Source organism: Tasmannia lanceolata, unplaced genomic scaffold (assembly GCF_043159265.1).
Source record: "Tasmannia lanceolata isolate RefF3 unplaced genomic scaffold, GAP_Taslan_0.1 ptg000029l, whole genome shotgun sequence".
Taxonomy (NCBI): Eukaryota; Viridiplantae; Streptophyta; class Magnoliopsida; order Canellales; family Winteraceae; genus Tasmannia; species Tasmannia lanceolata.
The window spans coordinates 871977-933913 of NW_027518706.1; the positions used below are offsets into that span (position 1 = coordinate 871977).

Here is a 61937-nt window from a genome sequence, read left to right on the forward strand (position 1 = left end):
TAAAGAATTGGAGGCTCTAATCCACAGTCGAATTGGGAGTATTGGAGGACGGGTGTCACTATCCATCAAATGTCGATATGTTGTTGATCCATATATAAGCACTCTAATCGACGTCGATAGCGATGAAATCTTCCAATCGTTGGTTAAGGTGCTTGAGAAAGATAATTTCAACTCTGTGATGCTATACATAACAAAAATTGACAATGGCCTAAATTCATCTTATTCTTCAATTCTGCCCACAAACAATGTCATACCTTCTACTTCCTTTTCACCTCGAAATCCCTCTCATAACCTGCCCATACGTTTGACTTCTGTACCACCGATTCCCTCTCAAAATCCCTCTCATAATGCATGCATACCTCCTACTTCCGTTCCACCGATTCCACACCTAAGATATCCATCGGAACGAGTAACTGTCACTCCCGACTCTCGTTTTGAAGTAGACTTAGAAAGAGAATATGAAACAGAATTGGGTAATACAAGCATAGGAGGTGACTCGGCACAATTTAGTTCAAGGTATGTCTTGTACAATTTTATTTATATTGAAGTACTCAATCTACTATCCTAATTTTATATTGTTGAACTGTGTAGGGTACGAGTTGACCTAAATGAAAACTTCTCGGACGATATGTATGAGAACCCTACCTCCGAAGATATCATTGTCCCCGGGAATGATGCAGATGTGCCGTTGGAGCATATTAACATTTTGGAGGATGATTTTCATGTCTCGGTTGTGATTTCGAAGAATTTAGAACTGAAGATGACAATGATGATGATCCTGCAGAGGATGATGATGAGGATGATGACGAGGCTGAGGTTCAGGATGAGGAGGGTGATGAGGCCGCCCATGATCCTGAAAATTATAATGGAAATGAAAATCAGAACGAAGATTCTGGTGAAAATCTTAGGCCAACAGAAGTGGCTCCCCCTACCGCCAATGGTTGGCCATTTCTACCTGCTGGCACAAGTCGGCCACTGGAAGTAGACGACATGTATGTTGGGGCTGATGAGGTACATGCAGATAATCTTCAGTTCGATGAGTTAACTGTTGGGGCTATGTATCCAAATATGAAGCAGTTCAAGAAGGCCGTTAAGGAGTATGCAATTCGGCAACGATTCATGTTCAAGAAGTCACGGTCAACTCCCAAGAAGTATGCCGTTGTATGCAAGGAACCAGGTTGCAAGTGGCGTATATCAGGCATTAGCCGTATGACTTATGTGTTAGTGAAGAAGTTTGTGAGCGACCATACGTGTACATCTCACTTAAAGGGCAATGATAATCATCTAGCTACATCCCCATGGGTTGCCGAGACATGCTTACCCCTATTTGACCGTCCAGAAGATGTGGGGACAAGGATCATAAGACAGTACATCAAGTCGCACTGGGGTATAACCATGACCTACCGTAGAGCACACCTTGCGATGAACATCATCCTTGAAATAAAGTGTGGAAATGTGGAGGACTCGTACCGCTTGCTCCCTGCACTGATAGTTGAGATGATGAGAACAAACCCGGGCACCTACGTGCGTGTTTTTCGAGCGAGAGATCTACGTCCAGGGGGAGATGATAAATTTGCTCGCTTATTCTGGGCATTTGGTCCCAGCATACGTTCTTTCCAACGAACACTCAGATCGATAGTTTTGGTCGATGGGACGCATCTACGTGGAAAGTATCTTGGAATCTTACTGATCGCAGTTGGGGTAGACGGGAACAACGGATTAGTTCCATTAGCTTTTGGTGTTGTCGACAATGAGAACGAAGATAGCTGGTGCTGGTTCCTCTATTTGGTGAAGCGGCACGTATTGCCTGAGGGGATAGGCGCATTGACCCTGTGCTCCGATCGACAAAAGGGGTTGATGCAAGCAGTGCCTAAAGTAATGCCTATTGCAAACCATAGCTACTGCATGCGTCACCTCGCCGCCAATCTGTACACCGACTTCAAAGACCCTTTACTTAAGAAATTGTTCTGGAGAGCTGCTAGGGCTTTAAGAGAGAGTGTTTTCATAGACACAATGGAAAAAATTAAGGCGAGGAATGAAAATGCACACAACTGGATAGCCGCTATTCCGAAGGAAAACTGGGCTAGTTCTACTTCAAGGGGGAAAGATATGATGTGTTGACCACCAATAGATCGGAGTGTTACAATGCAGTGCTAAAGGATGCCAGAAAATTGCCGATTGCAGCTGTGGTGGAGCTGACTCGTTTTAAGAGCTCCGAATACATACAGAAACGTCAAGCGATGGGCCTTCAATGGGAAACAAAGTGCACGCATTATGCAGAAAAACATTTGAGACTGGCCAGGGAACAGGGTCTCGGATATACTGCTTATCGAGTAGGTGTGCACGAATTTGAAGTAAGGTCCCGTGATCATCATGATGTCGTAAACTTGCTGCAACAAACCTGTACATGTCGTGAGTTCCAAACGCTTGGGCTTCCGTGCGGACATGCCATGGCAGCCATTGCCATCACAGATTTTGATGAGTACGATTATTGCCATAAATGGTTTCGTATAGAGATGTATCGGGAAACGTACTGTGAGGTGCTTCACCCTACAGTAGATCGCACTCAATGGGAACTGCCTCCAGAACCTCTGCAGACTTATTACCTCCAATAGCGAAAAGACCACCTGGACGGCCGCGAACGAGAAGATCTGACCGCGAATTGCAGAGTGGAGTGCATCGCAAATGTACGATCTGTGGAAAACTAGGCCACAACAAAAGGACTTGCAGAGAACCTCCCATGGAGAGACAACTCCCTGATGAATCTGCCATTGGACCCTCTGCCCCCGTTTTCAATAGGTACATGATACGTAATATATTGAGGTCAATAAGTAGTATAGAACATCCCCGATTCCATACTTATTCGGGGTGGTGGTGGTGTTGTAGGTCGGGTGTACCTTGTGCAGCTCCTTTTTTCACATAATTATTCCGCGGAGAATGCATTGGAGGCTCCAGTTGGATGAAGGAGGAGAAGTGGATTAATTGAAAGTGTGCACAGTAATAAGTTGCTGTATATAATAATTTTTTGAGGGAAACCCTTTTTTGGTATACTGTAATTAGTGGTGTGCATAGTTGAAGGCTGGCAAGTTTTCTGAGGAAAACCCAATTTTCTGAAGGTGGAATACTCTATTTTTTGTTATACTGTAATTAATGGTATACTGTAATTAGTGGTGTGCATAGTTGAAGGCTGCCCAGTTTTATGAGGGAAACCCAATTTTTTGAAGGTGGAATACTGTATTCTTTGTTATACTGTAATTAATGGTATACTGTAATTACTGATATACTGTAATTTTTTGAGGGAAACCCTGTTTTCTTAAGGTGGAAGGGTTGTCATAGTTGAAGGCTGCCCAGTTTTCTGAAGCTCGAATGAGTTCTACCTTGCAAGCATTGTTAAAATAAGCTTTTCCCTGCTGGTAAGAAAATTCAAGAACTGAAAAATTAAATTGGTTGTATATATATATATATATATATATATATATATATATATGCATATTATTGACCTTTTTGTTCATTTTGCAAAAAGTTTGTCATTTTGCAAAAAAGTTTGCAAAAAGCTTTTCCCTGCTGGTAAGAAAGGGCCAAAAAAAGTTTGTCATTTTGCAACCTATATTTATTGACCTTTTTGTTCGTTTGAAGGGCATTGATGTCTCAAAAAAATGGAGCATAGAGCTTTACTCCCCCTTAATATATGCATATTATTATGACTTGGGAGCTCAAATATTCTCCCCCTTTTGTCATCACCAAAAAAGGTGGAACAAAAGGAAAGAGAGTAGGTGTGAGCCAATGAAAGTGCATACAACCACTCAAAGGACATAGCATCCACGACACATCATAACAGTGACAGAATTATATAAAACGGAATACATCCCAAAAAAATCCAACTGACTATCCAAGCAACTACCTAAATATGATCCATACAACCAACTGATAATCCAAACACTATAGAAACATATAGATAAGGCTAATATAAAAAGAAATCTGAACAAGACAGGATCCATCATCAGAGAACTAGAGCCATCTACTGCTCCGAAGGAGGCGGTGGGTGATGAGAAGAACTGCCCGGCACCTGGCCCCACTAACCACTGGAGATGTAGCGATAATAGGGGGCCCACTGGTCATCAAAGTGGGAAGTCATGGTGTGGAAGCGAGTCGAAATTGCAGAGTCGACATGACTAGACAACTGCTGAAACTGAGAGGCCATGGATCGCTCAATGGCCTCCTGCATGTGAGCCAAATCCTGGCGAGTGCAGAACTGAGATGTATCTTCTGAAGGCTGAGGTGCCGGTGCAGGCTGGTCCTCGGCTTCGTAGCTTCCTCCATCGTGAACATCGATGTCAATCGCTGCTTCATTAAGAGCCATGCGGTTAAAGGTCGGAACATCAAACGGGGCAGTAGGAGTCATGGTCATCTCTCCATCCAAGGTGATGCCGAAGTGCCGGAAGACACGGGTGAGAATCATGCCATATGGCAAGGAAGATCGGTAGCGTTCAGGGGTCTGAAACATGAAGCGAAACATGATATATGGCAGACAAAGCTGGCGGCTCTCTAGGATCCTGTAGATAATATATGCCTCTAAGGGTCTTAGGGCTTCATGCATCCCACCACGAGGTATGAAGATGTGGTACATGAAGTTATGGAGCACGCGCGCAACCGGAATGAGGTCGGTAGATTGTACGGGCATATTAGGGTGGTAGCACCGTGTTATCCGACCATAGACAGTGTCATGATCAATATCATCAAGTTCATGCGTCCCATCGTCCGGCCAAAAATAGTGTAAGAGGCCCTCATGGCTAATCCCAAATACTGTGGAAAAAGTCTGATAGGTGAGTTTGATGACAATTTTCTTGACCTTAGATTCGATTTTGAAGAAGGAAGGGGAAATGGTGAGATTGGCATAGAAGAGACGCACCAATCGAGGGTAAACGGGTTCGTTCATGTGAAGGATGGGTGTCTAATGAAGAGCATCAAATTTGGCCTTTAAATCAAAATTTTCAAGGACAGGGGGATCAATGTACCTACCGGTCAGGACGTGCCTAGTGCCGACGTCGTCCCAGAGTTTCTTGGCCTTATCCCCAGTGAAATAGGACTTGGGCACAACCTCGGCAGCCTTCGCCTTCTTCCGTGAAGGCCCTTCTTCCATGGGAAGTACTTCAGGAACGTATTCGGGGTCTTGAACTTGGGAGGAGCCTCCGATGTTGAGATTTTTGGTCCTAGGAGGCATGGTGAGGGGAAATGTGGGTGGAGAGAAAAGGAATATGTAAAACAAATGAGGAATACCCCAAAAATGGAGGAAAACAGGAGACTTAGAGAAGGAAAGAAAGAAAAAATGAAAAATGGGTGAAATGGTAGGGTTTTAGGAAGAAGAGAGGGATTTGGAAGGGAGATGAGGCTTTTGGAGGATGATGTAGGGAGAAAATGACAGAGAAAACGAAAAATGGAGTTAGGGTTTGAAGGGAAGTGGAATGAAGAGGGAAAGAGGGAAAGAGGAGAAGAATAGTTAAAAAAACGAACCTGGACGGTTATAACGTTGCTGGCCGGATCTCGGAGCTCCGACACATATTGTCGGAGTTCCGAGAATAGACGAATGTCGTTCAATTCTACTGGACTCATTGTCGGAGTTCCGAGAAATGGGCTCGGAATTTCGACATCCTGACGGTTCGAATCTCGGGTTTCCGGGATATTGATTCGGAGTTCCGAGAAGAGACGGAATACATTTATTCCTACTGGACCGAATCTCGGAGTTCCGAGATTTTTTCTCGGAGCTCCGAGGTAAGGTGGGTGAAATCTCGGAGTTCCGAAAATTTGTCTCGGAACTCCGACAATATGTCCAGGTTCCATCTGCCAATATTCTCGAAGATCCGAGACAAATTGTCGGAGCTCCGAGAATGTCAATTTTTTTTTCACAGGAGCACATAGGAAGTACAAAACATGATCTAAATGCATGAATTGTCTTTTGCCATAGATCCGAGATTTGTGGCCCATGAAATGGACGTTATGGATCTTCCTATGCTGTGGGGTGGACAATCCATTTGGAGAGAAGGGGGTGGCTGTTGTCATAAATGGTGTTGTGGGACATGATCCCGCGAGAGGGGCGTGGGGCGCGAGCCGCCGCGCGCTCTCTCTTGGTCTCTCGTTCTCACGCGATTGGCGTGTGCATTTTATTTGTTGATTTGAATTCGTCTTTCCTGTGAACTTGGGATCACTAAGGCAATCCGAATTCCACACGAAAGAGATTAACAGAGTCGCCACCTAGATGTGGGATCTAGGACCCATAATTAACCAGAAATCTAGACTCGCTACCTGGTTACGAGAATGGAAGGTATGGGGAGTTATCCACCACATGCACCATTCTTGCCCGATAATCGGTCTTCGATTCCAAAAGCTAACTCTTTTAAATTTATTTTAAATGGCTCATTCAACTCTATGTTATTGTGCGAACTAAGTGACATGCATCCTATGATCTAATTTCAATGTGAATCCTAAATGTGTATCTTGATTTCTTAATTTGTCTGGATTCAATCTAGGTGAAAGTTCTCCTAAAATTCTAATTTCATGAAAAATCCTAAGTGATTTGATTAAGCATTTACAAGAAAATTAATATACAAAACACCACAATTTGTTGTGGTGCCGACTCGCGGGTGGTATGCCATCAGACATCCAAGCTGCCTACGTACCCAAGCCTCACTGGGATCAGAGTCGACGTAGTTCGGTGCACCTAAGCTAAGCTACTTATGCCTAACTCAACTAGGACACCGACTTAAACGGATTTGACTGTTTCAACAGTTTTAAAAGTAGTTATTTAATTCAAGTTGAGGATTTTATTATCTTAGGATTTCATCTAAGATGCTGTATGATTCTTATCTAAATGCAAGTTGTTCCTTAGACTAATGCAGGTTTGCCTACATCCTAGTTTACTAGGCTTGTCTTAAGGAAAGATTGGGTGACTAGTGTAACTAGACCTATGGTACGGTTGCTATTCATAGCAAGCGTCCGTGATGAGGCTGGACTCCTAACTCTAGGACTCCCTAAAACCTAGGACACGGCACGACACCAGTGTTCCTAAATTGGGCTCTAATGGTTCTTAGATTGGAAACCATAATCCAATGGTTCCGAAAGACACAAGATAAATCGATTTAAGTTCTCGAGGTTAATGAGTTTCAGATTTCGAAGATTTTTAGTTTCTAGACATTTAAGGATTACCAATGGTTCTAGGGTTCACCAATTTCGGCCTTGAATGGCATCCAAAGGAGGGAATCGTGCGCTCTTTCCTTGTGCAATTTAATACTTAGGTTATAGCATCTTATTGCCTGGCAGAATCTCAGGATTTCCGTGGACAATAACCTCGGAGCCAACAACATGCTATAACTTAAATATTCAAATTGTCAAAGATCAAGTTGCAATTGGGATACGATTATGGATGCACTGGCCATTTTTCCAGGAAAATCTAAAGATCCTAAAATTTCTGTTTCAATGGATTAAGGAGTGAACATGTGACAGAATTTTAAAGTTCTTTAGGAATTTTTATATGATTTTCAATTAATTTCGAATTTTCCATGGATTTTATCAATTTTAAGCATATGAGCGGTTTTACAAGTGAAATTGTTGCAAATAAATTCGAAATGATTTGAAATTTCTACAGCAGCAAGATGAAAATGTATGTAGCTTACAGGATGAGTTTTGCATATTTTTACATTAAATTCACATTTAATCTTGATTAAACCATTAAATGTCCAGATTGCACAATTAACACATAAACTAGTAGACATATAACTCTAAATTCTATGAAATTTCTACAGAAATACTATATGAATCAAAATAGCATGCAGTGAGATTTTCATGAATTTTAGAAATTATTTACTACCCATTTCGGATTTTACAATTTCCAGACCAGATTATAAATTAACACTACATCCCATATTAAAACAGATTCAAATAATACGAAAATTTTACAGTAACAAGTAATATGGAAGATAAGACTACTGTAAAAATTTTATGAATTTTAATGATGATCTGATGTTAGTAAAAATTCTCCTAAAATCTGATAAGTTTCAAAGAAAATATTAAATAATATACCAAATAAACTCCAAAAATCTTTATAAATTCATGGTAAAATGAATCAGTAATATATTATTTTCCCACGAAATTTTATTAATTTTAGAATCTGTTTGGTATATAATTTAATTTTTCTTCGTCAAAAGATGTTTTTTGAAGAGTTTTCCATTTTTAAAATACAATTTGCGGAAAAAATCAGAAAAATTCGGAAAAATACAGAAATATTTTGAGAACAATGCACCTACCTGTGGTGAAGATCTCCGCCCAATCCAAAAAAATATAAAAAATCCTGCCGCCGCCGATCCGCTCCGCCGTCTTTCGCTTTCTCTGGAGTGTTTAGAGGGAGTGATTGAGGGAGTGAAGAGATAATGGAAGAAGAATATTAGGGAGAGGGATGGAAGAATATATTGAGGAAAGGGATTGGAGGGAGTGATTAGAAGAGATAATGGAAGAGAAAGAGATAATGGAAGATAAATTTCTCTTTTTTTTCTTTTATGGATGGGAAGGAAGATATATATAGGGAGAGAAAGAGAGAGAGAGAGATATGTTGGTGGAGAGCTCATCATGTTGTCCCTCTTAGTGGAGAATCCATCATTATTGTTCTTAGTGGAGGGCCCATCATGTTTCTTAGTGGAGAATCCATCATTATTGTTCTTAGTGGAGGGCCCATCATGTTTCTTAGTGGAGAATCCATCATTATTGTTCTTAGTGGAGGGCCCATCATGTTTCTTAGTGGAGAATCCATCATTATTGTTCTTAGTGGAGGGCCCATCATGTTGTCTTAGTGGAGAGCTACCATCATTGCTCTTCATAAGAGGCCTCACAAGAGGCCCCATTGAGGCCCCACAACGCGGGCCCCACAACGTGGGCCCCACAATGTGGGCCCCCGGTTGATTCAATTTTAAACAAATGTTCAATGCGGGCCCACCAAACGGGTACAAATTCTCCCTTGCTCGGATTCTCACGAATAACCCTTCTCCGCACTTTAGCGGAAAAAAATCAGAACATTGCAGAAATGACCAGAAAGATTTGAGAAAGCGTAAGGGACGAACACCGGAATAGAAAACACTGAAAAATTGACAGCGAAACCCTAATTTCTTTTTTAATCAAAGCAGAGCAAAATGGGGTGTCTACAGATGCCCCTCTTTGGTAGAGATGACGTAGTCATCGAATACCAAAGTCAAAATGACAGAACCATTTTGCGTAGCTTTAATCGACAAAAGACTCTACGGAACCTAGACGCAAGCATTTACTACCTAATGTAAAACCCAAAATGAAGTCCTAGAATTGGAATGTAGTAAAAAAATCCCGCTGCGGTGCCGCTCGACATCACATTTATATGATGTTCAAAGAGAAAAGACCATTTTTGAATGGACTCAGAATGAAATACCATATTTTTACGGCTTCCAAGGAAATGAGACATCACATTTGTATGATGCTCAAAGAGAGTAAGAGACCATAGTTGTATGGACCTGAAGAGAATGGAATACCGTATTTTTACGGAGTTCCAAAGAAATGAGGTATCATATTTGTATGATGCTCAAAGAGAATAAGAGAACATTTTTGAATGGACTCAGAAGAGAATGGAATACCGTATTTTTACGGAGTTCCAAAGAAATGAGGTATCATATTTGTATGATGCTCAAAGAGAATAAGAGAACATTTTTGAATGGACTCAGAAGAGAATGGAATACCGTATTTTTTACGGAGTTCCAAGGAAATGAGGTATCATATTTGTATGATGCTCAAAGAGAATAAGAGAACATTTTTGAATGGACTCAGAAGAGAATGGAATACCGTATTTTTTACGGAGTTCCAAGGAAATGAGGTATCATATTTGTATGATGCTCAAAGAGAATAAGAGAACATTTTTGAATGGACTCAGAAGAGAATGGAATACCGTATTTTTACGGAGTTCCAAGGAAATGAGGTATCATATTTGTATGATGCTCAAAGGGAATAAGAGAACATTTTTTAATGGACTCAGAATGAAATACCGTATTTTTACGGCTTCAATCTTCGGTTGAGATTAATGAATTTGGAGGTTTTTTTATGAATTTGAATTTGACGTAGAATTGGATTTGATGAATTTGGGGAATTTGAATTTGACGTAGGATTGGAGTTGATGAATTTTGGGATTTTGAATTTTGACGTAGAATTGGACTTGATGAATTTTGGGAATTTGAATTTAACGTAGAATTGGATTTGATGAATTACGGAATTCCAAGGAAATGAGGTATCATATTTGTATGATGCTCAAAGAGAATAAGAGAACATTTTTGAATGGACTCAGAAGAAAATGGAATACCGTATTTTTACGGAGTTCCAAGGAAATGAGATATCATATTTGTATGATGTTCAAAGAAAGAAGACCACTTTCAAATGGACTCAGAGAGTATATGATAACAGAGATTATCAGGAAAGGGGGAACTGGAATCTCCAATTAACAATTTTGGAAGCAAATGATTCAATACCACCATGCAGCAAAGGTCTTTCAAGGCTTGAATATGAGATGCCACTTTATTAGCAACCTGCCCCAGTTTAAGGCCTTCTAACCTTCTTCTATTCATTGACCAGAGATCATTCTTGCAACGATTTTTCACCATTCGTGACAGTCGCACCTTTTCCAAGTTTCTCGGAATCCGTTAATGAACCTGCCTTCAGAGTGATTGCACCCTACAACAATTCTTTAAAATAGCATTTGTAAATTTTTCTAAAAATAGAACCACAGACATTGGTAATAAAAAGACAAAATAAGAAAGATTACTCAAGTGATCTCGTGATGCTTCTGACTTATCAGTATTTTCTTTTGGGTTAGGTTAGCCTCTTTTAAAGAATGTTTCTCCACTGATAAACATCTTCACTTATTTTTTAAGACAGTGATACTTCATATATCCTTCTATCAACTTTCGGATTGTTTTGAAATTAATGCCCTTAGTTTCGGGAATCATTGTTATTTTTGCCTGACCTACTGAGAGTTCAGAGGTCGATGTAATTCTTCTGGCGTGAACCCCATCTTACCACGACCAAGTATTCCTTTTTAGATTTTCAACTTGGCGGACCGTTCAACCTTAACTTTTGCCTGAATCGCCTTTTAGGTTTTCAACTCAGCAGGCTACCCCCTTAACTTTTGCCTAAGCTGCCTTTTCAGGTTTTCAACTTAGCAGAGGAATGATCCTGAATTTTGCCTAGATCGCCTTTTCAGGTTTTCAATCTAGCGGATTTTCAAGCTCCATTTTTTTTTTTTTTTTTGAACACCAAAAGGACTTTACAGGTGAGGTAGAGCTTTTCAAAGAATGGCTTAAGGTTTTGCAAGAGTTTCGACCGAACCTGTGAACAGGTTGCCTACGTATCCCAGTGTAGGAATCAGGTCATGCGTAGTTCAGGGGAATGCCCCTAGTACATTGGGTTTTGAAGGAAAATTTTATGTAGGCTCGAAAGGGTTTGCAAAAGGTTATATATTTTTTGATTTTGGGTTATGAATTTGGGTTTTATTCGGCCAAAAGACGGCCTTCTGGTGTTCAAGCATAGAACCTCTTGAGTTGATCAAGATTTGTTGGTTCCGGCAATATTTCTCCATTTAAATTACGGAGCTTGACGGCTTTTCCGGGTAAGATTTGGTCCACGATGTATGGCCCTGACCAATTAGGCTTGAATTTGCCTCTTGGGTCAAGCACTGGTGCTCGATTTTCTTTTAGAACAAGATTGCCTTCTTCGAGATCTCTGATTTTAACCTTTTTATTAAAAGCCCGGGCTATTCTGCGCTGATAACCCTGCACATGGTAAAGTGCTTTTAACCTCTTTTCATCTAGCATGTTCAGCTCTTTATATCTGGCGTCTGCCCATTCATTTTCTGGCAACTTGACTTCAGTCAATACTCGGAGCGAAGGTACACGGATCTCCACAGGTAGCACTGCTTCCATACCATAAACAAGAGAGTAAGGGGTTGCCCCAGTTGAAGCTCTAATTGATGTTCTGTAAGCCCACAATGCGTACGGCAACTTATTCGACCAATCCTTATAAGTTTCTGACATCTTGCTAATGATAGTCTTGACATTTTTGTTTGCAGCTTCCACCGCTCCATTTGTCTGCGGCCGATAAGGTGAAGATTTATGATGCTTAATCTTGAACTCTTCGCAAAGAGTGATAACTTCTTTCTTGAAATGAGATCCGTTATCTGAGATAAGTTCATGGGGAATTCCATATCTGCATATGATGTTGGTTCGTATGAATTTAGCAACTGATGCGGATGTAAGCTTTGCATAAGAAGCGGCCTCAACCCACTTAGTGAAGTAGTCAATTGCAACGAGTATGTACTCGTGACCACTAGATGACTTAGGGGAAATCTTGCCAATTATGTCAATTCCCCATACCGAAAACGGCCAAGGAGAAGTAAGAGAATGCAATTCGGTAGGTGGTACATGAATGAGATTCGCATGTATCTGACATTTATAGCATTTCTTCACAAATGTGTGACAATCTGCTTCCAATGTTGGCCAATAGTACCCCAGACGTAGGATCTTCTTTGACAACATCCTCCCATTCATATGAGGTCCACACACCCCTTCATGAACATCTGCGAGAATTTCTTCTGCCTGATCTTCAGTGACACATAAGAGTTGGATTCCGTCGAAGGACCGTCGATACAGCTCTCCTCCACAAATGACAAAGTTAACTGCCAATCTCTGCAAAGTCCTTATCTCCTTATTCGACGCCTCATTGGGATGCCCCTGGCCCGAGATGTAGTTCTTTATGTCCGTATACCATGGTTTACCATCGGGACATCTTGCAGCTATCTCTATAGCATCAACATATGCAGGAGCCCATTGCTCTTGAACCGTGATGGGCCTCATCTTCATATTGTGAGGTATGTCAATCATAGAAGCTAACGTCGCTAAGGCATCGGCGAATCTATTCTTCAACCTTGGCAAATAACTGAAAGTGATGTGCTGGAATTGCTTAGCGAGAACATCCAAGTATTCATGATATGGCAGCAACTTTTCTTCTTTGGTTCTCCATTCTCCTTGGGTTTGGCAAATGATTAACATTGAATCTCCATATACGTCAAGATTCTCTATGCCTAAGGCCAATGCAGCCTCAAGCCCAACAATGCATGCTTCATACTCTGCCATATTGTTGGTGCAATTGAATTGTAACTTAACGGCAAGGGGAACATGCTCATTTCGAGGTGACACAAGCAATGCCCCTACTCCCTGTCCTGTTTGGTTTGCTGCTCCATCAAAATAGAGGGTCCAACCAGTTTCTGGATATTCATCTTCTACCATCATGATCTCTTCATCTGGGAACATCGTCTTGAAAGGCTGATTTTCTTCTTGGGGTGCTTCTGCCAATTGTTCAGCAATGGCTCGGCCCTTTACTGATTTTTGGGTTACATGGGTGATGTCAAATTCAGACAACAATAACAACCATCTGGCAGTCCTACCTGTCAGGGCTGGTTTTTCAAAGAGATATTTCAGAGGATCCATCCTTGATAGGAGCAAGACCTTATGTGATAAAAGGTAATGCCTGAGTCGCTGAGTAGCCCAAACCAAAGCTAAGCAGGTTTTTTCTAGGACAGTATACTTCTGTTCGTACTCCAACATCTTCTTACTAAGATAGTATACAGCCTTTTCATGCTTGGTTTCTGGATCTTGCTGTGCTAACATACAGCCCATTGTGGTTTCTGTTACTGACAAGTAAAGCAGCAATGGATGCCCCGGTATTACTGGTGCTACTATCGGTGGTTCAGACAAACTTTGCTTTATTTTCTCGAAGGCCTGTTGACATTCCGCCGTCCACTCTTTGGAAGAGTTTTTCTTTAATAGCTTGAAGATAGGTTCACAAGTTGAAGTCAGATGAGCGATGAATCGTCTTAGGAACTGTATCCTTCCTAGGAACCCCCGTATTTCCTTCTCGGTTCTAGGCGGCGGCATCTCCTGGATAGCCTTAATTTTCTGAGGATCCACCTCTATGCCCCTTTGACTCACCATGAATCCAAGCAACTTACCAGAGGTAACCCCGAATACACACTTGCTAGGATTCAAGCGAAGCTGGTATTTGAGTATTCTTTCAAAGAACTTCTTGAGGTTCGGGATGTGATCTCTCCTTTCCTTGGCTTTTACAATCATATCATCGACATAAACTTCGACTTCTCGATGTATCATGTCATGGAGTAAAGCTGTAGCTGCTCTTTGATATGTTGCACCAGCATTCTTAAGACCAAATGGCATTACCCGATAGCAATATGTCCCCCATTGTGTAATGAACGAGGTTTTAGCCATGTCTTCGGGTGCCATCTTAATTTGATTGTAGCCCGAGAAACCATCCATGAAGGATAGTAATTCATGCCCGGCCGTATTGTCTACCAGGATATCGATATGTGGTAGAGGGAAATCGTCTTTCGGACTTGCCTTGTTCAGTTCTCTGAAATCTACACACATTCTCACCTTTCCATCTTTCTTCGGTACAGGTACTATATTTGCAAGCCATTCTGGATATTCCACCACTTGTAGGAACCCAGCATTCAACTGCTTAGTAACCTCTTCTTCTACTTTCAAGACCCACTCGGGCTTCATTCTCCTTAGCTTCTGCTTTTTAGGTTTAATTCCTGGCAACAAAGGTAGCTTGTACTGAACAATGTCTTCGCTCAACCCGGGCATATCTTTGTAGGACCAGGCAAAAACTTCCTTATATTCCTTAAGTAGGTTTATTAATTCATCGCGCTCTTCAGAGGATAGAGTATTTCCAATTCGTATTTCCTGTATTAAATCTTCTGTTCCGATGTTTATAATTTTGATTTCATCTTTAAGAGGCTGGGCTCGGCGTTCCTCCTCTTGTTTGAGCATATGCTGCAATTCAAGGGGAGTTTCGTCGATCCCTTCTTCCTCGTCTGAGGAGGGAGTGTTATCATTATTAAAGTCAGAAGCAAACACAGAGACATACTGAGAATCAGATTTCATTGAATTGAAAGAAATTACATCATTATTCTTGGACTCATCCTGAACAGGCTCAGGATTCATATAGTAAATAAACTCAGAAAACGACTCGCCTGGACTAGGCACTGACACTGATTCAGTTGGCTTGACTAGACTTGCCTTAGCCATAAAATAAGATGGAAAAATATCAGAACTCCAGTTGGAAAGATTTTCTGTTGCAGGTGCAATCTGACTCTGAGGTTCAGTAAAGGCAGCATCGCCCTGAATAACCGCCACTAGCACATCTTCACAGTCAGTCTCTTCTTGCTTTTTAGAATGATCTAAAACGGGCAACTCCTGACAAACAACATCAGGCACATCTTCTTCGAACAAAGACCCCAACATATCTGGCTCAAGGCAGACTATCCAATCCTCAACAGTTTTTTCAACACAATATACCGGCGGTTCTGTTTCTGGGAGAGCAAGGCCACTGAATATTTCAAAACCCGGTATCATGATCCCTGTTACTGAGTCATACCATGGTTCAGAAAACCCATAGTATGGAGAAGTCTCACCTTCTTTGATAAAGTGACCATTCATTGATAAGGAATATGGAGTCATTGGGAGTACCCTTCTAGTGCGGCGGATTTCTTCCTTCAATTTCAACAATTCTTTCATGGATTCCTCCTCCTCCTCAGTAGGTATATACCCTAGACCGAAAACTCCAGAGTTTGCTTTGATTGGGCGCCAATGAGACGCTTTGCTTGGATCACGGCCTAAATTCATACCCAGAAAGTAGTTCATTTTTCTCATCATCTTGGCAACCACAGGACTGATGGCAAAAGGCAAATACAACTCCTCCCGAGAGGCATCTTCATAGGAAATAGCAGTAACATCGAATGCGAAACCATTCAAGTTGTAATCATCTGCTTTTGTAACTGGAAGGATCCGAGTTTCTCCTGTTATCTGCCCTATTTCTGGCTCTTCGTCGCCTCTGACAGTGATCAATTTTCCTTCTTTAATGAACTTCAGTTTTTGATGAAGGGTTGAGGCAACAACACCTTCCTTATGCAACCAGGGTCGTCCCAGAAGTATATTGAACGAGGCCTTGATATCAATAACTTGAAATTCCACCTCAAATTCTTGACCGCCTATAACGATCCTGGTGGTAAGGACTCCGACCACATTTCTGCGGGTATTGTCATATGCGAGGATACCAAGGGTTGATTCGGCAAAATCAGTGGGACCGAAACCCAAGGTAATGGCAGTTCTTAATGGACATACATTCAACGCGGATCCATTATCTACCAGCACAGACGGTACTTTCTTGCCTTCGCAAACAACAGTGACATGAAGAGCTCTAGCATGATTCCGACCTTGAGGAGGCAGCTCCTGGTCTGAGAAACTAATGGCCCTGGTGGCGTGTGTCAGAGCGACAACTTCAGCTAGTTGCTCTGGAGATATTTCTGAGGACACCTGTGTGGTATTCAGTTCTTTCAACACAGCCTCTCTGTGTTTCTTCGATGCTATCAACAACCCCCAAACAGATATGACAGCCTGAGTTTTCTTCAACTGCTGAACAACTTCATCATCTGGGTCCTTCACGTATTGCGGCTCCTCTCCTCGAGCCAATGCCCCTGGATTTTCGACTCTTAATTCAGCAGGTTTGAAAATTCTTCCACCCCTTGTCACATGTCTGACTTCATCCAATTCTGGCTCACCATAGGTGATAATTTGAGGGTCTTGTGGCTCATAGGTGATTACCAAGGGAGGTACAGACTCTCTCAGGTACGATTCATCACAGAAGATGATTTGGGGTTCAGAAACGGGTTCTAAAGCACATATGAGGGTGAGAGGGTCAAACTCAGGATCTCCTATGGTTATGGCATTAACGGCATCGGGAGGATTAGCATGACCAGGTAGCGGGTTTTGGGTAACATTGGGTCTTGGCTGGAATGCAATGACTTTTTCATCAATAAGTTTTTGGATTCTGAATTTCAAAGCGATGCAATTGTCTGTAAGATGACCAGGACCCCTGTGATACTCACAGTGTAGGTCGGCTCGCCAATTGGCAGGTAAAGGATTGGGGGGAGGCCGGGTGGCAGGTAGGGTTATGCGACCTGAAGCCAGACATTGCTTAAGCACCTCTGAAGATGGAATGGGAAGAGGAGTAAATTCTACCCGGGCTTGTTGCCGAGGTGCGGTCGCGGGTTGAACATAGTCCATTACTAGAGGTTCCTGGGATTTAGAGGATTGAGCATTAGAACGGGAGATACTACTGACTTGGGCTGGTGGGGATTTTTTGAAATCTCTGGGGTTTGGGTTGCTACGGTTGAATACACCTTGAGCCATAGCCTCCTCTATTTGGGTGCCAGCTACGATGAAGTGCTTGAAGTCCGGGTAATATTGTAATGACATGTGATATTGGAGCTGGGGGGAAATATTTTTCATGATTATCTGGACCTGCTCCTCCTCAGACGGGCGCTCCATCATCTGAGCTGCTATTCTCCTCCATCTTTTCACAAAAATCAGAAAAGATTCTCTTGAATCTTGCTTGGTTCTTTCCAAATCCTTTCTAGTGATTTCTGTCCCGTCATCATATTTGAACTGCCTGATGAATTGCTCACCGATATCCTTCCATGTCCTGTAACGAGTCTTGTCCAATACCATGAACCACCTCCTGGCAACCTTGGTCAGGGAAACCGGGAACAATTGAGCCATTTGCTCAGAAGATAAGCCTTGAGGCTGACACATGATGGTGAACATTTGCAAATGTGTAATTGGACAACCCACACCATCATATTTATCAAAGTCCGGCATTTGAAAATTGGCTGGGAAACGGATTTCTGGGAACAGTGTGAGATCACTCGGATTGAAACCACCTTGGTCTTGAAATTGGATGTCTTGTACCTTCCTGGTAAGACTTTCTAATTTTTCCATAACAGACTTATCAACCATGGACTGAGAAGGGTTACTGTGGTCCTGACTGTACTGCTCTTTTTCCAGATCTTCTTCAATTTTATCAGTAATGGGGATAAACGCCGGCTGGGCAGGTGCGACTGAAGTAGCTGTATGGTGCATGGGCCTTTTATCTTTGGACAACGATTGTCCGAACTTCTCAGAAAGTTGAGCCTTGATAACTTGGTTCTCTTCCTTGAGTTCTTGAAGCTGCCGGAGAATCAAGGTAAGAGTATCGGTGATAGCAGCGAGTGGAGGACTGTCCTGGTTTTCTGCCATTGGTGAGGATGAGGACGGGAAAGAATGAGATGCTGGGGTTCTCAGAGAAGGTGGCGGGGATACAGATTTCCTCTGTAATCGAGAAGAGACCCGAACCCAAGGAGTATTAGGGTTAGCTATGGTGTCTACGGCCCTGTAATATTTGAAAGACATATTTAAAATCAGAAAGAAGTAGACACTGATGTATGCATAGACGAAGATACTGAAAGAAAAAGGTGAACTTTTATTGATAGATCATTAAAGCTTGAGTACATGGTTCGATCTTTCAAAGATAGACTGATAAGAGAAAACATGACATTAAGCACTCTTTCTAGACTTCTTCTTTGGACGACTATCTTCCTCAACTGACTCCTTGAAAGATTTGATGACTCGAACATCCCAAGCAGATGAAACGGCTTTGACAATCTTGGGCTTGAGATCCTCAGGCGGATAGAAATGACGAAGGGGAGGCACAATGGATTGCTCCCTTCCATACTGACGCTGAATCCTGGCAGGAATATAAAAGGAAGTCTTTTTGAGGCCAAGAAGGCGAACGTAGTTAGCTTCTCCAGTATTGAAGACAGCTTCTTGGATTCCAGGGATTTGCCAATAAATCTGATCTTCATGGCGAGAACTCAACCACTCAGCCCAATCGCCTTTATGATTGAAAGAAACATCATGACGCCATTCACTGAAGGTATATAACGTATGATCAAAATGCACAGGAGCTGCAATTTTTAGCTTATGGCATAACCACACTGAAGTAATGCAGGACATCCTGAGAAGGACCCAACAAAAGATCGAACATAAGAGCCTGGACCTGAGCTGGCACGAAGACGAGCCATCTCATCCAATCCATTGAAGGTTTCTGCAAGCATAGTAGGAATTGGATTGGCGCCACGATCCATCTGATCAACGAGGTCCAAGAGAACAGCTGACGCACAGCGAGAAGGCTGGACAGTGAGGAACCTAGCAAAGGAGCAGAATCTCAGAGCGCGACCTCGGGCTTTTTGAATATCAACAGCACCAATATGCCCAACAGGAGGGTAAATGTCAATCAGTTGTTGCATGGACACTTCCTGGTCTTTGATGAAAGAGTTCATGGATTCATCTGGATTATTCATCAAGCGAAGGAACAAAGGACGATAATCCGACACGTAAGATGGCTTCACCAGAGGGCCATCTACAGGATATTCCAATAAGGCACACCATTCTTCAAAGGTGGGACACATTTCTTGGTTGCCAAAACGGAAGACATGATGATCGGGATCCCAACACTCTGATGCAGCATAGAGTAATCCCCAATCGAGCTTGATGGTGGCCACGTAACCGAAGAGATTTTTCTCTTGCTCACTTATGGCATAGATATGAGATTCTCTTAATGTACCACGGATCCAATCAAGAATTGTACGAGTAGACATGGTGTCTGTAAGCCAGGAGAAAGGATACAGGGATAATCAGGATTACATGAACATGAGATTAGGATGAGTTCCTACCAATATAAAGGAAGTATGGATACTCGATCGAATCAGATAATATAAGATTAAAAATCGTACGATCGAGATGAGATGAGATAGCATAAGATTGCTTTCAACGGATGGATCATGAATGACTAATCCTATGAGATCTTTGGAAATGAATGGGATTTAAATCCTAACCCCAAAGGGAAAGTTTTTTAATCTTTGCACATTTTATCAGTGTTACCTGAAGGCATCAACCCTAATCCTAATCTAGCGGAGTGGAGAGAGGATCTCGACTCATGACTTTGTTTGTGTACCTAGGACCGATCGTAGCCATTAGAAGATGGTCTACGGCCTAATCTAGACACAAATAGGTAGGATATCCTAAACTAGGCTCACACACGTGATGCACATGTGTTCGTATACTACATGCATGTGTGGGTTAATCTAGGGGTAAGGCCAAGAGTTCCCTTAGCGCGAATCCCTGTTCGATATACTGTACCAGTGTCCGGCGTATCAGTACGTGAACAAGAGATCCATTTACGTACCATAAAGGTACTAGGCTAAGGGTGGAATGCTTCTCTAGCACAGAGGCACCAGGTGATGAAATCCCAGTCAACCATGCTAGATAACACTCCGGGTTCCTAAAATAGGACGTGTGTGCATGTGAGATGCAGGGGTTTAGATGAAAGTGATGTAAGTGTGTGCAATAAGTTCGCGCAATCTATGATGCCTTCAGGTTTTGTTAGATTAAGTTTGAGTATATGTGATGAGAAAATAAAGCATACAAACTAATCTAACAAGCATAAAAGAGATAGAGTTTTCATGAGCCAGTTAAAATAGATTCAAATGAGTTATCCTTTGGAATTGTAATGAAGTTAGGTGGTCCCCAGCAGAGTCGCCAGACTGTGGGACATGATCCCGCGAGAGGGGCGTGGGGCGCGAGCCGCCGCGCGCTCTCTCTTGGTCTCTCGTTCCCACGCGATTGGCGTGTGCATTTTATTTGTTGATTTGAATTCGTCTTTCCTGTGAACTTGGGATCACTAAGGCAATCCGAATTCCACACGAAAGAGATTGACAGAGTCGCCACCTAGATGTGGGATCTAGGACCCATAATTAACCAGAAATCTAGACTCGCTACCTGGTTACGAGAATGGAAGGTATGAGGAGTTATCCACCACATGCACCATTCTTGCCCGATAATCGGTCTTCGATTCCAAAAGCTAACTCTTTTAAATTTATTTTAAATGGCTCATTCAACTCTATGTTATTGTGCGAACTAAGTGACATGCATCCTATGATCTAATTTCAATGTGAATCCTAAATGTGTATCTTGATTTCTTAATTTGTCTGGATTCAATCTAGGTGAAAGTTCTCCTAAAATTCTAATTTCATGAAAAATCCTAAGTGATTTGATTAAGCATTTACAAGAAAATTAATATACAAAACACCACAATTTGTTGTGGTGCCGACTCGCGGGTGGTATGCCATCAGACATCCAAGCTGCCTACGTACCCAAGCCTCACTGGGATCAGAGTCGACGTAGTTCGGTGCACCTAAGCTAAGCTACTTATGCCTAACTCAACTAGGACACCGACTTAAACGGATTTGACTGTTTCAACAGTTTTAAAAGTAGTTATTTAATTCAAGTTGAGGATTTTATTATCTTAGGATTTCATCTAAGATGCTGTATGATTCTTATCTAAATGCAAGTTGTTCCTTAGACTAATGCAGGTTTGCCTACATCCTAGTTTACTAGGCTTGTCTTAAGGAAAGATTGGGTGACTAGTGTAACTAGACCTATAGTACGGTTGCTATTCATAGCAAGCGTCCGTGATGAGGCTGGACTCCTAACTCTAGGACTCCCTAAAACCTAGGACACGGCACGACACCAGTGTTCCTAAATTGGGCTCTAATGGTTCTTAGATTGGAAACCATAATCCAATGGTTCCGAAAGACACAAGATAAATCGATTTAAGTTCTCGAGGTTAATGAGTTTCAGATTTCGAAGATTTTTAGTTTCTAGACATTTAAGGATTACCAATGGTTCTAGGGTTCACCAATTTCGGCCTTGAATGGCATCCAAAGGAGGGAATCGTGCGCTCTTTCCTTGTGCAATTTAATACTTAGGTTATAGCATCTTATTGCCTGGCAGAATCTCAAGATTTCCGTGGACAATAACCTCGGAGCCAACAACATGCTATAACTTAAATATTCAAATTGTCAAAGATCAAGTTGCAATTGGGATACGATTATGGATGCACTGGCCATTTTTCCAGGAAAATCTAAAGATCCTAAAATTTCTGTTTCAATGGATTAAGGAGTGAACATGTGACAGAATTTTAAAGTTCTTTAGGAATTTTTATATGATTTTCAATTAATTTCGAATTTTCCATGGATTTTATCAATTTTAAGCATATGAGCGGTTTTACAAGTGAAATTGTTGCAAATAAATTCGAAATGATTTGAAATTTCTACAGCAGCAAGATGAAAATGTATGTAGCTTACAGGATGAGTTTTGCATATTTTTACATTAAATTCACATTTAATCTTGATTAAACCATTAAATGTCCAGATTGCACAATTAACACATAAACTAGTAGACATATAACTCTAAATTCTATGAAATTTCTACAGAAATACTATATGAATCAAAATAGCATGCAGTGAGATTTTCATGAATTTTAGAAATTATTTACTACCCATTTCGGATTTTACAATTTCCAGACCAGATTATAAATTAACACTACATCCCATATTAAAACAGATTCAAATAACACGAAAATTTTACAGTAACAAGTAATATGGAAGATAAGACTACTGTAAAAATTTTATGAATTTTAATGTTGATCTGATGTTAGTAAAAATTCTCCTAAAATCTGATAAGTTTCAAAGAAAATATTAAATAATATACCAAATAAACTCCAAAAATCTTTATAAATTCATGGTAAAATGAATCAGTAATATATTATTTTCCCACGAAATTTTATTAATTTTAGAATCTGTTTGGTATATAATTTAATTTTTCTTCGTCAAAAGATGTTTTTTGAAGAGTTTTCCATTTTTAAAATACAATTTGCGGAAAAAATCAGAAAAATTCGGAAAAATACAGAAATATTTTGAGAACAATGCACCTACCTGTGGTGAAGATCTCCGCCCAATCCAAAAAAATATAAAAAATCCTGCCGCCGCCGATCCGCTCCGCCGTCTTTCGCTTTCTCTGGAGTGTTTAGAGGGAGTGATTGAGGGAGTGAAGAGATAATGGAAGAAGAATATTAGGGAGAGGGATGGAAGAATATATTGAGGAAAGGGATTGGAGGGAGTGATTAGAAGAGATAATGGAAGAGAAAGAGATAATGGAAGATAAATTTCTCTTTTTTTTCTTTTATGGATGGGAAGGAAGATATATATAGGGAGAGAAAGAGAGAGAGAGAGATATGTTGGTGGAGAGCTCATCATGTTGTCCCTCTTAGTGGAGAATCCATCATTATTGTTCTTAGTGGAGGGCCCATCATGTTTCTTAGTGGAGAATCCATCATTATTGTTCTTAGTGGAGGGCCCATCATGTTTCTTAGTGGAGAATCCATCATTATTGTTCTTAGTGGAGGGCCCATCATGTTTCTTAGTGGAGAATCCATCATTATTGTTCTTAGTGGAGGGCCCATCATGTTGTCTTAGTGGAGAGCTACCATCATTGCTCTTCATAAGAGGCCTCACAAGAGGCCCCATTGAGGCCCCACAACGCGGGCCCCACAACGTGGGCCCCACAACGTGGGCCCCACAATGTGGGCCCCCGGTTGATTCAATTTTAAACAAATGTTCAATGCGGGCCCACCAAACGGGTACAAATTCTCCCTTGCTCGGATTCTCACGAATAACCCTTCTCCGCACTTTAGCGGAAAAAAATCAGAACATTGCAGAAATGACCAGAAAGATTTGAGAAAGCGTAAGGGACGAACACCGGAATAGAAAACACTGAAAAATTGACAGCGAAACCCTAATTTCTTTTTTAATCAAAGCAGAGCAAAATGGGGTGTCTACAGGTGTTAAATTTATGAACAAGTTTGCGGAAGATTTATTTTCTTCCCAACAGTTAAACCAACCAAACAAAACCGGAAATATTTTTTCAAGAGGGATAACTTATTTTCCCACCAATCTCGCAGGGAGATTTTTCTTCCTCAAAAGTACGAACAACGTGCAATTTGGGGCTCTATCAGACAATGTCCTAACATTTTCACCTACAATAAAAATATAAATACCCGAAAAATCAGAAAAATAGGGCTCCCACTGCCAACTATGACGATGAAAATAAATTAAAACTACAGAAAATAACCACAATTCAATACAAATAAATCATATTTCTATCCAATACAAATATAAATTCCCCCAAAACTTTATGAAGAAATATTTGATAAATTTCAAAGTCCTTTACCATATTTCGCAATGAATCCAATGCCACAACGACCATCAGTTGACAGAACTTGATTTTTAATTACAAATACATAGTTGTCAGTATGCTGAGATACAAACAAACCCTCCCTCTGTGTCTCTACACCCTGCTTTCTGTCCTACACATATGCGCCCAACAATTACAAATAAATTTAGCCAATTTTACCCCATTTTGCTTACAAATAGACAGAAAACTTCACTGGAAAGACCATCAATGTCCACCATGTTTACAACATCCATCAGAACTTGAAGAGATGTTCTTCATTTTTCAGTCATATATCCCCCTTAAGGAAATCGCCACAGTCCCCAAACTCTCCGCGCAAGAATCTTTCGCACAGCTGCAGCCGATAAGCGGGAATGTCAGACTTGCTGAAAGTAAATGGATCATTTGCATACAGATGGTTGATCGCTTTAAGCACGAACAAACCACAGTCGAACCTGCATAACAACGGTTGTATTGAGCGAATCAAAATCATAGCCTAGAAAAATAAACATTTAAATATACTAATATACTGACCTATTGGCCTGTTGTGGGAAATTTTCCATCTGCGCATATTGAAAGTGGTCTATATTACAGCCCCTTTCCTTTAAGTACTCCTTCAACAATGCAACCTGCAAGTGGTTAACATTGACAGGTTTAGGAAACATAAGTGTTATACGTATAGATTTATAAGTAGGAAAACATTAAAGATGCTAACCCACTTACGGTCAATCCTGCTCTTTCCTGGAACTCCATTCCTTTACAGGAATTGCATTCGTGGAAGATTTTGTTGACCATATCGACAATGAGGAGAACCCAATGGTTGTCTTCACATAATGGTAATAGTACCATTTTTACTGCTTCGAGGTGGTGGTTTATAAGTCTACTGTGCAGAGCGTCCTTCGCTGTCTTCCACTTTTCTACCCTCTTCTCCTCAGTGACTTCGGTCCCCACTGCAGTCAGAGTTCCCTATAAAAAAAAGGAATTCAATGGGATACTACAGATAAAATCTTATGTAAACCTCAATGTGGGATGATAGAAATTACACTTACATGTACCACCGATGGAATGAAGACAATTCCCCCCATTGTAGGATCTGCTAACCCATCGTCGTTGGAGGACTGCACGTGCTTCCCATATATATCGACAATCTTCAAGGAAGAGAAGTAAATGTCAGATGTACATTATTACCTACAGTAATGTAGAAATTAATGATAAAAAATGACACTTACAGTGCCAGTCAGGTATTGTCTGACATTCCAAAGCTGTTGTAGGTCTTCAGCTATTAGGTGTACATCATCCGTTTCCATGAGGATATCACTGCAAAATTGTATTAAATTTTTAGTTAATAATTTTCAATTCTGATCAACTTAAATCATGGTATAATATAATTCACATCTACTTGCCTTTTTTCATGCTTTAGAAGTCTCTCTATCAAAGCTGTTCTCCTTCCCTTACGCATCTTCTCGTCATCCCCTTTCTTCTTGGGCGGTGGTTTAGGTATGTTGGGGTCCTCCTCCTGTTTCTTCCCTTCCTTCTGCCTCCTCTTTCGGGTCTTCCCTGAATAGTAGGGGCTTTTTCTGGCTCTCCCAGGTTTCCTACTCCTTCCATCCATCTTCACACCCCTCACAATGCTCCCTAATTCGGAATCCACCATCTCATCCCTTAGACCACTCACTTTCATCTCAACTTCAGTAGATGGTGCCTCTTCCTTGGTCACCTCCATTTCGAACAATCGTTGTAAAGGGTTAAGGATCACCCCGTCTGTGGTGCCGAATATTTCTTCATGTGACTTGGGGTTCTGAGCCGATACATCTATTAGGGTGGCGGCTGCATCCATGTCACATCCAAGGTCAGCTAAATCCGTCCAATCCTTGCACAGCTGCGAAGATAATCGTGCACCTTGAGATGCATTTTCGCCCTTCCTCTCCTCCTCAACCCCCTCCACCTCAACCCCCTCCATTCTTCCCCCAGTCCCTTCATTTGTTCTCCGCATACGCTCCCATCCTTTTTTCAAATCCTTCTCTTTCTTTCTGACATCTTCCTCTCTTTTTTCAACATCTTCCTCTCTTTTTCTTATTTCTTCCCATGCTGCTCTAATCATCTGCCACTGTCTATCAACTACATCTCTCTCTCTCTCGCCAAAATTTTTATATGCTTCGACTCATCTTCACTACTTCCTTTCTCCATTTCACTTTCTACTCCCAAAACTATCCCCTCGGATTCCAACTGTTCCTTATCGGCTTCCATTGTCTCCTCAACATCCTAATGTTTAAACATGACAGTCAATGATCAAATTTAAAAAATCAAAAAGTAAAATAAAATAACATAGGCAACATAGTCCTGCTCGACTGCATTACCTCATCCTGTAGGTACTGTGACTTCTCTAACAGAGATACTTTCAATGTCACCACCACCTGAGTTTTTGGAAAACATAGTCAGTTATCAAGATACTAGTATTGATATATACGTTAACAAATTTTTCATATCTCACCTCCGATTTCTTTATCTGCTTCTGCTCCACTAATCGATATGTCTTTGATTCGTTTGCTTTCCAGTCTCATTTAAGGACACGTGGACGAGCAGTTGGATTGGTGGGAATCCAAAATGTGGTATGCTCGTATAACCATACCTGCATACATATGAAACACCATGTTAATCAAACTATAAACAGCACGGTTAGAATATTAAATGTCATGAGTCCAAATTACCTGAATTACCAACGAGCAGCCACCAAGGTACCTGCCACCCTTGCTGACTCTGTCTAGGTAATCTACGAGCCAGTCATACACTGCCATCGCCAGTTATAGTTGCCAATGTTTCATATGTCGTCGATGTAGGGCCAGAAGAGCTCATCAGCTCGATGTGCGCTTTTTGTGAACATGACAGAGGCAAAAAGATGCAGGAGAACATATTTCACTGTCTTCTCTATCGAAACTTTATTGCGTTCTCTAACTAATGGTGTAATTTCATTCTCAATAACCGATGCCTTGACGTTGGCCTTTGGAAATGGCCAGCCAGGCACTTTAGGTTGCGGTTTTGTCCTATCGAATGACAGAACCCTCGCCACGTCCATTTGCTCTCCACTAAGTGGCAGTCCTAATGCCAATGCCACATCTCTTGGAAGGAAGGGGACATTTATACTCCCTAACGTGAACGTGTTAGTGCCGGGAGTCCACTTATCGTGGATAGCTCTTATGAGAGGCTTGTGCATGATAATGTCCTCCATGCCAAACAGATGTCGGAAAGGAGTCTTTTCTATGGCATGAAAATGGACTGGCTTGAACTTTATCCTGTCCATTGCCGATTTGAAAGAAGCTGGAGAACATCGTGCTGGGACGTATGGAGCCTGCAAAACAAATTACATTGCCAAAATATATGTGGTAAATGAATTAACTTACTATGATTGATACAATTAACAACATACACACTTACATATGTTCCTCTCTTCTTCACAGCTGCAGTTTTCGTCTCCTCCCCTTCTAAACTCCTTTCTGTCCTTATTGGAGGCTTTATTACTTTCACTCTATCACTTTTTCGCATCACCATCTTTCAAGGCTTTGAATGGCTCCTGACCGGATAAAAAATGTATAACAATGAACAACCAAATCAAAATCACCGAGACCAATTCATAACCCAAAAACTCAGTTATATTGACAATCATTAAAATTCTCGTCCTCATCATCTCTAAAATAAATTACCAAGAAAATCAATAAAATCCAACCCATAGCATAAACTCATATTCCCAATCAGTACTATTATGAAGAAAAGCTAGCAAGCAAACCAACAATTATTACAATTCTCATACTTACCTGAAAATATGTATCATGTCTGTAACCTCTAAGGTCTGGCTTCTTAGATATGAAGCAAAGCAAACAAGAAACAAAAGAGCTAACCAATAAGTGCAACGATCAGTGTTCTATATGAATTTTCTGAAAGCACAACAACAAGGACAAACCCCCAAAACAGATTAGGAGGTCTGTTAAAATTCTCATCCACATGGGCATCAGGCGAGTATTATCTCACATGCATTTTAAAAAAAACTCATAGCATCAGACCTTTTGAGAAACAAAGCAGATAAGCACTAGCTATTGGAATTCAATGACCACCATTGGACCAATAATTTAATAAATAAAATCGAAGATAAAACAAGTGAACCATGACTGCTTCAACAATGAACATGGGTCTCCACATGGTATTAAAGAAGGCTCATCAACTATAAACTGTGCCCTCTACATGGTATTGAAGAAGGTGTTTTTGAAAACCCATTTCTTTACTCCACAAATTGTAAAAATAAAAGCCTAGCATAAACAAATAGCAGACGACCATTTGCATTTATTTTACTCCGTAGGTGGAAATGCGGTAACTGATATGTACATGAAATGAAATCGCATTTCTCCATTCCAAAAATTAACGTAAAAAATAAAACCTAGCAAAAATGCAGAAGAAGGTCCTGAAGTTCAAAGGCATGGGTTTTCAGCTACAAAAAGGGGTTATTAGTACCTAAGGGAGGCTTCTCAAGGGCAATAGAGGGGAGCTATGCATGGTATTAGAGAAGGGATTATGGGCCCTCAAATGGGGTAGAAGAAGTACCCTCGGAGGGTCCATCAAATCCAGAAGAAGGTCCTGAAGTTCAAAGGCATGGGTTTTCAGCTACAAAAAGGGGTTATTAGTACGTAAGGGGGGCTTCTCAAGGGCAATAGAGGGGAGCTATGGATGGTATTAGAGAAGGGATTATGGGCCCTCAAATGGGGTAGAAGAAGTACCCTCGGAGGGTCCATCAAATCTAGAAGAAGGTCCTCAAGTTCAAAGGCATGGGTTTTCAGCTACAAAAAAGGGGTTATTAGTACGTAAGGGGGGCTTCTCAAGGGCAATAGAGGGGAGCTATGGATGGTATTAGAGAAGGGATTATGGGCTCTCAAATGGGGTAGGAGAAGTACCCTTGGAGGGTCCATCAAATGCAGAAGAAGATCCTGAAGTTCAAAGGCATGGGTTTTCAGCTACAAAAAAGGGGTTATTAGTACCTAAGGGAGGCTTCTCAAGGGCAACAGAGGGGAGTTATGCATGGTATTAGAGAAGGGATTATGGGCCCTCAAATGGGGTAGGAGAAGTACCCTTGGAGGGTCCATCAAATCCAGAAGAAGGTCCTGAAGTTCAAAGGCATGGGTTTTCAGCTACAGACAAGGGGTTATTAGTACCTAAGGGAGGCTTCTCAAGGGCAATAGAGGGGAGCTATGCATAGTATTAGAAAAGGGATTATGGGCCCTCAAATGGGGTAGGAGAAGTACCTTTGGAGGGTCCATCAAATGCAGAAGAAGATCCTGAAGTTCTAAGGCATGGGTTTTTAGCTAGAAAAAAGGGGTTATTAGTACGTAAGGGGGGCTTCTCAAGGGCAACGAGGGGAGCTCTGGATGGTATTAGAGAAGGGATTATGGGCCCTCAAATGGGGTAGGAGAAGTACCCTTGGAGGGTCCATCAAATCCAGAAGAAGGTCCTCAAGTTCAAAGGCATGGGTTTTCAGCTACAAAAAAGGGGTTATTAGTACGTAAGGGGGGCTTCTCAAGGGCAACAGAGGGGACCTATGGATGGTATTAGAGAAGGGATTATGGGCCCTCAAATGGGGTAGAAGAAGTACCCTTGGAGGGTCCATCAAATCCAGAAGATGGTCTTGAAGTTCAAAGTCATGGGTTTTCAGCTACAAAAAAGGGGTTACTAGTACCTTAGTGGGGCTTCTCAAGGGCAACCGAGGGGAGCTATGCATGGTATTAGAGAAGGGATTATGGGCACTCAAATGGGGTAGAAGAAGTACCCTTGGAGGGTCCATCAAATCCAGAAGAAAGTCCTGAAGTTGAAAGTCATGGGTTTTCAGCTACAAAAAAGGGGTTATTAGTACGTAGGAGGGGGCTTCTCAAGGGCAACATAGGGGACCTATGGATGGTATTAGAGAAGGGATTATGGGCCCTCAAATGGGGTAGAAGAAGTACCCTTGGAGGGTCCATCAAATCCAGAAGATGGTCCTGAAGTTCAAAGTCATGGGTTTTCAGCTACAAAAAAAGGGTTACTAGTACCTAAGGGGGGCTTCTCAAGGCCAATAGAGGGGACCTATGGATGATATTAGAGAAGGGATTATGGGCCCTCAAATGGGGTAGGAGAAGTACCCTTGGAGGGTGCAACAAATCCAAAGATGGTGCTCAAGTTGAAAGGCATGGGTTTTCAGCTACAAAGAAGGTGTTATTAGTACCTAAGGGGGGCTTCTCAAGGGCAACCGAGGGGAGCTATGCATGGTATTAGAGAAGGGATTATGGGCACTCAAATGGGGTAGAAGAAGTACCCTTGGAGGGTCCATCAAATCCAGAAGAAAGTCCTGAAGTTGAAAGTCATGGGTTTTCAGCTACAAAAAATGGGTTATTAGTACCTAAGGGGGGCTTCTCAAGGGCAATAGAGGGGAGCTATGCATGGTATTAGAGAAGGGATTATGGGCCCTCAAATGGGGTAGAAGAAGTACCCTTGGAGGGTCCATCAAATCCAGAAGATGGTCCTGAAGTTCAAAGTCATGGGTTTTCAGCTACAAAAAAGGGGTTACTAGTACCTAAGAGGGGCTTCTCAAGGCCAACAGAGGGGAGCTATGCATGGTATTAGAGAAGGGATTATGGGCCCTCAAATGGGGTAGGAGAAGTACCCTTGGAGGGTCCATCAAATCCTAGAAGAAGTCTCCATAGAGGGGCCATCAACTGCCCAACATGGTCCCCAAGTTCACAGAAAAGGGTTTCCAGCTACCTAGGTGGGGTTACTAGTACCAAAAGAGGGTTTTCAAGGCCAATATAGGGGAGCTCTACATGGTTTTCAAGAAGGTGTTTTTGAAATCCCATTTCTCCACTCCACAAATTGTAAAATTAAAAGCCTAGCATTAACATATGTACATGAAACGAAATCGCATTTCTCCATTCCACAAATTAACGTCAAAAATTAAACCCTAGCATCAACAAATACCGTAGCATGCAACTCTATTTTACTCTGTAGGTGGATACGCATATATGAAATGAAATCCCATCTCTCCATTTCACAAATTAATGTACATAATAAAACCCTAGAATAAATAAACAGCAGAACGTTTCTCCATTTCACAAATTAATGTCAAACATAAAACCCTAGCAGCAATAAACAACATTTACAAGCATTTACAACTATTTTACTCTGTAGGAGGAAATGCAGTAACTGACATGTATATGAACTGAAAAAAATTAAAAACATATTGCATGATTCTCCCCCCCCCCCTTTTGCATCTCTCTCAACCTCATTTTCCTTTTAAAAAGTAAATAAAAATGAGATTGAATAAAGTAAGGGAAGAAAACGACGTACCAGGTAGGGTTTCCTAAAAATGCGAGGTTTGATACGTGCTTCCCCTTGGTCGAGATCGCCGGAATGATTGCCGTAGAGATCGCCGGAGGAGAGGACGAAAAACAGATGGTCGAGATCGCCGACGAGAGGAGAGAAGAGGGAAGAGAGAAGAGGGAAAACTTAAAAGCTTTTTTTATTTCTCTACGTCATTTCACTCGGTTTCTGCCAGAGGGGCATTCTCGTCATCCGAAATTTTCAAAACCAAATTTGACCCCCTTCGGTCATTTTCAACAAACTCTTTACCCCTCTGATATTATGCCTTTTATTTATCCCCCTTATGTCAAATTTCCTATATTATATCAATGGCAGTTCGGGTGGCGGCTAAATTCAAACCAAAGGCCAAATCCCGACCCAAAAATGAAGAGTCTGTCACAACACATTCTGTTCCCTCTGATGCTGCAAAATTTGAATTCTCGTCCTGTAATTCCTCTTCCACAATGCCATGTACTACTGCTCCCACACACACTTCACATTCGGATTTGCAGAAAGATCTTGGTGGAAAATCAGGAACAGATGTAATTATTTGATATTTTCTGTACCTTGTTGCTGTTTTGTTTGAGGTCTTTTAATAACTACATTGTTTGTTTTCAGGTAGACATGGTTTCTTCTTGCTTCGAATCACTCAATGACTTTCTTTTTCAGGACTCTGCCATCACAGGTCAGTAATAAGTCTCTAGTTAACTGGGCTTTTTTCTTTTTCTTTTTTTCCCCACTTATGTTTACTGCTTTTGAGTTTCCATTGTGGGTTGTTAAGTCGAGGGAATCGGTGAATTCCAGCACAAGTTCAGTGCGCCCATTGGGAAAATGAAACACTAATTTAATCATTTGACCACTTGATACGAGATAATCCAGCCATGGGTACTATTCTCACTTAGGCACTGTTTGTTTTGGATTTTGAGAACTAATTGTTAGTCCAAAACTGATTATTGACTCAAAATTAGACATAAATCTGAGTCCAACAATCAATTTTGTGATAGATTTTCTCAAACAGGAGGAGAAGATGATTTTGGAAGGGGGCTACGCTCAGCTGCTTGTGGGAGTTATTCTTAGAGATGGATGTCTTGGGTTGGCTTTGTGTATCTATTTCTAGATCACAAACCCAACCACCATATTAAATCTCAGCATGTTGCTACGCCCCCTCCTTATATGCCGTCCATACCACGGCTTAACTCCCGGAAGGGATAAGGCCATGTGGCCGCACACATCCCAACATTTTGGACCCACAAGTGGTTCTCAAAATCCAAATCAATTTTTTTAGGCCCTCTTGGAATATCAGACGTGGAAGTTTGTGGCACAATTCTGTTTTTTTTTTCCAAGGGCGCAATTCTGTTTTTACTCTGCTCTCATCTTGCCTATGCATCTGTCCACTACACTTTGGCATGAACTCATACGGATGCACATGGAATTGCATTATGATATTGTTTATTTTTATCCTACGAAAGTTATTGTTGGTGATGTTATTTTGCGATTGTTCTATCCGTTCCTGACTTTAATTTTGTAATCAATTCTTCATGATGCTTCAGATTCTTCAATTCTTCATGATGCTACAGATTCTGTTTCAGCTCCACTTGATCCTCACACCCTTTCTTCTCAAAATGAAGGATTGGACACGCAATCAACTCATTCTGCCTTTCCATCCATTGGTTCTTTCGACTCCTCAAACATCGGGACTTACAACTTTTCACCAATGGACCCTTCTGTTCAATTTGTGACTCAAGAGTCTGTGGACCCCATAGATGCTCCACATTCAGAACAGGTTATCTTTGACAACAATGGAAATTCCCAGATCGACGAAGGAAGATCAAGAATGGAGGTAAATACTAATTACTTCCACGACCAATTTCCTAATTGCCCGAAGTTTTATGAAGTTATTTTGCTTTCAGGCTACAGACATGTTTTCCAGCTTGGAGTCTCTCAATGATTTTCTTTCTCAAACCACCACTGCTTCTGGCAAGTGACGAACTTTTTCCTATTGGTTTTTGCTTTATACACTTTGCTGTAATCTGTGGCTGATGGACTATATTGGAAGCGAGGGCTGTGGTGCATTTTAAGCCGATGGCAAATGTCAGATTCAATAGTAAGCACCTCACAACACCATACTCTGTCATCTCCAATACTGCAGATCACATTTCTCATCCATTGGATTCTCTATGCCATGAAGACGGATTGTCTCTGCCAGTGTTTCCTTCTATCAGCTCTTCAATAATCAGGTCTTGTAGTTCTGCACAAGTAGAACCTTACTCAGAGCTCTTTGTTCCCCAAGAGTTGGTAGGCCACTCAGAAGCTTCACATTCGGAATCTCCAGTATTAGAAAATGATGAAAATTTGCAGAGGGATGAGGTATATCAGGAGCAGAGGTAAAAAGATTATCATTTATGTGCCATTCAAAAAAAATAAAAAAATTGTTTGAGCTTTTCTGATAATTTTTTGTCTCCTTTCAGGCTTTAGCACTATCTTCTAGCTTTGAATCTTTTGACGATATTCTTTTTCAGCCCATCACCACCGCTAGTAAGTAATGAACTTAACCAATGGAATATTTTTTTTTAGTTTTTCGGTGTTGAGCTGTGGGAATTTTTTCTGTACACAGGCCAGGCAGTTGGTAAATTTCGGCCCAAGCCAATTGCTCGACCAAGAAACAAAAAAACCGTCTCAATTCCCTCTGCCCTTCCTGAATCTGTGGAGTCGGTTTCTCCCCCAGTTGATCCTCAGCTCCCTTCTTCTGAAGTTGAGATCTTGGCGGGGAGCTCTGCTCATTCATCCTTTCCACCCTGTTCTTCTGTCGAATGCTCAACCACCAGTCCTTACAATTCTGCACCAATGGATCCTTCCTCTCAACTTATTGTGACACAAGGGGCCCCAGGCCCAACACATATTCCACATTCAGAAGCTGATGTCTTCAATACAAACATAGATTTGTGTAGAAATAATGGAAGCTCAGGAAGAGAGGTAAAAGTTATAACTTATCTCTCGCTTTCTGCTTTTTCCACTACATGTTAGTAGAAATTTTGTTAGCTTTCAGGCAGCTATAGACCTTCCAGGCTTGGGTTCTCTTGATGAGATTGTTTTACAGCCCACTACCACTGGTAAGTATCAAGGCTCCACTGAGTAGAATTTCTCTCTTTTTTGTTTGCCATGTTTAGTTGTGGATCTATGTTGATTGCAGTTGAAGAATTCATCGAGGGTTCAACTCCCTCCTTTCCACCTGATGCTTTTGTTGATTCATCAACCATGCACCCCTGTGATATCACACCAACAGTACGTCCCTTTCGACCTCTTGTGATCCAAGAGCCAGCGTACCATGATGAAGCTTCTAATTTGGAGCCTGTAGACGCTGGCAGGAATGGCGAGTTGCCGACTGTTCCTGAAACATCAGGAAGAGAGGTAAAGTTTCATGATTTCCATAGTATGTATTTATTTGTTCTTTTTTTTATTGAGCAAGCATAGTAATGATATCTTGTTATTCTGATTTTTTTTCTTTCCCTGCTTTATGAGCTGAGCTTTTCAGAGGACCAACATTAGGAAACGAAAAACTTCGACGGGATCTAAGGAGACAGGAAAGGCTCAGCCCCAGACGGTTAAAGAAATTTCTGAAGGGGTGGAAGAGATTGAAGCTCGTAGATCATCAAGACAACTGAGAAAAGGGGCAGCTATTCATGCTCCCGCTGATGAAATAGAAAATGGGGCTGATGAAGTCTCTAATAATTCTATAATGGATGGAGATTATGGCCATGATGAGGATTATAGGGGTGAGGATGCACCCAAGCAAAAGCGGGCACCAAGAAAACCCAAGAGGTCTGCAGCTGAAAATGAGAAACCAGTTCGGAGGCTCAAAAAGGTATCCGAAGAATCCGATCCAGTAACTAAGCAATCCCCTCCAAAGAAGTTTCGTCATTCATGTCGACGAAACAGAAGGCAAGGTACCTCCATTTCTAGGCTTTGAGTTTTGTTAAACTGATTCTTTCTCTTTTGGTGCAGTAAAGGTCTAATATCAATTATTTTTGCTAGTGGACAAGGTTTTACTTGAAACCCCAGAGGAAGAGATGGACCCCAGAAAGTTGATGATGAAAGACCTAATCATTCTTGCAGAGATTAAGGAACGGAAAATGGTACATATTCTACTTATGTAATTTGATAAAATTGTATAGAGGAATAGCCATGTTTCTGATGCCGCACCTTTCTTTCTTTATTTTGTTTTTTTTTTCTGGTGCACAAGTCAGTTCTAGCCGAATTGCTTGTGGAATTGTATTGCTACTTTCCTTGCTGACAATACTGGTCCTCATCTGCAGAACAAAGAAGCAGCGGCTTTGACGAAGTCATTTCCTAATCAAAGGTAGTGAGTTCGTTTAAACAATAATTGCCATACTGAATAAATTTTTCATATGCAATATTTATTTGTTGCTTTAACTTTTATTTGCATTTCTTGTATACATTGGAAATCTGAAATAGTATGTGTTAAAGTATAAAAGATAAATAACGCCTTTCTCCAATAGCTTAAGCTTTTGGAGAAGTTGGTAAGTTAACATGGTATCAAAGCCAAAGGCTTCGAGTTCAAACCTCCCGGATAGCAAAAATCCACATGCGATGGTCTGCCCAAAGTGGGACCATAGGTGCCACGTGTTTGCCAAGTGGGCCACACGTGTGGGGGAGTGTTAAAGTATAAAAGATAAATAACGCCTTTCTCCAACAGCTTAAGCTTTTGGAGAAGTTGGTAAGTTAACAATATGCAATACTTTTTTGTTGCTTTAACCTTTATCTGCATCTCTTGGATACATTGGAAAACTGGAATAGTTTTGGGATAGAAATAGCTTTTGCAGTTCCTGCTAATCCAGATAATATCACAAGTAAATACATCTGATTACTTTTTTAACTAGTAAATATAGTCTTCACTATCTATTGGCTATTGAGACAGAAATCTGGTCAGGAGCATTATCACAATTATTACATGTACTTGTGTACTTGTTTACTTATATATCCATTGCATTCCAACAAAAAAGGGAACTTGAAACAAGTTAAGACAACAAGAACTCCCATTAAATGTGACACCTACAAACCATATTATGGACAAAACAGGTTTACTTTTTATTCAATTAAGGTTTGATGTATATGCATCTTACATGAAAAAACTTGACCTAAATACCCATAACGGCTGAAAATTGGTTGTTGACTATGCCCTTATGTAACGGTACTGTCTATTTACATTCAAGCTGGAGAACCTCAGTCCACCATTCCCAGCTCCAATGAAAAGGCTGAAATATTTCACAGTAAGAGCTTCAGTGAGTATGTTTTCCAATTTATTCTTGTAATGTAATCGTTTTTTATAGTTCCTTTCTTCACTTGGTGCCTTTCAAGTTGCCCTCAGCTTCCATATGTTCAGTTTTTTTGTGAATCACCAGATTTGCCGCAGTGTCCACTTTGTTCTGATTATGAAAACATTATTTCAAAAAGAAATTTTCTCATACTCAATTTCTTTAATTAACCTTTTCATCTGATCTTCTCTATGCCAATGTGTCCCGCTACCTTGGATGCGTGGGCTTCTCGGATCCATCGAATACGATCCGCATCCTTTGGTACACACAACTGATTGCTCGTATATAGCAACTCTTCTTCCATACGGAAGTCTGTAGGTTTCCATGGCGCTAAAGATTGTAGCACGGCCTCTACTGGCTGCCCCTCTGGTCGAAACCTGAGTAAGACAAAATTCCCACCAGCATTTACCATTCTCCTTGCTCGTGTGGCAAAAATAAGAGATATGGGGTTCTCTGGAGGTTGGCTTGTAGTATATGCCTCAAGGAGAGAGAGATAGTCAAACATCTCAAGACTCTCCTTCAAGTTTCCTGACCATTTACTCCAAGTGTATTAAATGAAAATGGCCACACAGATTATTTTATAAAAAATGGCCTCACAAATGAAATTCCTGCTTTATGGAACAGTTTCCATAAGGTTCGGTGAGTAGTCGTGTCTGATTTTATATGTGTAGCTGATTTGGGATACTCCTAGTTAGTGTTAATAACTGATCTAGAGTTCATTTATGCCGAAAAGATCAATTCTTCGTTGCAAGATGTTCTCTTCACATTCAATGCACGAGTGATTGATACTCAGTTTAATTAGTGACTCAATGTAATATTTCCCTTCTTTATGTATTTGACTGAATATTCAGGAGCTAAGACCATCTGAATGGGTCATCATGCATAAACTGAACCAATACTTGGGATAAGCATGAAATTTAAACCTTCAGAAATATAGATGCACCCAATACATTGAAACCCACTCCCTAGATAAATAAAGAATGTTTCAACATAAACAACAATAAAAACTAGAGCAAGCATGCAACTGAAGTGGTTTTCTTCAGTTATACGGCTCTATGCTCAATTTGTGTTGGTTCTCTAAAGAAGCAAAAATGAGTCGAGGCATTTGAAAGTAAAAGAATAAAATCTTCATATAACCTGTCCCGCTAACTGAAAATTTTTACTAATATTTTAAGATACTTTTGTTTGTGTAATGCTGTTTCCTAAAAAATAAAGAGGAAGAAGTCATTCATTGCCTGCCCATAACCATGGTGATGTGTTCCCTAAGTACAAATTTCTGTGTATAACATTAGGTTTACGTATGAGAAGGAATTAACTTTTAGCAACAGTTTTTTCTAAGTTGGAACATCTTGCAGATATCATTTACATTTTCAAGTGATATTTTTGTAGAACTATTATTGTGAGGTGAAATGTTCTGAACCTGGTTCCTGGTTGCTTTTCTTTTTGAGAGAAGATAACGATATATTCCAGAGAAAAATATTACAACAGGGACGAGTAGTCCCCAGAAAAAAGGCAACGTCAGCCCACAAGAAAAAAACAGTTACAATAAACTTTGTAAAAGCTCCGAACACGACACAACTACAGATAGTAAGGAAACACCCTCATTAGCTAGCGAGTCTGCCTCAGAGTTCGCCGATCTTCTTCTGTGAACGAGCAAGGGATGTAACACTGATACCAAATCTCTGATTTCAGATGGAATATTGAAGAGACGCCATGGTCCACCCATCCGATTTGAGGCCCAATCAATAACATTCAAGGAATCTCCTTCAATTATTATTGGTCCTATATTATGATTCGCATACCATTTCAAACCGAAAAAAAGCGCTCTAGCTTCCGCTTCATTGGCATCACACAGACCCGCCGGACCCGAATAAGACATGAGAAACCGGCTATCATGATCCCTCAAAATCCCCCCAAAACCAGCCGCCCCCGGGTTACCTTTGGAACTTCCGTCAAAATTCAGTTTGAAATGACCTTCAGGTGGTGGAATCCATTTCGGTTTCAGTAATACCCTTTGTCTTTTCTCCGTCAATATCACCTTCCACCGTCTCATAGTGTCACCCGGGGGATATGGTAACTTACCTGTAGCCCGGGACCAAGATACAATAGAAATCTTGATATCAAGAATTAGCAGATATGGTGATTTTTTAATATCGGGAAAAGACCCTGTGTTTGCGTTCCTTCCACATATGCCAAAAAACAGCATACGGCAGTGCCTTCCAGAGTTCCTGACCCAAACATCCATTAAAAGCACCAATCCAATTTTCCAGTTCATTTGAAATGTTATCACGGAATACCCAAATCATGCCAAACAATTTGAGTAGGGCCGACCAAACCAAGGAGGAGTATCTGCAATGAATAAATATATGGTCTAAAGATACCTCGGCCTTGTGGCATAGGACACAACAAACGTCTCATTAGACGGTCGCAAGTGTTGATGCAGCGATGACTGACGGTCCACACAAAAGCCAATATCCTTGGGGGAATATTTTTACACCATATTCTCTATCTACCTGATGTTCCACCTTCATCACAGCATTACCTTTAAAAAAGTGACCAAATAGAAAACCCACCTTGAGCTTCAGGCGACCATATAATACGATCATCATAACATAATTTCAGGTAGCATTCATTCAACCGGAGCATTAGTCCCGTGAACTGGACAATCTCCTCCTCCGTCAAGTCTCAGACGCAATCTTATATCCCAAACAACTTTTGCTCCACCAGAACCGTGAACATATTTTAAAGTTCTATAAATTAGGCAATTACTTAATGAGGAATAAGATTGTGCGGTCCACCACACCTAAGCTAAGGTGCGGTCGAGGGCCCAAACACATGGGTCCCACATTTTTTGTGCTGATCAAAACCATTCATTTGCAAGGCCCCATCATAGATAGGGTGTGTGCAAAAAATCAAGTCCATTGGATCATCCTAACTCCTCCAAAAGTGGGGGGCAAAAAAGGGAATATTTGTGGCAAACGGTGTCTGTCCATTTTGCCCTCCACTTTTGGATGGGTTAGGATGAACCTACGGAGCTGATTTTTTGTTCATACCTCATCTAAGTAAGGGCCTTTCAAATGAATGCTTTGGATCATCCTAACAAAGTGGACCCACATGAGTTTGGGGCCCTCGACCACACCTAAGCTTGGTGCGGTCGACTGCACACTCCTTTTCCTCTACATGACAAATCATTTTGAAGTCCTCTTGTAGTCTAATGGTTAGAATTCTCTGCTTTGTGGGCGTGGAGACCTGGAATCGAATCCCAGAGCAAGCAACAACCACATCACCTATTATAGATTTTTATTTCTTATCCAGAAAATATTCGTGGGGCCTACTTTATTGGGTGATCTGAAGCATTCATTACCCCAAACATATTCTTGATCACTATTAAATTTGTGGATTTGCGTGGAGATGGTGGTCCTATTCATAGGGATAAAATGTTGGGCCCCATCATATGCATGAGTTTAAGTTGAGATGGTTGCCCTATCATATCAAAACATGAGACAGTAAAATGATGGGATACAGTCTTGTGGGCCAGCTCGGATGTTTGGCGAGGGGTCTTCTCACTATCTGTAGCCTTCCGCAAATGTAACGATCAATCAGAATGGTTATTCACAGGCGTCTATGGTCCTTTGTCCCCTTCCGACAAGTGTTCTTTTTGGGAAGAATTAAATCAGAGGCGTGGCCTATGTTCTGCTCCTTGGTGTATTGGGGGGGATTTCAACGAAGTTCTAGATTCACGAGATCGAATTGGGGGTCAGCGCATTACTGTAGGTATGAGAAATTTTGCTGATTTTATCGCAAACAACGAACTAGTCGATTTACCGTTGGGCGGTGCATCCTTCACATGGGCAAGAGGTACGAACCGGAGCCGGCTTGATAGGTTTCTTTTATCGGGCGACTGGTTGGCAGGTATCTCAGAAGTTTACCAGCAGGCATTACCCCATTCTGTCTCCGATCATTGCCCTCTTCTTTTGTCCCCTAAAATGGAGTCCTGGGGCCCCCCTCCCTTCCGATTTGAATTAGCTTGGCTGGAAAATCCCCTGTTGGAGGCTCAATTAGTCCGTTGGTGGGCGGACTGTGCCTTCTCGGGACCCAGTGATGTCGTCATTGGCAAAAAATTAAGGTTTATCAAAGGGAAATTAAAAGCATGGGATAAGGAGCAGAAAGAGATTACCCTCGGCAGGAAGAGGGTCCTTGAGGACCGATTGTTGGAGATCCATTCATTGGCTGATAGTGGATCGGCAACGGCGGAGGATTTTGAGCAACAAGGCAGGCTTATCCAAGAACATAAAGAGTTGTTAAGGCTTGAAGAAATCTCATGGCGGCAAAAATCCCGAGTCAAGTGGTTGATGGAGGGGGATAAAAATACAGCCTTCTTCCATGCCATAGCCAGTACTCGCAGACGAAGGAACCGAATTGAATCTTTAGAGGTGGAAGGGGTTGTTATCTCGGACCGGGAGAGGATTATTGCGGAAACTATTGCATTCTACCGTTCTTTGTACTCCGCTGACGGACTTCTTCGCCCAATACCCCAAGACATTTGTTTCTCAACTTTGAGCCTGGAAGCTTCTGCTGGATTGGAAATCCCCTTCTCTGAGGAGGAAATCCGAATCGCTCTATTCTCTCTAGCTCAGGATAAAGCCCCTGGCCCTGATGGATTTTGCTTGGCTTTCTTTCAGACGTGTTGGGACACAGTCAAATCGGATCTTATTCGTTTCTTCCTAGAATTTTTTGAGGGTGCTATTCTCGACAAGGGGACGGGGGCGACTTTTCTAGTCCTTATTCCAAAAATTGATGGAGCATCCAAAGTATCAGATTTTCGTCCGATTAGCTTGGTGGGCAGCCTATACAAGGTGCTTGCGAAGGTGCTGGCGGACCGTATCAAAGTGGTTCTTCCATCCATTATATCGGTAAATCAGAGTGCTTTTATAGGCAAGCGTCAAATTCTTGATTGTTCCTTAACAGCAAATGAGGCAATTGACTATTACCGACGGTCAGGGGAAGGCGGCATCTTATGTAAGCTTGATATGGAGAAAGCATATGACCGTGTGGATTGGGCCGCTTTAGATTATCTTATGGGTCGTATGGGTTTTGGGGAAAAGTGGAGAGGGTGGATCCGGAATTGCTTATCATCTGCATGGTTTTCCGTTCTAATTAACGGCTCAGCAAAAGGATTCTTCAAATCCTCTAGAGGATTGCGGCAGGGCGATCCTCTCTCTCCATTTCTTTTCTTGATAGTGGCCGAATCCTTATGCAGTATACTGAAAAAGGGAAGTGATATGGGGCTATATAGAGGTTTCCTAATTGGGACCAATAAGGTGGAAGTCTCGCTGCTTCAGTTTGCGGATGATACCCTCCTGTTCTGTTCCCCGGTCCTCTCCCAGCTTCTCAATCTGAAAGCCATGCTTCGGTGTTATGAGATGGTCTCAGGTCAACGATCCAATTTTGGTAAATCTCGGTTGTATGCGATTAATGTATCTGAGAGTGAGGCTTCATCCTTCGCCGGAATTATGGGGTGTGGTCTAGATGTCTTTCCCGCTACCTATTTGGGTCTCCCTCTCGGGGTGGGCCGTCCGAGACACACCCTATGGACTCCTATTATACAAAGGATTGAGCGTCGGTTGGCCACATGGAAGCGCCGTTTGGTTTCCAAAGGAGGTAGATTGGTGCTTATAAAGGCTGTTCTCTCTAATATGCCGATTTATTTTCTATCCCTTTTTCATTGTCCAGCTTCTGTTGCTGAGAGCATCGAGCAAATTCAGAGACGATTTCTGTGGGGCGGTTCAAGGACTTCCAAAGGGGTCTCCCTTCTTAAATGGAGTTTAGTCTGTTCTCCAATTAAAAAAGGAGGTTTGGGTATCAGGAGAGTCCAGCTCTTTAATCAGGCCCTTATGGGTAAGTGGTTGTGGAGATATGGAGAAGAACAATCCTCTTTGTGGGTTCGGGTCATTGACAGTAAGTATGGTTCATCTCATGGGAATTGGGACTCTGTTGATACTTTCAAAATCAAAGGAATCACGGTATGGAGGGACATATTGCGTTTGAAGACCGTTTTTGCCCCTGGAGTTCGCTTCAGAGTCTATAGGGGGGATCGAATTCGGTTTTGGCAGGACCCTTGGTGTTCGTCCCATTCTCTCCGAGTTTTGTTTCCTGACTTATATATCGTATCTTCTCAGAAAGAAGCTTGGGTATCGGAATGTTTCGAACGGGTCCAAGGGCAAGTGGAGTGGATTCCTAAGTTTCGTCGAGCCTTCTTTGTCCGGGAGTTAAGCGATTACAGCGCCCTCATCTCCTTATTGAACTCTTACTTCATCAAGTCTTCGGGCATAGATCGTCGTATTTGGATTTGGAATCCGTCGGGGATTTTCTCTGTTAAATCTTTTTATCTCCATCTGATCCCCACTCTAATGGAGCATGCGTCCTCCGCGGTTTGGCGCCTCGCATGCCCCCCAAGAGTTGCTTTCTTTGGGTGGTCGGTTAGCAGGGGACGAATTCAGACGATAGATTTCTTACGAAAAAGAGGAATGTGGCTGGTTGATCACTGCCCCCTATGTCTATCCGCCGGGGAATCCATCGACCACCTATTTATACATTGCCAGGTTGCTTCATATATTTGGGGTCAGCTCTTTTCTAGATTTGGAGTCAGTTGGGTTGCTTCCAATTCTATGGCCGAATTTATTAGGAGTTGGGACTGGGCTCCGTGGAAGAGGAAAGGTAGAATTTTGTGGAAGATGTGTCTCTTAGCCTCCTGGTGGTTCTTGTGGAAAGAGCGGAATGCGCGGGTCTTTGAAGGGAAAGTCAGGTCCCCATATTGGATTTATATACAGGTGGTAGCAGCGGTCATCTCCTGGGCCCGTTCACTTCCTCTTTTTCGTTTTGTTTCTGCGTATGCCCTTTGGGAAGGGTGGTCAACCATATGCATGGAATCGGTTACCAAAGTGCAATCTCGACCCTCATGGTCCCCCCCGCCACCGGGGTCTCTGAAGCTCAATTTTGACGGTTCCTCTATCGGTAACCCAGGGGCGGCTGGAGTGGGGGGGTTATGTCGGAATCACAAAGGGGAAGTCATTTGGGCCTATTCAGGGCCTCTTGGATTTGCCGACTCGTCTGAGGCGGAGGTTCGAGCCGTTCACAGTGGGATTCTTTCCATGCCTCGCTTGGAGTGCGACAGTCTGATAGTCGAAGGCGATTCCGTAAATGTTATTCGCTGGCTTTCGGGAGATGCTTCTCCCCCTTGGAGATTTGTGTCTTTCTTTGAGGAGATAGAGGATAGAGGAAAGGGCTACTCCATGGTCTTTCAGCATGTCCGGAGATCGGCCAATGTGGCAGCCGACTCTCTGGCTAAAAGTGGTGTTTCTCGGGCCGAAATGGAGTGTTTTGACTATCTCCCCCCTTGAGTCATTGTCTTGCTATTTTATTTGCTCATTGTTCCGACAGGACCATCTCGGTTCTGCTTATTCATATATATAAATATATATTCTGTTGCCTTCTTCAAAAAAAAAAAATGATGGGCCTCACCTTATCAAAACATATATTGAATCATGACGGGCCCAACCCATGCCCACCATTTTACACTGTCCGTCTGAGAAGATACAGTGTATTTTTGTTTAGTAACAAACCATCGTGGCACGAAGAGCCTCAATGCCTAAACAGAGGTACAAGGGACCCAAGTCCTTAAATAGTAAAAGCATTACGTATTCACATCATTATTGTTATCAATAAGGAGTATATCATCAAGATAAACAAGTACAAAGAGTCAAATTTCCTCGAATTTTATTCTTTATATAAATAGACAGGATGGTCTTTGAACCAGAAAACCCAATAGTTTTCAAGTGAGCTAAGAGCCATTTGCACCAATTTCTAGGTGCTTGCTTGAGGCTATACTATGCAAAGCGGACGCAACGAATTGAAGCTCTGATATCAAATGATGTACGGTAAGATAATCCTAGCACTCCGATCTATAGAACTGCGTATTAATCGGAGTGTTGGGATCATCCTATGGAAATGATAATTACAACTTTAACTACTTAAGAGCAAAGGGATCCAAACTGGGTAGGAAACTTCCTCAATAGTAACAAGGCATAAACCTCTGCTTATATTCACTTCTTTTTTCTTTTCTAAAGGTTTTTTTCTTGTCACTCAGAGAAAATAATCAAAATGTCGGAGTAAAATTGCCAATGCTGCAGGTGTGTTTCAACACTCATCTTTTATTTAAAATGTAGGTGATATTTCACATAACCTTGAAGAAGAGTTGCTACATTTTAAACCTAATATTCAAATCTTCCCTGAATTTTATGATGAAAGGGTTATGGCCGCTTGACTGGGATTCCACATTTTTTTCATAAATTCATGGTCTTAAACATGGTTTTAGATGTCCACTGAAACTGATGTGAAACAAATGCATTGTTCCCTTTTCCATCCCCTCCGAAATGCATACTGAAACCAAAATTGGAAGTGTATTAGTGGTATACTACACGCATGTCACTAGGTGTTCGATACAACCGTTAAGAATGATTGTCTTTCTTATGTTTCTTATGTGATGGTTTCTAAGCGTGTATTTGTTCTTATTCTTGCATTTACTGAAGTGTTCACTTAAAATTCTATCATTTGCATATGTTTCCAACGTTTCCGTGATTTTACAAGATTTCCACTGAAATTTTCAACCGAAACCAAAACATTTCTGTTTTTTCTGGCGCCCGAAACTGAAACCGAAATTTAAAATATTGGTCTTAAAGCCATTCAAAAAAATAAATAAAACAAAAATAAAATAAAAATATTGGGCTTAAAATCATTAAATTTAGTATTCAGATCCTGCAATTCAAGTTGCATCCAATAGGAATGGTTCTAGATTGAGCTTGAAATTAGTCTAAGAGTTTTGTCTTTTGAAGCTATGGTCTTATCCCTCAAAAAGATAAAGAAAAAAGGATTGCGACATGGTTTGACTTTAAGCACATTGATATTAAGCTTACTAAGATTGGAGATTTTCCTAATACTGTTTGATTCTGCACATTGGCTTGTCTAGGTAAATGATCCACCATTCAGAAACTCACAAGAGGCATTTCAGATGGAGATGCGTGCAGCCAGAGTGGTAAAAAGCATTCACAACCTCTTGACTTTCCAGATATTTTAGACGTTAAATCGACAAGAATCACAGCCTCTCTTGGATTTTTTTCAGAAAGACTACTAATTGCCTAACCATTAAAAAAAAAAACATACCGAGCTATGTGGACCTTTAAGCTAGAAGTAAATTTATTCCAACATTGCCAATTTTGAAGAAAAGATCCATGAGTACAGAATTGTATTACTTTGCATCTTTTTTTGTGTTTTTATGGTTTTAGTATATTCACATAGGCACTGGGATTTTTCCATTTTTAATCAATGCCCATTTTTTCTAATAGCTCTATCCAAGATGTCGTGATTTCAAACATCTTTTCAACTTTCACATATACAACTGTTAGGACTTAGGAGTAGTGGTATAGGGTGGCTTCTCACAACCATTGGCTCTGATACCATGTTGTCTCCATGAATGATAAAGAGAAAGGAATAAGAGAGAATAGAGAAAATAGAGAGGACATGAAGAGGAAAGAGATGAGAGAGTTAGAGAGCTCTCCCACTCGTAAGATGTGTGTGTAACTTGGGTAATAACGGGCCCATGACTCCAACGGTCGGATGGGTGGGTCAAATGGTTCGCAGGCCCATCAAGCCGAATGGTTCAGTTGGGTTGGGCTTTGGTTCGGGCCTAACGGTCGGCCCAACGGGCCCATGACTCCAACGGTCAAAGGGTGTGATCAAATGGGTTGTGTCCCTTCCACCAACGGTCATGTGCCAAGGGGGTGCGATCCACACCATAGATGGTTGATCTAACGATGACTGGGTTGGAGAGAGGTTTTACTCAAACCAACAGTCACCTCTAGAATCGATCAGGACCATTCAATATCAATGGGTGCGATCTAACGGTCAGATTTCAAACATTCTGGAAAGGTGCCCTGTAGAGGTGTTTTTCACACTGAAAAGTCACCAGATGGTCTATAAAAAATGTGCAAACTTTAGTCATTTAAGATAGGAAATCGAATTGACAATTCTGACTGATTTTACACTCTCTTCTACACTCCTACAAAAATCCCCAAGTATTTCTACATACTGTTTTTTCTTTTGTTTACTGTTCTAGATACTGTTTTTCTGCAGAAACAGAATCTAGAGATTTCTCTAAGGCTTGAAATTTCGGAAGGGCATTTCGGGTTTGATTCCGCTAGTGCTACGCGTCATCAAACATTAGTAGGGCTTCCCTACTAGGCTTCATTGTATCTTGGAGGCAATTCGCGGATCCCCTTTGCACACTACTAGTGGGGGCGAATCTTGTCTTAAGGAAAGTGATATCACGCCTTGAAGCAACAAGTTTCTGTTTTCTATCATCAACAGTACCCTCAACAAATTTTCCAACAAAAACTGCTAGTAATATTCCCTAAGGCACATATTGATCCTCTAAAATGTCATTTCATCTATTTGTTGTAAAGGTTCACATTGTAGTCTATTGAACTAATGATGCTCGCTGCACATTGATTTGCTGCTTTTGCTTCTGCTACACCGCATGAACAGTTGGGCCTACTATTCCAAAGCAAAAGCTTCCTCCCCAATCAACATTGAGCCAATTACCTTTATTTTTTCAAGCCAAGTGCTCAGTCTTCCATTACCACACATTGGTTTTGGGTGGTTGTTTTTTAAGGCTTTATTAGTTTCTAATCATAACCATCCCATTGACATATACCAGTCAGAAGTTTCGTGTTGTAACCTATGAGACGTGCGGCTGGTAATGTTACTCTTGAAGCAAGAGATTTTGGACTTTTAGAACTCAAATTGTTTTATTCTTGAGGGCCCTTCTGTCCACTTACATTGGTTAAAGGGAAAAACTAATATTGGTTGACATTGTTATGACAATATGCTATTTTTAGTTGCCTTTCAAAACCAGAGGTTCTTTGCCATTTTTTGAGTCATTTTACTTGTAAATTTTGTTTTTGCATAGGTTAAATGATCAAATCTTCCAGCAGTTCTACTCCGAAGGCTGAGCTGAAGAAATGTAATTTAATGCTATCTTCATGTGTAGTTAGATCCTGATCCAATAATAAACTAATTCTATTTGCCTAGTTTGATATTTTGAAGTCTAGCCCTTGTGAGTTCTATTGGTTTTTTTTTTCCACTTCCATGCTTCAACACAGTTTGAGGTCAATATGAACCCTGACTTCTAAGTTTTTTGCTTGCATTAATACTTTTAGGTTGGAAGTGGCAGTTCAATGATTTAACACCTCAAATATAGGATTTAAACTCTAGGCCATTTGAACGTTCCATAATGTTACAATTCAAATCCAGAGATGTTAACTTCTTTTTCCATTGATTTTTCGGTTGGATTTCAAAACATTGCAGGAAATCCCTTCACTTACAGCATTATTGAGATTATAACCCATGTTTTTATAGAGCAATATTGGAGTTATATTCTCATGCTTTTATGTGGTGAAAATGTCATTAACAACTTCATTTATAAATCCCTTCACTTTTCGCATTATTGGAGTTATATTCTCATGTTTTTATGTGATGAAAAAAAAAATCATTTATAAGGCAACTTTGGGTCATTTAGTAAAGCTGAAAGGCTCATTTACATCATTAGCACAGTTTATGTAATGATGTAACTGCTATGAACTAATAATCCGCTCGTTGGTTCTACTACTACTTCTACTAATAATAATAATAAGGGGGCGAGGTTTATGAGCTATAGCTCAGATAGCTTATCTGAGCAAGCCACTATAAATACACCATCTTCCATGTTGTTTGACTAGTCCAACCTATTCATCACATAGGACATAGATAGGGTGTTCCTAACAAACCATAGCCATAGGATCAACCTAACCATTCGATCTGTAGAAGCACAAAATAGACCCATTTTCTAGACGTCAATTTTAAACCTCCACAAATCAACGCTTACCATGATCCTACGGTGATGATTTCTTAGGGACACCCTATCTATGTTAGGTCCTATAGAATCAACATATAACATTACCCAAACAACATAGCTACATAGTGTATTTATAGTGCCTTGCTCAGATAAGCTATCTGAGGTATCGCTCAGAAACCTTTATATGTGATAATAATAATAATAATAATAATAATAATAACAATAATATTATTATTATTATTATTATTATTATGAGAAAAGTGTTCCCAAGCTCGAGCTCAACATCACATGTGGCCCACATTTTTGGGGGGATCCAAAGCATTCATTTGGAAGGCCCTTCCATGGATAGGGTGTGTACACAAAATCAGCCCTATATGATCATCCTAACCCAATCAAAGGTGGAGGGGAAAATGGGCAGACACTGTGTGTCCATGTTTCTGCCCATTTTTCCCTCCACAAATGGTAGGATTGGGATGATCTTATAGGGCTGATTTTTGGTACACACCCTATCCATGGAAGGGCCTTCCAAATGAATGCTTTAGATCCCTCCAAAATGTGGGGCCACATGTGATTTAAAAAGGGAAAAAAATACAGCCACACCCTCTCAACTTTCTAACACATTCAACAATAACCCAGTAGTTTCAAACTCGTCAACTACACCCCCTGACTTTTCAAGTATATGGTATTCCCCCTCTTTTGAAACGCTATCAATGCTAATTAAGATTTCGTCTCTAGTCGGTCGACTAGAGAACCTTCTCTAGTCCGATCAAAAACATAGTGGGCCCGCATTGTTTGGATGATCCAAATCATTCATTTGATGGGCCCTGACATAGATAGGGTGTGCCTAAAAAATCAGCTCCATAAGATCATCAAACCGTTAGATTTGTGGATGGACCATCAACTAAAGGGTCTACCTTTATACACATTGAAAAGTCAGGGGGTGTAGTTGATGAGTTTCAAACTACAGGGTTATCGTTGAATGTGTTAGAGAGTTGAGGGGGTGTGACTGTATTTTTCCCAAAAAAATGTTGATAAAAGTTAAGTTCAGTCAAGGTGGACAACACCAATAGGCCCAAAGATAAGGTCCACATGATAATTTTTGAATGGGAGATGATATTTTCACAATCCCTTCAATGCAGGGGGGTGAAGATATCATCACCCTTTTTTAATATAGGGGATCTTGAACAGGCTGAAAATGACAGCTGCCGGCCACATATACCTCCTTAATCAACATTAGCTTCCAATTAAAATAAGAACAACTTACCAAATGTTGGTTGCAAGAAAGTTCAAAAACACATCCAAGAGTATACCATGTTGACAAGAAAATTCCAAAGCTCACCCAAGGGAATCTCATGTTCAAAGTCTCATAAATTTATATAATCAGAAACTCATGCTGAAAGTATAAAAAATGTACTATTTTCATGAGTATAAAGGAAACGAAATGGTATTGACACCCCATAAATTTGGTTATTTTGCATTATAGTTGTTTGTTTGATATGATTTGCCTTTTATTTTCTAAGGACAGACTCAAGTGTCTATCACCAGAGTATGTTGGTGATAAGAAAGTTCCAAAGCCATACAGTATATCCCATGTTAGAGTTTTCATTAAGTTCATAAAATGAGAGAGATATTCATGTAAATTTCAAAATGCACCATTTTTTATGAGGGAAAAAATAAAACAACAAATTGTAGGGCAGTGATAAATCGACTCTCTATGTGTCTTTCTCTCTCCTCTGGGTTAGAGAGAAAGAGGAGAGAGATAGACACATGGAGAGTCGATTTAAGATATATGGGAGTCGATTTATCACTCCTATAAATTGTATTGATAAGTGATAACCCATAAATTTGCATCATAACAATGTGTCTTTTTTTATTTTCTTTTACTTTACTTCATATGGGATACACTTATGAGTTCCATACCTAATTTTAACGATGTCATATCAGCAAAATAGAAAGAAGAGGCAGCATTTGTTTTTGATATTTATGATTGTAAAGAGTATGGGGCTGGTTTTAGTGGGGTTTCATAAATTTTAAAGCTATTGGATGGTATTCCCTCTCTTTTGAAACGCTATCAATGCTAATTAAGATCTCGTCTCTAGTCGGTCGACTAGAGAACCTTCTCTAGTTCGACCAAAAACATAGTGGGCCCGCATTGTTTGGATGATCCAAAGCATTCATTTGATGGGCCCTGACATAGGTAGGGTGTGCCTAAAAAATCAGCTCCATAGGGTCATCATAACGGTTAGATTTGTGGATGGACCATCAACAAAAGGGTCTACCTTTATACATATTGAAAAGTCAGGGGGTGTAGTTGATGAGTTTCAAACTACAGGGTTATCGTTGAATGTGTTAGAGAGTTGAGGGGGTGTAACTGTATTTTTCCCTAAAAAATGTTGATAAAAGTTAAGTTCAATCAAGGTGGACAACAGCAACAGGGTAAAAGATAAGGCCCACATGATAACTTCTGAATGGGAGATGATATTTTCAACCCCCCCCCCCCCCCCCCCCCCCCCCTCCAAACACACACACACATGCACGCTCCCCTGTTAACCTGATTGACGTGAAAAGTGGAGGTGCATGTAATGCAAGGGGGGTGAAGATATCATCACCCTTTTTTAATATAGGGGATCTTGAACAGGCTGAAAATGACAGCTGCTGGCCATCACAGAGGGCATTTCGACCGGCTGTTGCTTGAGAGAGAGCAGCCACATAGGCTCACTTTTCAACATATTTTGTCTTATTCATTTAATTCATAGTCACAGGCAAAATGCGTGGCCATTGGTGCACGGGATAGGACCGTAACCAATTTGAACAATTGCATGCCAATTAATGCATGTCCCATTGCTTGCACTAATGAATCAAATATAGGGCCTTCGGACATTTTTTTCCAGTTCAGGGGGAGGACTTTCTTGATCGCCTCATTCTTCAATCATGGAATTGGTTAAGATTTGGCTAAAGTCTCTCCGATAGAATGCTGAGGTTAGAGTAAATAACAATGTGTATTGGGTGGCTTGGACATTGGCTTTGTAAAACCCATGGGTGCAAGGCCATGGCAGAGGTTGGAAAAGGCCACCGGAGCAAGGCCGTTGCAATAAGTTTGGCTGGGGCAGCACATCTGTTAAAAGATAACACAAGTTTCTCAAGATGAGCTCAACAAGAACAAAAATCGCGTGTGGAACAAAAGGGTAAAAGCTCGCACGAGTTGGTCATGACACTTTGCTTGTCACTTGAGCCCTAGATCGTGCCATGCCTCCACTGAAAACAGTGATGAGCAAAGTGCGAATCAGATATTAACATGTCCTAACAATCCGATCTTGTCAAGGCTCTTTTGGTTTGAGAGAAGGTTGATAGCATTTTACTCATAATAAATCAGGAGAGGAGCTCTAACTAAAAAAGAAGGGAATAATTGGATCATTATAAGTGAATAAATGAAAATCTCAATCATTTTTTAGTTACTTGTCTAGTTCATAGAAGACAACAACAAAACACAAACGAACTCAAGACTCGAGTGGAAGGGACTTTTTCTTACTTACCTTTTTAACTTATAGAAGAAAACAACATAACACAAATGAACACAAAACCCAAGTATAAGGAGTGTTCTGTTGTTGTTTTTTCTCAAAAACAACCGTCTACCGATCTCATATAAGTGTAAGCTTCCCTCTAGACCCCAATGTCTATCCATCCCCTTAAAAGCTCTCCTTACCAACCATCGTCTGCAAGGGACTGCTAAAAGGCCACAGTACCACAAATGGTAATCACACATCGCTTGCACTCATATGAAGATGTTTTGATCCCCTTGCCATATTTTGTTTTTGCCACTCTTTTCCACTCTATATCACCTGTAGGGTGTTACATGCTGATTCATATAAGGTTTGAAATTTTGAAATAAGAGAATCAAGCCCAAATAGTCAGTTGGGTGTGCAACCTAAAAATGCTTTTTATCTTGCAGTTTACACACAAATTGCACCCCAAAACTGACCTCTCTCTCTCTCTCTCTCTCTCTCTCTCTCTCTCTCTCACACACACACACACACACACACACACACATCAGTTAGCTACAAATTAATTGGAAATAATCTTACAAGTAGATATTTACAGATAATCTTACATGAAAATAATGGTTATACTACTATTATGGGAAAAGATATTTCCACCTCCTTTTCCAGCAGGCTTTTCTTCAAAAGCAAGCACAAAATAGAGTGAAAATACAATCAATTTTAGGAAAAAGGAAATCAAAAGGACTGGAAGTATTATTTCCCTACTTCTATATCTATCTTAATGTTTGCTTTCAAAGTTATCTTAATGTCTTATTACGGGGTTGGGCCTGTAGCTCAATGGTTGAGGCTTTGTATCTCTACCTTGAGGTCGCAAATCTCAGCTTACCTACGAAAAATGTCTTATTTCAAAATGTCTTATCTCAGCTTTGTATTTCCCTCCTTTTCCAGCAGTCTTTTCTTCAAAAGGAAGCACAAAATAGAGTGAAAATACAATCAATTTTAGGAAAAAGTAAATCAAAAGGACTGGAAGTATTATTTCCCTACTTCTATATCTATCTTAATGTTTGCTTTCAAAGTTATCTTAATGTCTTATTACGGGGTTGGGCCTGTAGCTCAATGGTTGAGGCTTTGTATCTCTACCTTGAGGTCGCAAATCTCAGCTTACCTACGAAAAAAATGTCTTATTTCAAAATGTCTTATCTCAGCTTTGTATTACCCTCCTTTTCCAGCAGTCTTTTCTTCAAAAGGAAGCACAAAATAGAGTGAAAATACAATCAATTTTAGGAAAAAGTAAATCAAAAGGACTGGAAGTATTATTTCCCTACTTCTATATCTATCTTAATGTTTGCTTTCAAAGTTATCTAATGTCTTATTACGGGGTTGGGCCTGTAGCTCAATGGTTGAGGCTTTGTATCTCTTCCTTGAGGTCGCAAATCTCAGCTTCCCTACGAAATAAATGTCTTATTTCACGAATAACATATAATCTAAATAATTGTATTTGCCATAAGAATCAATTTTGTTGGTATCCAAACTGAATTGAGATAACTCTGCTAATAGACAAGACATGCGGCCTAGATAAATTATTAAGTTTTAACCATGGTTTAAAATTTCGGTTTCGGTAACCATTTCGGACCCCACCGAAAACCGAAATTTGGTAATTTGGTTCGAAATTTGGGACTGAATTTTTCGAAAGTTGTCCGAAATTCCGAAATTTTGTAACACCTTTTTTTTAAATTAAAAAAGGCATATAATCGAAATTTCGGACCGAAATTACCGAAATTCCCAAATTTTGGTAAATGGCGAAATAATGAATTTCGGCATATTTCGGTTTCGGTCCCCACAGAAATCCGAAAATTTCGAAATTTAAAACCATGGTTTTAACTACAGATATGTTGGTATCTTATTCATATTGCGTAGGCATATTTAAATGCACCGATTAATCTTGGAAGAAATGGTATTTTTTTTAAAATATTAGTCAAGATTTTGCTAGATTGAGATCGAGCTTTCACAATAGGAATCTGATGTGCCAAATAATCTGTTTGAAATACATGTTCACTAATCCCTTTGATTTAAATTAACTCTAATTGTACCATAGCTGAGAGTATGAAGAAACAAGGAAGAAGATCATCCTCTTCATTCTCAAACAATCACCTTAAATTCACAAGGAGAACTTGGGGAATCCCTAAGGTTCGTTTGTTGGAAGACAAAACGGTTCCTACACATATGTGTAGAGAGTTCTCTACACACTAGCTTAAAATACGGTGGGGGCCCACATTGTTTGGGTGATCCAAGCCATCCATTTTAAAGGCCCTCACATAGATAGGGTGTCTACAAAAAATTAGATCCATAGGATCATCCCAACCCTACGATTTGTGGAGGTAAAATGGATGTCTTTAAACCTTCACAAATTAGTCCATTTTTTGCCTCCACAGTTTGAATGGTTAGGATGATCCTATGGATCTGATTTTTTATGGACACCCAATCTATGTGAGGGCCTTAAAAATGAATGGTTTGGATCACCCAAATAATGTGGCCCCCACTGTATTTTAAGCTAGTGTGTAGATAACTTATCTACATATGTGTAGGAACCGTTTTCTCTTGTTGGAAATAGTAAATCAAAATTAATATTTGTATGGGTTTTTGAAAAGTCATTGTAATCTTTTAGGAAGTTACTGTGTGTGGGAAATATAAAGTGTCTGTTGTGCTAACTAGAGTCTTATGTCTAGTTGGATTATCAAAGAGTCAAATGATGATTTTCTATGTTTGATTAGTATTCCTAGATGACTCATGGGAACTACAACTTTGTGGTTAATGTATTTACTATTTTAGGTGTCTTTTTAGCCTATAAATATGGAGTCTTTGTGTAGAGATGGTAAGCTTAAGAACTTCAAGGGAAGTTTAGAGGGAAGCTTCAAGGGTGAAGGTTTAAGGGAGAACAAGTGTAGTAATCTCTTGTAAGTTGTTTTGATATATATAAAAGTGTTCTTATTTTGGTGTTACATTTGTTTTTTTCGTGGAGCTCTACACGTGCCCTTTGGTAGTGTATCTCCCGAGCTCCCTTACCTTGCTCTTATGATCACAACACGATATAATCGAGCCATGTTATTGGGCCATCACCATTTGATTGCACCAAAAGTTGGGAAAATCAAAGTAAAAGTACAGAATTCGTTTTCCTAACCTGGTTTGGTTGCCATTTACTATTCACATGACAATCCTTGTCAGCTCCAAAATTTCCAAAAGCAAGCCTTTTTTTTCCTAATCTACCTCCTTAATTCATTTAAACACAACCTCATAAACAAATTCGGACTAAAAAAACCACAAAATCAGCTAAAGTATGACTTACTAAAAAAAATCACCATTAAAAAAAAAAGTGACTTACTAAAAATTGAAAGTTTGACTAAGAACTACAATTTGGCCACCAAAATAGTGTTTTTTTTAATGCAATCATGGGTTCAACATACTCTTAACAAAACTGGGTTGCAAAACATTTTGCAGGAACTTCCTGCATATTTCAAAGTGATAGGGGCAATTTTGTCCTCCTAAAAATAGTTAAAAATTGTTTTTACATCTAAAAAAGTTGCCCTGCAGTCAGTATGCAGGAAGTTCCTGCAAAACGTTTTGCAGCCAAGTTTTGTTCACATACTCTATCATTTTCCCCATGATAGTACTTGTCGAGACATTTCCATCAAGTAACCGATCCAAATTCTAGATCAAAATTTATGTTGTCTGAAATTTTGATCTTCCAATCTAACATCTTTTGATCTTGTCCCTTTAAAAATTATTATTCAACTTGTTCTACATACAATTTCCAACACTAAATCTTATTCCATGAAAATATTTTTCAATTCATTCTAAGCAACCAGATTTATACCTTTGAAATTCACTGATAATTCAACATAGCTGTTGGTCACCTTGCCGATTCCATGATGAAGAATATGAGGGTTACCCTCTCTGATTTTTTTTCTAGATCCTTTAATAAAAAGATTCATTCTCTTCATAAAAAATAGGAGGTAGAACCAATAAAGATTTCTTTATTCAATTCATTGATAGAATTAAATTACTCATTAATCTAATTAGGAACTAATGGTATTCTTTCTTTTAATCTAATTAGGGGCCTTAGTGTACAATTCCTGGTTAAAAAAAAAAAAAAAACTAATGGTATTCGTTGCCTTAATCTATTTTTTTTCTTCCAAAATCTGTCACAGGAGAGCAATGGCAGTCTAGAAATCTTGAATGGGGGTGAAGCTGGGGCTGTCTCCAACATCGTCGATGGCTTCATTGATTACAAAGGAAACCCTGCTAACAAATTCAAGCAAGGAGGGATCAAAGCAACCATGTTCGTTTTCGGTATGTTATAGAAAACTATGGCCATGTTTGGTAACCATGAAACATTTTTTCATGGAATATTAGCTTACCATGTGTTGAGAGAGGGTAAAGACAGTGGGAGAGGGATAAAATTGAAAGGGCATGGGTGGGTGAGTAGAGTTTTTCTTTTCCTTTTTTTTTCAGCTACTTCTCATCCTCTCCTCACTCATGCCCTGATGCAGTGGCATAGCCAAGTGGCAGCGATGGGATGAGTCCATTTGTTATCCATGTGGCTCATCCATGTGGTTTGACTGGTATTGGCTTATTGCATGGGAATTCAGCAATGTGATAACTATGTCTAGTTTTTAGTGTGTGTTAGTTAAATCTTTCAGGGACTATGTTGAGAATTATTAGTTTTGCATTTTGACTACTTAGGAAATGGTAGTATCTTGAAAGTTATCTTAAAAGTTATTATAGGGTCTTGAGAATAGACATGGAAGTTATTGTTGAGTCATTTTCAATGTATCTGTAATAGTCCCACATCGGAAGCGGAGAGAGAAAGTTCCTAGGCTATATGTTGTAGACCCCTATTCCTTGTGTAGACGTGTTTTCTGCGAAAAAAACAAAACCGGGGAGGGCTGCGGCCTAGAACCGGACAATATCTACATGGATGATCGGGGCGTTACAGATATGGGCCCTTTAAGAGGGGTGGATTGTAATAGTCCCACATCAGAAGCGGAGAGAGAAAGTTCATGGGCTATATGTTGTAGACCCCATTCCCTGTGTAGAAGCGTTTTTTGAGGAAAAACAAAACCGGAGAGGGCTGCGGCCTAGAACCGGACAATATCTACATGGATGGTCGGGGCGTTGCAGTATTGCATTTGCTACACTTGTATCTCTACACATATCAATGAGAATGAACAACAAAGGATGGAACTTTTGATTGAATTCTGTAAAGAAAATTGTTGTAGTTGTAGTTGAGTGATTTCTCCCAAGGGATGAGAGATTCCCCTTTGTTTGTTGAGCGATTCCGCCTTGCTATTCGAATGATTTTCCATTGCTAGTTGAGTGATTCCTAGCATCCTTGATTCTGCTACAAATTGATCCGGCGATTCTTAATTATATCTTTCATATTTTTCTTATTATTTGATAATTCCTTTTTGTGTTTGTATTTGAGGGTTAAGGCCTGCATCATGCCCTCTCAATTCACTCCATCTTTCACCCTCCTTGTCCCTCTCCCACCACTTAATAAACTAATATTCTATGGAAAAAACTTTCATGGCTGCCAAACTTGGCCTAATACTTTCTCTCTCTGCGTGTGTATATTTCTTTGTTCTGGATTTCAATGTTTTTTCTTTTCGTTGCATGGATATATGGTGAATGAAGCTATGACAACCATAGAGGCCATGGCATTCCTTGGGACAGCATTGAATTTAGTGACATATATCTATATCCACATGCATTATAGCCTCTCAGAGTCTGCAAACATTTTGACCAATTTCATGGGGACGACCTTCTTGCTCTCTTTGGTAGGAGGCTTCATCTCTGATGCCTACCTCACTAGATCTAAGACTCTTTTTCTATTTGGCTCCATCGAATTCCTGGTATGTTAAAATCTCTCTCTCTCTCTCTCTCTCTCTCTCTCTCTCTCACACACACACACACACACACACACACACACACAATGTTTTGAAAGTTACAGTACTACAACTCGTCCAGTCGACTTGAAAATCCCCCAGTTGACTCAACTTGTTGTAGAAATGAGTTAGACTCGTTGGGAACACAATCAGTATGAAAAAGGAAGAAACCCACCTAATGTTTTGAGCCTACGACCTCATTTTCGGTATAAAAACACCTAAACTACTCATATAGTTTTCTGTACATGGGGCCCCCTTGGGATGGTCCCAAGGGGGCCCCATGTAGCTGGTTTTTGCATGGGCACCCTCCAGTCTATCATTCCTTTACTTATAGACACAAACCACTTCCTAAAATAGCTAACTATATTAAGCACATAGTTGTAGTCCCCTGAGTCTTTTAGGTAGCCAAAGAAATATTAATAAACTCATTGATAATCTAGTCTAAACATAAAGGACTTTAGAACGCTAAGCGTACTTTTCACAAAATAAGGAACATTGATTTTGATTACACATTCCACCATGCACATTATGAAAAGTACTACTTTCTCAAGGGGTAAGTTCAAAACAATATATCCTTAATAGAGCTTTCTTAAAATCATAAAAACAAACTTCATTGTATGTCTCATTTTTTAACCAAACCCATGATTGAATCCAACCATAGAGACCCTTATAATTGGTAATATTTGCTTCTTAATTCTTGATTTATCTCTATATTTACCATAAAATTCCGAGTTTATATGTTCAACAGGGCTTCATGTTACTAACCATTCAATCACATTTCAATTCCCTTCAACCGGCCTTCTGCAACGCCATCGACCCAACTGTAAACTGCCAACATGTACGCGGCCAGAAAGAAGCCGTCTTTTTTTCGGGCCTCTATCTCGTTGCATTGGGATCGGGAGGATTAAAGGCGATCTTTCCCACCTTAGGTGCCGATCAGTTCGATGAGAATGATCCAAAGGAGCGAAGACTCATCTCTTCCTTTTTCAACTTCTTAATCTTTAGTGTCGCAATTGGCTCTTTCACTGGGGTCACATTACTAGTTTGGCTAGAAAACAACAAGGGGTGGGATGTTGGCTTCATTGTAGCTTCTTCATCCATCCTCTTTGGCCTCGCCATAGTCGCAATTGGCTACACTAAATTTCGTAACAAAATGCCCATGGGAAGTCCCCTCACCAAGATCCTCCAAGTCTTCGTCGCAAGCTTCAAGAACCGACACCGAGACTTCCCAACCATGAAAACAGAAATGTACGAAGAGAAGGGGGCGCACAAAGATCGTTCACGTGATAGGCTCCCTCATACACATCAATTTAGACTCCTAGACAAGGCGACTATCTTGCCCGAAAACAAGGAAGGTCTAGTAAGTGACACTAGTAGCTGGAGGCTATGTACAGTGACACAAGTGGAAGAAGTGAAGGTCCTTATTAGGATGGTCCCCATTTTTGCTAGCACCGTGTTGATGAACACGTGCCTCGCTCAATTGCAGACATTCTCGGTCCAACAAGGAGGGACAATGGACAAGAGTTTGGGGAAATTGAACATCCCACCGGCCTCACTCACCATAATTCCCACCATCTTCATCATCATCCTTGCACCTCTCTATGACCGATTCTTCGTTCCCTTTGCTCAAAAGTTGACGGGGCACGAGACCGGGATCACCCACCTACAACGCATAGGGATTGGACTAGTCCTGGCCACATTATCCATGGTCACTGCTGCAATAGCAGAAATTAAGCGAAAGCATGTAGCTGAAGAGCACAATCTCCTCTTCGCGAACCCGTCAATAGACCCTCTACCGATAAGTGTGTTCATGTTGAGCTTCCAATTCTTCATATTTGGGATCGCGGATCTCTTCACTTTGGTGGGCTTGCTAGAATTTTTCTATAGCCAAGCTCCGACTGGGTTTCGATCCTTGGGCACTTCATTTTGCTGGTGCTCATTGTCAATGGGGTATTTCTTGAGCTCGGTTCTCGTGAATGTGGTTAATGCCGCCACACGCAAGTACACTGCCAGTAAAGGCTGGCTTGAAGGGAATAACATCAATGTAAACCATCTCGATCTCTTCTATTGGACTTTGGCTGTCTTCAACTTCCTCAACTTCTTCAACTTCCTCTACTGGGCAAATTGGTACAAGTACAGGCATGTGGGGTATAAATCCATTGGTGATACTAACAACAAAGTGGCTGAAGCCGCCTCCTCTTCTCATGGGGATTCAAAGTAGAACGTTTGTGATGCATTTATATTTGAGTTTTACAATTATGTTCAGATAAGATATTTAAAAGAACAAAAAAAGTCTCTTTGCATGAGTGCAATTTGATTGATTTAATGATATCTAAGGCTCATCTACTTGCATTGTGGGCTCTAGTGTAGATGGAAACGAAAATGAACAGATCTACGATCGTTTTTTCAATCCTAGAAGATGCATTTTGCAATGAAAAGTGTAGAAATGTTGTGTATGATAATGGGCAGTAATAGCATCATCAATGTCTTCAATTCTTTTCCAACGCTCCCTTGTCACCTTAAAACACAAGTTGTTGCCCATTACCATTTCCAATCTTGAATTTTTCCTCTTTATGTCACCTTTTCCTCTAAAACCCATCTCCCTTTTGGTTACAAGAAGATCTTAAAACTCGAAAATTCGAAGAAAGAAGAGGAATCCTGAGAAATTAGTGGCGTATGGGATGTTATGTGCTATGAAGTCGTTGGTTAACTGAATTTTCCTTTAAAGAGCTCTGAAATTTTCTAAGCGCAGGCAAGAGGCTCTACTATCTCAAGTGGGAATTTCAATCCCTGCAGCCCTTGAAACTTATTCACAGAAATCTCAATTAAAGTCAAGTCTCAGTAAATGAGCTTTAAGGCTGGTTAAGGATTAGTGGATTAAACACACAACTTCTAAAAACCTGTCACTGTTAGCGCCGATAAGGGCTGCTAATGGGTCACATTTCCTATAAGAATCACAGGGACTTGCAATCTCAGCAGCATGTGTCATTAAAAAGACCAGAAATTTATGTTCCTTGAGTCAAACTCAAAAAATGTAATAAAACTACACTAATCTTCATATGTAGGAATGTGTAAGCACGTGATTTTGTTTAAACCACTCTTTCAAAGCAAAACCAAAATACCCTTGTCTTTCCCCACATTTACATCCCAAGCCATCCAGCTTTTAAGTATAGAAAAGACCAAAGAAACTTTTGAACTTACGAAGCAATTCCATTATGCCCTAATTCGAGACTCTTCTCATTCCAAACACATTTTACCCATTCTTTGCCAAATTTACACCATATCTACTCTTATTCCTCTCAAATCTTGCCCAAAATCGTGTAGCCTCAATCAACTAGCCTCAAGTCTCTTAAATCATGCTATTTTTGCCAAACTTCCAAACACAAATTTGATTTCAAATCGAAACAAGTCAATATTTTCTTCCATAAAATGACAAATCTCGCCCAAATCTGCATTTACAACCAAAAAATCACGTTTTGACCTTAGTCCCTTGATTTTAAATCATACCCAAATCACGTTTTGACCTTAGTCCCTTGATTTTAAATCATACCCAAATCTAATCTTTGCTTATCCTTGATTGATACCCTAAAAGGGGTAGTTTTTCCCATTTTTCAGCTATAAATTGACCCCTCTACAACCCTTTCAAACCACGAAAAACACAAGGCACAAGCCTCACACAAAGCTCTCAAGATCTCAATCACTCTTTCTTCCATTCTTTCAAGATCTCAATCACTCTTCTCTCATTTTCCAAGCTTTATACATTTTCCACTTTCTTT

The 61937-nt window shown here is 40.5% G+C and overlaps 3 protein-coding genes across 3 annotated transcripts; all 3 read left to right on the forward strand.

Moving 5' to 3' along the window:
* Positions 1-671: 671 nt before the first annotated feature.
* LOC143859400 (uncharacterized) lies at positions 672-2615 on the forward strand. The gene is made up of 3 exons (XM_077370118.1): positions 672-687; positions 785-1875; positions 2100-2615. The coding sequence occupies exons 1-3, from the start codon at positions 672-674 to the stop codon at positions 2613-2615; spliced, it is 1623 nt and encodes a 540-aa protein (XP_077226233.1).
* A 30909-nt stretch (positions 2616-33524) lies between these two features.
* On the forward strand, positions 33525-35468 carry LOC143859402 (uncharacterized). Its single transcript, XM_077370120.1, has 6 exons — positions 33525-33809; positions 33911-33977; positions 34057-34415; positions 34489-34552; positions 34633-34850; positions 34975-35468. Exons 1-6 carry the CDS (start codon positions 33525-33527, stop codon positions 35407-35409), a joined length of 1428 nt encoding a protein of 475 aa, XP_077226235.1. The 3' UTR covers positions 35410-35468.
* Positions 35469-54999: 19531 nt separating this feature from the next.
* LOC143859403 (protein NRT1/ PTR FAMILY 4.6-like) lies at positions 55000-60382 on the forward strand. Its single transcript, XM_077370121.1, has 4 exons — positions 55000-55032; positions 56425-56566; positions 57911-58128; positions 58910-60382. The coding sequence occupies exons 1-4, from the start codon at positions 55000-55002 to the stop codon at positions 60380-60382; spliced, it is 1866 nt and encodes a 621-aa protein (XP_077226236.1).
* The last annotated feature ends 1555 nt before the right edge of the window (positions 60383-61937 follow it).

What these genes read in the sequence shown, in the direction of transcription:
- LOC143859400 (XM_077370118.1), top strand. An exon ending in TGATGCAAGCAGTGCCTAAA is followed by an intron (nt 1,876 to 2,099) that starts GTAATGCCTATT and finishes TTCTACTTCAAG; the next exon opens with GGGGAAAGATATGATGTGTT.
- LOC143859402 (XM_077370120.1), top strand. Translation starts at nt 33,525, where the DNA reads ATGGCAAATGTCAGATTCAATAGTAAGCACCTCACAACACCATACTCT. An exon ending in TCAGCCCATCACCACCGCTA is followed by an intron (nt 33,978 to 34,056) that starts GTAAGTAATGAA and finishes TTCTGTACACAG; the next exon opens with GCCAGGCAGTTGGTAAATTT. An exon ending in CTGAAACATCAGGAAGAGAG is followed by an intron (nt 34,851 to 34,974) that starts GTAAAGTTTCAT and finishes TGAGCTTTTCAG; the next exon opens with AGGACCAACATTAGGAAACG.
- LOC143859403 (XM_077370121.1), top strand. Translation starts at nt 55,000, where the DNA reads ATGACTCATGGGAACTACAACTTTGTGGTTAAT. An exon ending in ACTACAACTTTGTGGTTAAT is followed by an intron (nt 55,033 to 56,424) that starts GTATTTACTATT and finishes AATCTGTCACAG; the next exon opens with GAGAGCAATGGCAGTCTAGA. An exon ending in TTGGCTCCATCGAATTCCTG is followed by an intron (nt 58,129 to 58,909) that starts GTATGTTAAAAT and finishes TATGTTCAACAG; the next exon opens with GGCTTCATGTTACTAACCAT.